This window comes from Platalea leucorodia, assembly GCF_965183815.1.
Source record: "Platalea leucorodia genome assembly, chromosome: 30".
Lineage (NCBI taxonomy): Eukaryota > Metazoa > Chordata > Aves > Pelecaniformes > Threskiornithidae > Platalea > Platalea leucorodia.
In genome coordinates this window covers 506114-576443 of record NC_138852.1, presented here as the reverse complement: position 1 = coordinate 576443, position 70330 = coordinate 506114, and the positions used below count along the sequence as shown (strand labels likewise).

At 52.0% G+C, this 70330-nt stretch overlaps 3 protein-coding genes and 1 pseudogene across 4 annotated transcripts; 2 read left to right on the top strand and 2 right to left on the bottom strand.

Moving 5' to 3' along the window:
* Positions 1–13093: 13093 nt before the first annotated feature.
* LOC309601283 (olfactory receptor 14A16-like) lies at positions 13094–23806 on the bottom strand (the record flags this gene model as incomplete). Its single annotated transcript, XM_082334241.1, has 2 exons — positions 13094–13888; positions 22811–23806. 2 exons carry the CDS (start codon positions 23804–23806, stop codon positions 13094–13096), a joined length of 1791 nt encoding a protein of 596 aa, XP_082190367.1.
* Positions 23807–33228: 9422 nt separating this feature from the next.
* LOC309601282 (olfactory receptor 14A16-like) lies at positions 33229–34143 on the bottom strand (the record flags this gene model as incomplete). The annotated part of the gene is made up of 1 exon (XM_082334240.1): positions 33229–34143. The coding sequence occupies one exon, from the start codon at positions 34141–34143 to the stop codon at positions 33229–33231; it is 915 nt and encodes a 304-aa protein (XP_082190366.1).
* A 10639-nt stretch (positions 34144–44782) lies between these two features.
* LOC309601281 (olfactory receptor 14C36-like) lies at positions 44783–45736 on the top strand (the record flags this gene model as incomplete). The annotated part of the gene is made up of 1 exon (XM_082334239.1): positions 44783–45736. One exon carries the CDS (start codon positions 44783–44785, stop codon positions 45734–45736), a length of 954 nt encoding a protein of 317 aa, XP_082190365.1.
* Positions 45737–65918: 20182 nt separating this feature from the next.
* LOC309601280 (olfactory receptor 6T1-like) lies at positions 65919–66866 on the top strand (annotated as a pseudogene). Its single transcript has one exon. The product of its transcript is annotated as an olfactory receptor 6T1-like (transcript).
* The last annotated feature ends 3464 nt before the right edge of the window (positions 66867–70330 follow it).

The window sequence follows — 70330 nt, the reverse complement described above, 5'->3', positions numbered from 1 at the left end:
CACTGGTCAAGTGAGACAGCAAGACGCCAACAGTCCAGGAGGCTTCTGGTGGTGTTTGTGGAAAAGTTCTTAGCACAGCTGCCAAACAGGCCACCCAGTCTGGTGCTCACCTGCCCCTGGTACTCCCAAAAGAGGAAGAGCTGGTCAGGGGTGTGAAGACCAGTGCCAGCCGTGGCTGTAGCAACCATGAAATTGTGGTCTCTCAGATGCCCAGGGAGATGGGGAGGGAGACCAGCAGAGCACAGACCCTGGATACCAGGGGAATGAACCTGGCCTAATGAGGGTGCTGGCAGGTGGGAGCCCATGGGTGCAGTGTCAGGGCCCTGAGAGCATCCATAGGCCTTCATGGCCCTGACCAGCATCACCTGGGGCCTCCACCCACACCTCTGCCTGTGGGCCAGGGAGACCATTGAAGCCCAGGCCTGAGTTTCAGCCCCAGCTTGATCTATGCTGGAGGTGCACGGGTCTCCAGACACAGCCGTAGACACAGCCTTGCCTGTCCATGGACCTTGTTGATTTGGACTTGCAGACTCACTTCCCAGCTTGATTCTTTATCGGGTGTACAATGAAATGAGATTCACTGAGTGGCCCTCCAAGTGCCAGGCCCCAGCTGATTCACAGAGGCCTAGGGCCTTTCTGCTTCCTTTCTTCCCACCACTTGGTCCGGCTTTGGGAGGAGAGGAAGGAAAAGCAGGTGAGGCTTCTGGGTGCCAATGACGGAAATGGTGGAGCAGAGCCATCGCTTCTGAAATGATCTAAAGGCTGCGTTAGGTCAAAAGTGTTATCTTCTGCTCCTGTCTCTGCGGCCTTAAATCTTCAGCAGGAACCTGGAAGCTCTGAAATTCTTTCACCTCCCTCTCTTTTAGAAATTAAGTTGATAGTACCCAAGTCAGAGGCTTTCTTTCAATTCTGTTTACAGCCTAAAGCACCCCCGTGGGCTGCAGATATGCCAGGAAACTTGCATAACAATCACACTCCTCTGGACAAGAAGGTAGGTGTTCCCAGGAATCTCAGGAGGCATGGCGTACTGATAGCTCTGTTCTGCGAGGTGGTCAAATGCATCGTCTCCATTTCCGTAACAGTGGCTTTGATGCCTGGATCGTGCGTAAACTCTCTCTGTGGATGCTGCCATTTACTGAGCAACCTGGTCTGACCTCAGAGCTGGCCCTGCTTTGAGCTAGGCTTTGGACTCGAGAACTCCTGAACTCCCCAACACTCTGAAATGTCATATGATGTAGAGACCCTCACCTCCAGCTTCATCTCTTCTCGCCCAGCACGTGGCAAGGCACAGGTTCTTGGAAGGGTTAGTGGGGAAAAGACTGCTGGGGTTCTCTAGTCCAGGCTCCAGGCTGGCTGTGACTTTGTGGAGCTGAAACCTGAAGAGCTCCAAAAGTCAAGATCACAGCAATGCTCCTCCGAGTCCATTTTATTTTTCCTAAGGCTCAGCCTAAAGCTCCCAAGAAACAGTTTGTGGCTGTTGCTTCTGTCCTATCATTGGCCACTGAAGAAGAGAGCTTGGCTCCGTCATCTCTCCAGGTTGTTAAGAGGGTTCCCCATGCCTCCACTTGAGCAGGCTAGAGAGGGACAGACTCTCCTCACAGCTCGTGCTTTAGGCCCCTAGCTCCAACTTGGCAGACCTCCTCTCAACTCTCTCCAGTTTATCCACTTTTCTTTTGAAATGTGAGGCCCACTGGTCCCTATGGCATCTGTCATGGTGCCCAGGTTCTTCTCCTCAGGGCACTCCAGAACTTCAGTAGCTGCAGGACGCTACAGCTAAGAAGAGAGTACTAGTGTAATGGGGTTGCTAATCAAGGTAGAAAGCACCGTGGTAACCATCTCAGACACCAAAGGAAGGTGCAAAGCGAGCAAATCTAGGGTCAGTGAAGAAATGGTGAAAAGGGGTTGCATTTTTGCATGGGAGGGGATAAGGATGGTTAAAGAGCAAGACTTGAGTGAAAAAGGGAGTGAAAGGTGAAGGAAAGGAAATGATCAGTGCTGTTGGGGGGTACCTGGGAAGCACTCCTGCGTCTGAGCAATGCTGCGTAGAGGAGGACAAGAAAGCTGCAGCCGGTCTGACTGGACTAACATCTGACTTACTTCCATGGTCAAAGGGAACCTGAGAGCTTTCCCTACTGTCCTCAAGGGTGGGCCCAGAGGGGAAGGAACCACAGCATCCTTTATGTTCCCAGTCTCCTGAATGGGACTTCAGGAGGTCTCTGGTCCGGCCTCCTGCTCACAGTGGGATCAGCTGTGGAGTCACAGCACGTTGCTCAAGGCTTTATCCAGTGGGAGCTGGAAAACACCAAAGGACAGAGAAGGCACAGTGTCTCTGGAAAACCTGCTCCAATGCTTGGACACCCTCATGGAGAAAGAGATTTTCCATATCTCCATCCTGAACCATCCTTATTTCAACATCTGACTGTTGTCCATTATCTTTCTGCCCAGCACCACGGTGACAAGACTGCTGCACCTTCCTGAAATCCTAGAGAGTGGCAGGCTGCTACAAGGTTCCCAAGGCCTTCCTTTCTGCAGGCTGTGCAAGGTCCTTTCCCTCCGTTTCTCTTCCCAGGCAAGTGCTCCAGCCCCTGGGCAGCTCTCTGCTGAACCTGCTCTGAGTTATCAGCATCTTTCCTGTTGTGGTGGGTTGACTCTGGCCAATAGCCCAGCAGCCACACAGCCTCTCACTCTGTTCCATTCCTCAGTGGGATGGAGCTGAGAACAGGAAGAAATAAAGTGTGAAAAGTTGTGGGTCAAGACAAAGACAGTTTAATAGCTGAAGGAAAGAGATAAAAACCCAACCAACCATGCAATGCAAAAGCAATTACTCACCGCCTGTTACAAGCAGACTGATGCCTAGCCAGCCTCCCAGCAAGAGAAACCTGGAACGACATAAAAAAGCCCACCTCTTTCTTATTCTGCCCCAGTTTTTGTTGCTGAGCACAACATCATACGCTATGGGATATCTCTTTGGTCAGTTGGGATCAGCTGTCCTGGCTGTGTCCCCGCACCAAACTCTTGCCCACCCCCAGCCTACTTGCTGGGAGGGAGCAGAGTGAGAAACAGAGAAGAACTTGATGCTGTATAAACCCTCTTCAGCAACAGCCAAACCACTGGTGTGTTATCAACAGTGGTTTGGGCACAAATACAAAACATATCAGCATTCTGGCTGCTATGAAGAAAGTTAACCCCATCCCAGCCAAACCCAGCACACTTGAACTGGGGGCCCACAAACTGACACAGTTGTGTACTGGTGGTCTAACAAGTGATGAGCAGGGGGAGACCATCACTGCCCTCACTCTTTTGGTGAGGCTCCTCTTTATATACTCCAGGACTCTGCTGGCTGCCTTTGCTACCAGGTCGCACTGCTGGGTCATGTTTTGCCTTCTGTCCCCCACCACCACCAGGGCCTTTTCCACAGAGCTGCTCCCCAGCCAGGCAGTTCCCAGCCCCTGCCACTGCAGGCTGTTAGGCTGTCCCAGGTGTAAGACCTGGCCTTTGTCCTTCTCTCTCATGAAGTTCCTGACAGGACAGTCCTACTGCCTATCAGGTTTGCCCTGGACGGCATCCCTAAGGAATAGGAATGGTCTTCCCAATTTAGTGTCATCAAGAAACGTGGTGAGAATTGCCTCCTCTGGGTCATGGATACAGGTGTTAAACTGCACAGGGCCCAGGCGAGTCCCCTGTGCTGCCCCACAATGCCCCAGTATGGCCCACTGGCCTCCAGGTAGGGTATGACCCCTTCAGTGCTGCTCTCTGCGCCTCATCATCCAACTGGGGTTACACCCATCTGTTTGTCGACCCATCCAGACTGTAATGGCCTAACGTGGGTACGAGGCTATCGAGGGAGACCATGCCAAAAGTCTTTCTGAAGCTGAGGTAAACGACATCCACTTTTTATCTCCTCATGGACAACTGCAGGCTGTCAGGTTGGCGAGGCATGATTTACTCTTTGTAAGTCCCTGCTGACAGCTATTCTCTTTTAGGTGCCCAGAAATGTCACCCAAGAGGACTCTAACTGATGGCCCACTCCTCACCAATGGGAGCGCGTACAGCCTGGGGCTCCCTGGGCTCCACTTTTTCGAAGATGGGTGCAACATTTGCTTGTCCTCTCTCCCAAGAGACCTCTGCCAATCCAATGGCCTTTCAAAAGGGATGTCCCAAAGAAAGGTTGATTTTCCCTTGTAACTTCACTATCACTATTCTGCCTGATATGCCACGTACTGAATTTCTCCAATCTTTTGTATATTTTCCCCTGCCCAGGATACAATGACCATCTCTAAAGGCATCTTTTTAGCAGGCCGTCTACGCAGAGGCCCTTTCCGTTATTCTCCAGTTTTCTCCTGCCCTTACTCTTTGTTCATTCAGATTCCTCTCACTTATGCTGCTGCTTTGAGCTTCGGGGAGTAAAAGCTTACATGTCTTCCAACAGCCTAATTGTCTCCTTAGACAAACATCCTTAAATGATGTTTATATCTATCTTTTTGTATCTATCTAAAGCATTTCCCATAAGATTATCCCTTGCAGGAACGTAACCTCATTAGAGGCAGCTTGTACTTTGCATATGGTTGCAGAGTGTATTTTTTTGTTTAGGAAACTTCATCATGCTTTACTTTTCTTTGCTTGCAAATAGGAAAAACCCTGCTGTGCCTGTGCGCAGCTGGTGCAAAGGAGCTGTAACAACCAGCTGCAAACTTAAGTGGAGAAGTCTGATGTAAGGAAAAGCGACTCAGGTCCCAGGTGGCCGATGAGAGAAATATTGGGGCTGGGGAGGTGAGGAGTAAGGTTGTCTGTCAGTGTTGGACCTTAAGGGCCTACTTTTCCTAACTGTCCAGGCCCCTTGAAGAGACTCTCTCGATCAGTATCAACTGAATATAAATTTCTAAACTGAAAAGTAATAAAATAGACCCTTTAAAATAATTTTTGTTAGGTGCTCTTTGCAATCTTTCTCCACTATGAAACCTCCCCCCTTAGCTGTACAAGTCTTGAAGACGTGAAAAAAATGACTGGCTGAGACATGGCTTGTCAGTATTTTAACGAGCCCCATGGTGTATTTGGGGCTGAGTCCATGAACCTCAGGTGCTGTCAGGCAATTGAACAAAGCTCTCAAGAAGTCCAAGTCAGAAGCAAAACCCAAAGTACCCTGAAGCATTAATGGGCCCCACTGAGGGCTCTTACTGACAAGGCTTCCCCAGGGACTCGTTAGAGCGAGTAGTTGGAGGCTGTGATTATAGGCAGACAAAGGCAAAATGCAGGTGTCCCTGATGGTGAGAAAACCTTTGGTTTGTTTTATGAAGCAGAAAGGCCAAGCCCTGACCACAGCCCTTGGGAAAGCAAAGCCTGAAACCCTCAAAATAAAGGTTCTCCTCATAGGCCTCAGTGGCAGAAGCAACTGCCACAGCCAAGGGGACAAAGACCCTGGTTCTATTGGGCCTTTCAGCCTTGCCAGAGCCCTCAGTCTGCAGGCTGCCCTACACTGTGCCATGCCTGCACCTCTTCCCCTTCAGGCTGCTGACATCCATCTTGCTTTCCCACTTAGCCCTCACCCTGGCATTTCTATACCTTCCCTGATGGCTCTCCACCCATCGCTGGCTGTTGCTTGAAACAAAAAGCCATGGGCTGATCCAGACTCCCTCTGGGGGACCTCTTGCACCACAGGTCTACCTTTTGAGTGACATTTCTTTTTCCTCACCTCCAGTCTGAACCTTCCAAGCTGCACTTTATGCAGAGCTTTCCTTCTCTTACCACTACCAAGAAAAGATCCATCATCTCGGAAAGCACCCTTCAAGTAGCTGTAGGCTACTCCTATAGTGTCACTTCACCAGGTTGAAGAATACCCCTCAGCCTCTCCACACAGGCCTCAAAACCCATCCTGGCAGATCTCTGGAGCCTCTCCAGTTCCTGCTCTTTCCTCCAGAACAGGGAGCCTTGCACGCAGACAGACTAGTCCAGCTTTTGTTACACCAGTGCTAGGTCTAGGGGGATAGTAACTCCCTTGTCTGGGTGGCCATGCTCCCCCTAAAGCAGCCCTACATGCAGTTGGCTTTATTAACTTTGAGTATGTGCCACTGTGTCATATGGAGTCCCTCGTAACGCCCAGGCCCTTCTCCTCAGGGTCACTCCTGAGCTGTTGAGGTCCCAGCCTGCTCTCATCTATGGGGTCATTCTGCCCCCCAAAGAAAGGACTGGCCACTTTGCCTTGTAAAACTTCTTGAGGTTTCTATTGCCAAATCCCAGTGTTTCTCAGGGTCCCCTAGGAGTGAATGTCAATTGGGCCAGCTGTTAATGTGTGCATGCAGATGGCTCACCTGACTCTTGGTGCCTCAAACAGGATAACAGCATGAGGAACTGCAGGGCACTACAGGTAACAGAAGAAGGTACGAGTTTAATGGACCTAGGTAGGACCTAGGTAGGAATTGCCATGGCGCCAAGCTCAGAAACACCAAATGAGGGCACAAAGGAAGCCAAACTATGGCCAGGGAGGAAAGGGTAAACAGAGATGGGCTGTCTGCACAGGAGGGTACAGGGATGGTGAAGGGGAAGAAATTGAGGTGGGAAAGAGGGAAAAAGAAAAGAAAAGGTGAAGCAAAGGAAATGATTAGGGCTGTTTGGGGGTACCTGCCAAGCAGCCCTGCCTCTGAGCAACCATCGTTATCTGACCAAACTTCTTTCTGGTTGACCTCAATGGCCACCAGGAACCTGAGTGTTTTCCTTCCCATCAGGAATGAAGATCATTGGTGGATGGAAACAGAATCATTTCTGCTGGAGCCAGCCGCATGAGGTCCCTTCCTTCACAGCAGGGTCAGCTATGGGGTCAGACCAGGCTGCTCAGGGCTTTATTCCTTTTACGCCTCAAAAGCTCCAAGGATGGAGATGACACAAGCTTTCTGGGAAATCTGCTCTTGAGCGGCTTAACAGATTTTCTGAAGTTTTTCCATATTTCTTTCAGCTGATGCCCTTTGGCCTTTGTCTTCCCATCATGCACATCAGTGAAGAGCCTGGATGCATTTTCCTGATGACATCCAAGAAGATATGGGAAGGCTGTTCTTAGGTCTCCCCAAAGCCTTCTCTTCTCCTGGCTTTGCACCTTTGCTGCAAGGAAGTCCAGCAGCATCCTGGGCTGCATGAGGAAGAGCGCTGCCAGCAGGTTGGATGAGGTGATCCTTCCTCTCTGCTACAATTGGCACTGCTACAATTTGTCTTGCTCCCTTCCCACAGGGTTTTCTACCCTTTAACCTCACTCACACTGCAGCCAAAGCTGCCCTCCAACTCTTCCACCAGTCCTGCCTTCTTTCCCTGGGAAAAACAAGTCCAGGAGAGTATTCCACCATGCTGGGTCATGGAACACCTTCGACCTTCCCTTCAACTGAGGCCTTCTAGGTCTTCAAAGTCCCCAGTGACTAACAGGGCCTAAAACTGTGTCCTTTCCTCCAGCTGTCTAAGGGAAATCTCATCCTCTTCCCAACCTTCCTCAGGCAGTTCAGGGATCCTGACCAGAAGACTATGGTACATGGAGGAGGGAGTGATTCCAGTAACAGTAAACCTGAGCAGACACAGGCCTGTGCTGTGCTCTATGTACCGGCTGACCTTCAGGCTGTGTTGTGCTCAGCATATCCCTATGCAGGATAAATTTGGTTGTAACAGAGAAGCCTGCAGGAAGCTCCCACCTGGTACCAGCAATCAGGCCACCTGCATGTCCTTACCTGTATCTAAAACTGCAGAAACAAACATCCCCTTCTGGGATAGTAGCAAGCATGACTAGAATTGTTTTCTTGTAAGAAACCACTGCAAGAGCTCACAGGACCAAAATGGGATAAGCCTTACATGGGTGGGATCTGCACGGCTTGGTGCACAGTGATCAAAGGCACCTCCTGATGCAAAACGACACACGAGTCTGCTGCGAGCCTATCAGGGATGCTGGCAGATGTGACCTCACAGCCACCTTCACAGCCATTTGCCTCCTGCTGGCCCATGAGATCCTGAGGCACCGCTGACCTCATCATAGCATTTCCATCCATCTCTTCCTGGTGGCCTAGGAGCTGATGAGATCCAGGTCAGCTCACATTCCCCTTCCAACACCATGGGACTGCTTTGGGACCTCACCACCCCTGCCCTGCCCCAAGGGGCCAAACAGCATAAGTTAGGGCTAGGAGAGGGGTTCAAGGTGAGGGGGTAAGAGCATGGGAATGAGGGCTTCAGGTGTTGGGTGTTCAGGTTAGGGTTTAGGGATTAGAGCTGACCTTTCCGGGTTAGGGACTGGGAAGGGCTTAGGGTGATGGTTTGGTGTCCTGCTTAGGGTGTCTGGTCAGTGCTTAGGGTATGGGCTCGCTTTGTGGATTAAGGTTTTTTTAGGGCGGGGGTGGGGGCTAGGCTTAAGGCCAACTTCTTAGTGCTAGGGATATGGGCTTAGGGATTATCATGAGTGGTAGGGTAGCAGTCACAGGGTAAGAGTAGGGAGTTAGGGTCTTGGGATTGAGCTCAGAGGTAAGGTTTGAGGTAAGGGATTAGAGTAGCAGATTCCCAACAGGGTGAGCGGTACCATGTAGGGGTAGGATTGTGAGCTAATGTAGCAGATGGTTAGAAATAGAGTAAGGGCTCAACAGAAATGGGGAGACAGGAACCTCATGAAATTCAACAAGGGAAAGTGTAAAGTTCTGCCCCTGGGGGCGCAATAACACCAGGCACCACGATGTGCTGGGGGCAACCCAGTTACCTGCAAAGCTGCAACAGAGTTTTGGAGAAAATGTCCTGGTGGGCACCAAGTTGACCATGAGCCAGCAATGTGCCCTTGCTGCACAGAAGGCTGGTATGCTGGCTTGCATTAGGCAAAGTATTGCCAGCAGTGCAAGGGAGGGGATCCTTCCCCTCTGCTCAGCACTGGTGAGGTCACACCTGGAGTACTGTGTCCAGTTCTGGGCTCCCCAGTACAAGAGAGACATGGACATACTGGAGAGACTCCAATGAAAGGTCACTAAGATAATGATTAAGGGACTGGAGCGCCTCTCCTGGGAGGAAAGGCAGAGCAAGCTGGGACTATTCAGCCTGGAGAAGGGAAGGTTCAGGTGGATCTAATCAACCTTAGAAGTACCTGCAGGGCGGGTGCAAAGAAGAGAGAGCCAGGTTCTTTTCAGTGGTGCCCAGTGACAGGACGAGAGGCAACAGGCACGAAGTGAAACACAGGAGGCTCTCTCTGAAGATCAGGAAACACCATTTTTGCTGTGAGGGAGACCAAGCACTGGCACAGGTTGCCCAGAAAGCTTGTGGAATCTCCCTCCTTGGAGCTATTCAAAAGCCATCTCAACACTGTCCTGGGCAAGCAGCTCTAGGTGGTCCTGCTTGAGGAGGGGTTTGGACCAGATGACCCCCAGAGGCCCCTTCTATCCTGAGTCATTCTCTGATTCTGTCACTCTGTGAAATGCTGTTAAGGATGTCTTAGATCTGCATGACAAGTCCCACAGGATGAGCAAGACCATCTAAATGAGCCTTCTAGATGAATGAGTGATGCCATCAATGCAGAAAATTAAGCACCATGGGAGAGCAATAGGGAAAGCCAATGGTCCAGATTAAGAACTTCCTGGAAAGAGCCAATGGGAAAGGCTGGGTCCTTGGGTGCAAGGTACCTCATGCTCTGGGGGCAAGGTCCCTCATTTGGGACAGCTTCCTTAGCAACACCTGCATCCCTGGAGGGTGATTCCCTGGACATGCACCAAGCAGCAGCTGTGTTTGTCAGGAGCACTTTCTATTTCCTCCTCTGGTAATGACCTTGTCTCTCCAGTCCACATTCATGGACCCCAAACTACCAGTTGGGGAAGCACATTTTGGTGAGGGGAGGACCTCCCTGAGGCACATCTGCACTTTGTGAGTTCCAAGGGCTTGTGCAAGGCTCGGGGTGGAGCTCATTTAGTACTCACGTTTGTACTGCAGATGGTTGGGGAGCACCATTACCAAGCAGGAAGCGAGAGATTTGGTCCCCAGACAAGATCTGCCTGATGGAGGTGGAGCTTACAGCTGCAGTGTCTCGGAGTCATTGCCCCACATAGGGTGTGTTTGATAAATGGCTGTGTTTCTATAAATAATTCAGTTTGGGTGACAGTCTCACCATTAAAACTAGGCAGGATGAATCCCATCCCTTGCAAAGAGCGTGCATAAACTGAAGGAACTCCCCTCCAGCTGCCTATCTTTGGCCTTGGCATGGTGAGCTCCTTCTGGGCCCAAATGTACAAGCACTGCTGTACCCTGCCTGCAAAGCTGAGGAACTGTTCTCAACTTTTAAAGAAAACGCAAACACATGTTTTGTAAGCTGAAATGCATCGAACACTCTTCCTCCAGAAACAATGTTTTCCCATGATGCCAACATGGACATTTCCAGCCCATGTACTACACTCGGGAGAAGAAATATTGATTTTCCCCATTACACCCCTGACCCTGCTCTGCCCAGCGTACTGTGTGTGACTCTCAACACTCTTTCACATGTTTGCACATGTCCTGCTTAAACTGACCACTTCTAAAGGCATCAGCTCAGCAGGCTGCCTGGGCATACGCATTTTCCAGTGTCCACCCAGTTTTCCTCCTCCCATTACTCCTTATTTGTTCAGACACCTCTCAGCTGCCCAGGTGCTGCTCTGAGCTTCGAGTTCAAAGCTTGCCATGTCTGTCAGTGGTCTGTCTGATGGTCTCTTTAGCCAGCTCTTTAATTGGCTTAATTGTACCTCTTCTTTCCTAGGTATCTCACTTAAGATTTTCTACTGAGGTTATCCACTGTGGAAAGGGGACTTCAAAGGAAGCAACTTGGACTTCATATAGAGCAATGTGTTTTATTTTTTACTGAACTATTATTTTCTTTTTCTTTTTTTTCTTGGCAGTAAGAAACATCCTTCTGTGACTGTGCACAGCTGGTTTTCCAAATAAAACAGGTGGGAAACTTTCCCAAATGGGGGAGTGGGGCTGATTTACAACAGTTAGGGAATCATTGATGGAGGTATTAGCATAAGTGGTTTTAATGTGATGTTGTAAAAATGCGACTTTACAAATTTGGATGGCAAGGTTCACTCTATTAATTACTTCAAGAAGAATCATACAGAGGGAAACGGAGTTACTCCAGTTATCAAACTCCAGTTTGATTCACAGAGAGACTGAAGATGCAGAGAGTAAGGAGGACCGTCCCATTGAGTCATGAGGTTAAGAGTAGACCCCCTTGCTTTCTAAACGCCTGATGGAGCTTAGGTGCAGCTGGATCCAATCCTAGTCTCAGACTTGGTCAATGGTTTATGTCTAAAGGATTATACATGCAAAGCTTATAGAATGTTTCATTAGCATCATTCAGCATACAATCAAAGTTACCAAGGAAAAAGTTTATGCATGATATCGGTCGCTTACCAAAGATCCATCATTGGTAAAAGGTCTCTCTGCCTCGAGGAATGACCTTGAGAGGTGTCCCAGGGAGGGGAAGATCATGGCCAGGGATCTCTAGCAGGAAGAGCTCCAAATAGGCTCCCTTAGGCCGTCATATTTATAGGATAACATGGTTGGTTTGTAGTCAAATTACAAGAGATAGAAACAGTATTCAGGACACTCCTTGTACCCACAACTTTCTTTGCTCCTTGAAAAATGAGTCGCTCTGTTCCTTTGTGTGTTTTCAGAAAACAGATTGAAACTAGAGGAATTCATGGCCTGTCGAAGCTCAGGCCTTTCACTCTTTTGGAGCCTGCACCAAACCACCGCCAGTCCGATCAAGGGGTTGAGCATATCTGTCACACTCTGCCCCACTGTCAGCCCACAGGCACCACCTCAGTCCCTCTGTGCTGGTTGTTGGGTGTCTCCATGGGCCCTCCCCGTGGTTATAATTGTTGTGGTGGGTTGACCTCAGCCAGACCCACCCTGGTTTTCACTCACTGCCCTCTTCTAGAGGATGGAGAGAAAACGGAGGAAGGAGAAAAGTCTCATGGGTCAAGAGAATGACACCTTAATAAGAAAAGAAACAGCTATGTGCGCAAGCAAAGCAAAAAGAGGAATTCATGCACCAGTTACCGGGGGCAGGCAGATGTTTAGCCACTTGCTGGGGGGCAGACCCTCAGCACACATGACACTGGCTTGGGAAGACAAACACCGTAACAATGAACAACACCCCTTCCTCCTGCTTTTGCCAAGGTTTTATCACCGAGCAAGACATCCTTTGGTATGGAACAGCCCTTGGGTCAGTTCAGGTCTGCTGTCTGCTGTCCCAGCTCTCTTCACTCCCAGTTTCTTGCCCCGACCCCCCACACCCCCCATAGATCTGACTTCTGTGGGAGGTGTCTGAGAAAGCCTTGATGCTCTGCAAGCAGTGTTCAGCGATAGCCAGAACCCTGGTGTGGTATCAGTGGCAAAGGGTGTATTTGGTGTGAAGAATAGATTCTCTTGCATGATCTCCATGACATCCCTTTGTGCCCTGTCCCACTTCTATTCCTCCTACTTGACACAGCCTTCCCCACGTCCTGGAACCTACCCAGCCCTATCCGCATCCCATGTGGGGTTTTGCAGACATCCCTGCTGTGGGGTCTGCCAGGGTCTGGACAAGGAGAGAGGTCGAGCAGGGCTGGCCATTCCCCCAGTGCAGGCCCTGAGCCCAGCAGGAGGAGGCAAAAATGGCCATGCAGCAAAACTCACCCATAAACCTGTGGAGAGTGGCCAGTGCTGGAAGTGGCCAAATAGGGAGGGCACCAGTGAAAGCTCCCTCCAGTCCCATGCCCTAACACATTGCCCTGAGCTCTGCTGCCCTCAGCCCATGAAGAACACCAGCACAACAGCATAGACACACGGGCGCAATCCCTTTAGCCTGTTCCTGACCTCAGCTTTGGAAGAAAAGCCCAACTTCCAGATTCTGGCACTGAGGAAATCCCCTTTTATTACAGAGATGTGACATGGGAGGCCATCTCTACCATCAGGCCAGACACATGTCCAAAGACTTTTTGGGTCAGACAGACTGGGTTCATGCCTCTGGAAAAGCAGACTGCATGCAGATATTCCTGGAGAAACACAGTTATCACAGATAAAATGCCCAAAGCATAGGAGGTTCCCCAGATACGTTGGAGATCACTTGGAAAGAGACACAGGCAGCTTATTGCTGCTGAAAGACTACGGATTGAATGAGCTTCTTCAGTGCTTCCTTGAGCTCCTGGTTCCTCATGCTGTAGATGAGGGGGTTCACTGCTGGAGGCACCACTGAGTACAGCACTGCCACCACCAGATCCAGGGATGGGGAGGAGATGGAGGGGGGCTTCAGGTAGGTAAACGTAGCAGTGCTGACAAAAAGAAAGACCACGGCCAGGTGAGGGAGGCACGTGGAAAAGGCTTTGTGGCGTCCCTGCCGTGAGGGGATCCTCAGCACGGCCCTGAAGATCTGCACATAGGACAGCACGATGAAAACAAAACACCCAAAGCCCACAAAGATACTAACCACAAGAAGCCCAGCCTCCCTGAGGTAGGCATCTGAACAGGAGAGCTTGAGGATGTGGGGAATTTCACAGAAGAACTGCTCCACAGCATTGCCCTTGCAGATGGGTATGGAAAACGTATTGACAGTGTGCAGGAGAGAATTGAGAAAAGCACTGCCCCAGGCAGCTGCTGCCATGTGGACACAAGCTCTGCTGCCCAGGAGGGTCCCATAGTGCAGGAGTTTGCAGATGGCAACATAGCGGTCGTAGGCCATGATGGTGAGAAGGTAATACTCTGCTACTACCAAGAAAGCAAACAGAAAGAGCTGAACAGCACATCCTGCGTAGGAGATGGCCCTTGTGTCCCACAGGGAATTGGAGAGGGATTTGGGAATAATGGTGGAGATGCAGCCCAGGTCGAGGACGGAGAGGTTGAGGAGGAAGAAGTACATGGGGGTGTGGAGGTGGTGGTTGCAGGCAATGGCAGTGATGATGATGCCGTTGCCCAGGAGGGCAGCCAGGTAGATGCCCAGGAAGAGCCAGAAGTGCAAGAGCTGCAGCTCCCGTGTGTCTGCGAAGGCCAGGAGGAAGAAGTCGGTGACAGAGCTGGTGTTGGACATTTGCTGCCTCTGTGCATGGGGTCCTTTTCTTAGAGGAAGAGGCAATGAAGCGTTAGGGGAGACTTCTCTGAGGAAAATGAAAGACTTTCTCCTATACTGTCATCCTGCTACACTCTGCTCCCCGCCCCGTCCCCCTCCACTTACTCCTTTTCCAGAAGACCTTCCTTCAGCTCTGTGGCTGCAGCTCTGGCTGAGTGTGCTGTGAGGAGCAGGGCCTCTGCCCGATGGCTGCCGAGGACTCAGTCCTGCTCTGCAGCAGTGAGATCATGAGAACGGTGGGGGCAGGGGTCAGTCCTGTCATTCGACTTTCTCAGATGAAACTGCTCGTAATGCAGAAGGGCCTGTCAGCATCTGCACTCCCATGCTAAGGAACGGGGATAACAGAAGGCACTTTGGGAGGTTTGGGGATTTTAATGCTCCACCCCCATCTCACCTGGGCAGTTTTCATGGATTTCAGAAAACTTCAGCGTTTTGCTGCACTCAGGGAGAACAGAGGGAGTCCTGGGAAGCAAAAGGATTGCCTGGGGCTTAGTGTAGAAGGAGGGGAGCTGATCTGTCTCTCCGTCTTGTTGCTGTGGGCTTGTTCTCCATGAGATGGGGGGTGATCACACTGTTTTGCTACCCTGAAAAACAACCAGGGATTGCTGAGAACAGAAGTATCCCCCAGAGACCGTTAAATGTCTCACCCTTTCTCAAGGTCTCAGCACCCCACTTCTAGCCCAGGACACACAGGGCTCATTTCACCAACCCAAGAGCATTTCCGCCATTGTAGCATCTCTACACTTCTGCATGGGGCTTTCAGATAACACAAGGGTGCTAGGGGACAGGTTTGCATTCTGCAGGGACATCTCACAGCTTGAAAAGACAAAGCTTCTCAAGCACAGCTTCTCAAGGACACAGCCAAGTATCCTAACGATACCATCTGATTAAGGGAAAACCAGCTTGTTCTCCAGCCCCATAGACCTCATCGCCCACAGCCACACAGGTGAGATGAAAGCTGGGACACTTGTTCCCATGGCCACACCTGCATGAAAGGACCCACAAGATCAGTGTGTGACTCTGCAGCTGAAACTCCACCTCCCCAGACAGCCTGGCAGCAAGAACAAGATAACAATAGCAATAACACAGACCAGTGGAGAAAGAAGGAAAAACACAGTGAGGGTGTGGCTGAGAGAGGCCAGGGCAGAGGCATTGGGGCACTCAGACAGCGTTCCCCTTCCCCAGCTGTGCACGCCACCTCCCAGACACCACCATTGCCGGGCAGCTGCTCTCAGCCCCTGCGCTCTGCAGAGGGAACTGGGCCCGTGGCTGCAGAGCTGCACCACGGCTCTGCTGGAGCTCTGGCTGCAGAGGAGGTGGTTCACGCCTTGGAGCCCCCAGCCCTGAGGGCAGAGGCTTTGGTGGGTGGGAGAGGAGGCAAGGGGGCTTGCTCAGAGGAAGGGGTCTGCATTGGGGGGGATCATACAGAGGTTTCTGAATTCTCCCTCCCAAAACATTTCTTGATTTAGTTTGCTCTCATTCCCAGATCATATCCCTGCTGCCTGGAGATTTTCCTGCTGGGAGGTGTTTCCCTGTTTCATGTCTTTTCCCTGTCAGCAATCACAGACCCCATCCCAACCTCTGTGCACTCACCTTGGCCCGACAGAAACCTGCCTGTTTGCAGGGCACTGGCTGGGTGCATGTTCCTGTTTGCAGGTGGAAAAGGGCAGGTCAGAAGAACCCTGATGGTCCAGCAGAGGTGATGCTGGTGCTGTCCTTTGTCAGAGCAGTGGCTGAGGGCACTTCAGGAGGCTCCTATCAGACTTAGTGATCACTCGCTCAGCAGTCTCAGTGGTTTCTTCAAAGTTAACAGCTCCTTTTCCATTTATCCCTTTTCCACTACCCCCCCCTCCCCACTCCAAACAGGAAACTGAAAACACAAAGTGAGGAAATCTTCATTATCTTTATGGCAATCCCTGCCAGGACCTCCTCCTTGAAACATCCCTTAGGAAATATTCTGCGGCTGAACTGGAGCTGTGAGCAGCCCTGACCCATGCAGCACCCTCTCGACAGCAGAAGGACCCTGCCCTCCCAGGGGTCCCTTCTTCCACCCACAGATTCTCCCCGCAGCACCGTTGGGAGCTCCCCGGGCAGGCTGAGCACTGACCCTGGCACACAGACCGCTGGGGCACAGGCACCCTGCTCTGAAGGCCAGCCCTGGGCATCCCTGGCTGTGCACCCGGCTTAACATCCTTGCAGTCATCCCCGGAGGAAGGCAGCCATCATGTCCTGTTCCCCTGATGGTGCAGCAGGGAAAACCTGCTCTGGAATGTGCCTTCCTCCTCTGCACTAGAGAAGCCATGAGAATACTCCCTAAAGATCCCACAGGCTGTGGGATGTAGCAGCTTTTGGAGATCCCACCCGCAACTGCAGCTTCACTGCTCTGCTTCCAGAGACTTACTGTGTCAAGGGCTGTGAAGATTTCTCCCACAATGAGCTCTCAGCTCAAAGCATTCCCACTCCAGGCTGACTTTAGCCTCTCTCTGCCTCACTCCTCTCCCCTCAGTGCCTGCAGGCAGTGCCCTCAGCCCTGCTGCCCTTTGCAGAGGTGCTGCCCCTGGGCAGAGCTGTCTCTCTGAAGTTCTGCCCACTTGCCAGCTGCTCCCTCCATCCCAGGAGCCCAGCCCAGCTCAGCAGCAGAGGCCCAGCCCAAGGCACCACTTTCTCTGCCCCTCTGGGCTCCCTCCAGGTGTCCCTGGGGCTCTAAGGGCTGATAGCGCCTGAGAGGCAGCAGGGTCTCTCCTGGGGAGGGAGGGCTGACACAGACTGATGTCATCACTGACTGTCCCTCTCTGAATGCTGGAGAGATGCATTTTAAAAGTGGCATTTTCCCAAACATGGCGTGGTGGTCTACGAGAGGTGGAAATGTTCCCGTCCCTTTACCCCTCTCCCCATCCCATTGCCAGGCGGGACACCTCGGCAGTGACAGGAACAGATCATTTCACCCCAGCATAGGGCTGGGATTCAGCAGAGCCCTTAAGGTGTCTCCGCTCTGGTGAGGAGGCCAGAGACTGCAGTGGGGTTCAGCTCTCCCCCATGCACCCCACAGACCCACAGCACCTGGGATTCCTCTTGCTTCAGCTCAGGGTGCACAAAATAGGTGCCTGCAGACCAGCCCCTGCCCTGAGCACCCCCTGGGATGCGTGGAGATGGGGGGTGGCAGTCAGCTGCTCTCACACAAACTCCTGGTGGCATTTGAGGTGCCAGGGGTGGTCCAAGACTTGTGGATGTGTCTGTAAGCTCTGATGGAGCATACCTGGGACACCCACACCTGCCTGAGCATCAGCTGTGGGGCTGGTGGGGAGGGTGCCTTGGCCACCTCACATTACACCCAATGTTTAGGGCATCTGAATGTCTGTCAGACCCACATTTCCATGGCAGCTGCTGGACTATCAGCTGACCAAGAGGAGGAGTGCACGAGAAGGAGGGTCAGACCTGTCTTGCAGCACCATCCACTGCACTCCCTAGAGCTCAGCTCACTGCAAAATTCAGGCACGTGCACATCCCTGCAGTGAAGGCACCTACGTTGTTTCAAGGCTCTGTTTTAAATGGCATCAAAAAGGCCTCTAGTGCCATGCCAGGGGAGGCTGGGGTGCCCAGTGAAACTGCCTGTGGCTGGCAAACATGGCACAGGACCTCCAGGAAAGCCATGTCCCACTGGAGGGGGGGCTGGGCAGACACAGCAGGGCCTCCCAAAGGAGTCCAGTGCCTTTGTGGCAGCACCTGAATGCCAACACCCCGGTAAGGAGGCAAGGTCCATCTCGTCTACACCCACATGTGCTGCAAGACTGGGAGGCACATCACACCAGGGTCTCCACTCATGTCCCTGTACTCTCAACCCCTGACAGTTCTCTTCTCCCCTCTCCTCTACCTGCCTACCTGATGATACTGAAAAAAACCCATGCCACCGATGACCACAGACTGGCTGGAGTGCAGGCTTACCTCACCTAGGGACTTTCTCAGGGGTACCTTGTGTTCCTGGAGATTGGCACAAGGTGCTGCCGAGTCAGCTCAGGCAGCAAACTTCTCTCTTGCAAGGCCATCATGGCCCAAGTCTGCGTTTCTCTGCCTCGGGGACTGCAGGGTTTGTTGTCTTCATGAGCATCTCATTTCATCATTACATTGCCACCTGCCATCCTTCCCAGCCCATCTTTGCTCTGAAGGAAAGCCTTTGCATATGTATGGTCCTGGGTGCTTGGTTCCAGTTTTCTCCATGAGAAGCCTTTGCTGAGCTGCTGCAACCAGAGTGTGCACCAATGCCCTCATCCTGGGACACAGGCAGGAGCATCTGGAGCCCCTTATTCCATCACGGAGCTTCTGAGGGAACCACAGCGGTGACATGGTGGGACAGGTTGCACAGCGTTGGTACTGTCATGGCTAGATACAGGCTCTTTAGGAGACACTGGAGGTGATTGATGAAGGTGGGAGAATGAGACCGGGGCACGCCCTCTATGAAGGATGGGGCAGGTCGAATGTATGGTGGGGCAGAAGACAGGCTGCCTGAGTGTTTGTGGGTGAGGAACAGAGGAGAAACCAGTGAAGGTGACATGAAGGTGGGAGTAAGAACCACTCAGTCAGGGTGAGGAAGTGGACAAAGTCTTCTGTAGGCAGCCCGAGGAAGTCTCCAGATCAGCAACCCTTGCACTCACTGGATGGGCAAAGTGCTTGGGTGCAAACAGTCCCATGGGGTCCTGGAGAATCTCAGGTCAACTTCTTTTCCCAGCTGCCAAGCTGGCCAAGAGGGTGAGTCAGGGCCGGTCAGGGATGTTGAAGTGTCAGCCTTGGCTGTGATGACCATGAAAATGTTGTGTCCCAGTTCCCAAGTGATGTAAGGCAGGAGACCAGCAGAGCTCAGGTTTGGGATCTCTCTCTGAGAGAAGCAGACATTGTCCTGCTCAGAGCTCTGGTAGCAGGAGATCCCATGGAGAGGAAGCTCTGAAAGGGAATAATCTACGAAAGCTGAGAGGCCGTTAAGGACATCTTCCTCCGGGCACAGGAAGGGTCTGTCCTCATATGCAGGGAAACAGCCCTTCACCTCAGGAAACCCACTGTGCTGAACAGGAACCTCACGGCTGAGGTCCTGCGTCAAAGGCAGCACAAAAGGAGGCAGGACGTGGAAGCAGGGAGAGGCTCCAAAGGAGGAGCTTAGAAATGTTGTCTGGAGAAATAAGGATTGTGTTAGGAGAGTCTAAGCTCCCCAAAAGGTCAAGCTTGCAAGGCATGTCAAAGCTGCTACATCTTCCTTAACCATGACAAAACCAAAGAAAGGTGAATTTAGGAAGAGTTGATAAAGCTCGGTCTGAAGTACACGATGCCTTCTTTTCCTCTGTCTTCACCAGCAAGCTCTCCCAGGTCTTTGTGCCCTCAGGCAGGACTCAAGGAGGAAGAGAACAACCAGCAGTGGACGAGGATCAGGTCAGGGGCTCCTTAAGCAAACTCACCCCTTTGGAGTCTACTGAGTGGATGGGCTGCATCCAACGTTTCTCTGCAGTCCCAGGACGGGCTGTTAGCAAGCAGAAGGCCAAGGGACACGACACTGGAGAGTGATCCATGACACCCTAGCTGAAATACCACATGTCAGGTTTAGTGCAGCAGCCAAACGCAGAGGCATATGGAAATGTGTCAGGGTCCTACTGAGCACCTTCCTTGGTCCTAGGCCAGTTGGGAAGTAGAAGAGGGAAAGGGGCTGAGCAGCAGTGATCCCTGCCTGGCTGGGTCTGCTTCTCACCCTGACCAGCATGGCCAGTGCAGGGCCACTCCATGGCCCCAGGGCACCACAGTCCCCTCGCTCTGCAGAGCAGCACCACCAGCTCAGGGCCCTGTGGGGAACGTGGCCAGGGGTGCAGGAACAGCCGGCCAGGCCAGCATGGACACACTCACGTGGGGAAAGGCTCTCTGGGGAGAAGGGGTGTCCGGGGAGAAGAGCAGGGCACCATGGCTGTGGAGGGGAGAAATAAAAAGAGCACCCCGTTCCTGTGTGTCCAGCTGGGGCAGGCTTCTGTGCTGCTGGGGCAGCAGGAGCTACCAGAGGAACCCTAGGGCCAGGACCCTCGCGCTGTCCTGGGGAGCAGGACTGGCATGGGGGGAAGCAGGCTGCTGGTGGTGGGGATCTCCTGAGCATGACGGCAGGAGGGACACTGTCACAACCCTCTGTTTCCTGCTGTCATGGCCAGCCTCCAGGCCTGGGGCTTTTGGGGAGGCTGAGACACCTCTCTGCCCTGTAAAAGATGCTGTGCCCTTCAGAGGGGCTGGGGCTGTGGGGTGAGTGCCCAGAGCTCTGCAGCACCCTGTGGCTGGCATTGCCATGGGGCCAGCCCAGACTGGGCTGCTCTCCTGGGATGGGCTGGGGAGAAGGCAGAGGAGGTGGGGAGAGCTGGGGAGGGGCTGGGCTGGAAAGTTCCCAGGAAATGAAAGCACCAGCGTACAGCTCAGCTGTGTGAGTGTGGAGGGTGGGGGCACACAGCAGTGTCCTCACACAGCCAGGCCTGGCAGAGACCTGAAGGGCCAGCAGAGCAGGACCTGCTCTATGCCATAGTCCCTGCACACCGCGAGCAAGCTGCCCCAGGGCGATCATCACAGACCTCCACCTATTCTCTCTTCAAAAACCTCTCCAAGGGAAAGATTCACTGAGCCATAGAATAAATCGTGTCTGAAGAGAGCCCTGAACATCATCTTGCCTCACGCTCCTGCTCAAGGCAGGGTGAACCAGATGAGGTTGTTCAAGGCCTCCGCCCAGCTTTGCATCATCCAGAAAGGAGCTGAAAGTGCGCTCCATCACATCATACAGGGGGATAATAAAGATGTTCCACAGCGTTGGCCCAAGTGCTGGTCACTGAGGGATGCCATCAGTAGCTGGCTGCCCAGAGGACTTTGTACCACTGGTGACATTTGGGCTTGATCATCCAGCCAGATTCCTGCCCAACGTCCACTTCTTCAGCCCGGATAGCACTAATCTGGCTATAAGGACACCACGGGAGACCAAGGCCTTGCAAAATTCCATGTACACAACACGCCTTTCTTTCCCCTGCCCGTTGTGGTTCAGCAATCCCTTTCTTGTCCTTCAAGTGCCTGGAAAATGCTGCAGGAGGACGTGTCCCATCCCCTTCCCGGGGACAGAGGTAGGCTGACCAGCCTGTAATTCTCCCAGTTCCCATTCCTGTCCTTCTTCAAGATGGGATTGATGTCTGCCTTTTTCAGGGACCTCAGAACCTCTCTGATTGCTCTGGCACTTTTGAGAGCACGATCCAGAATCATGGGCAAGGGTGACTTAGCAGACAGGAGCCCTTGCAATGAGCCTGTCCCAGGCAGCTGAGATGAATCTTGCTGGGCCAGTGGGGTTTGTTCCTGGAGTCACACACAGAAAGAGCAGGGTTCTTTCGGGCGTCCACATCTGAGCTGGCCTCGTGGACTCCTTATGCACCCAGGGGTGTTCAGAGACACAGTCTTTCCCTCTTACACACAGAGGCAGGGCACGGCAGGAGTCATAGGGACTCTCTGGCCTCCTGCTGCCACTGCCAGAGACTGGGAGGCACCTCAGCCCTGTGGTGTATCGCCCTGCCCTGCACTCACCTGAGATGCCCCTTGTCATGAGGAATGGACACAGGGACCTCGGCTCAAGGAAGCACATCCCAGTGCTGCATTCAGGTGGTTTCCCAGGGGATGTTACTCCCAACGGGAAGTGACCTCGAGGCACTGTCTGTCCCACAGGCCTTCATGGAATGCCAAGGAATAGCTGATGGCATTTGTGCTCACTCAGGTTCATCTCAGCTCATGTATGTGATGTGCATGCTTACATTTCCTCTGTACAATGCAAACATGGACTGCTGACCTACTCATTCGGTGACCTTCCACGGAGGGGCAAAGAACCTGTTCAGGCTGGGGTGAGAGGCCAGTGCTGGCAATGGTGGTTGTGAGGGGCTAGTGCAGGATGATTGCCCTGGGGCAGCTTCCCCAGGGTGTCCAGAAAACACGGGCACAGACCAGACCCAGCTCTGCTGGTCCTTCAGGTCTCTCACAGGGGGCCCGGCTGTGCGAAGACGCTCCTGTGTGGCCCAACCCTGCACACTCACATTGTTTAGCTGTATACTGGTGTTTTCATCTGCGGGCTGCTTTCTTGGGCATGATCTTGAGAAAAACTTTGTAAGAAGACCTAAACCTTCTGCACTGTCTGAGGAAATCCCCTTTCTTTATAGGAACGCTGCTATGGAGGCCAGCTCTGTCACAGACGTGCCCATTGCCTGTCCCTGCCTGCAGTCAAAAGACTACCATGCAGCACAACTGTGACCAAGCTGCCAGAGCTCTCAGGGCTGGCACCAAAACAAGGGATCAGAAATAGTGTGTGGAAGTGGAAAGAGAACAGCCCTGGAAGACCAAGCGCTGGTGCTCCCTGGCAGTGCTGCCATGCTGGGACTCTTTTCCCCTCCACTCATGCATAAAGGAACTGTCCCCGTACCTCCAAAAAGGCCTTGGAGGAAGGATCTCAGGAAATAAAAAAAAATAGTCACTGAAGGACCCTTTGTTTTGTTGAAACACACAGAGAGCATGGCTCCTCATTCAAACAACCACTCAGTCAGAAAAGAAAAGCAGAAAATGAATTATAAAGGTGAGGGCAACATTATCACAAGTAAAAACCCACCACAAACAACACGAAAGACAGAAGACAGGCTGGGCCTGTAATGAGTTACATTATAATTGCTATGCAGAAGATGATGGGCAATTTATTGCTCCAGAAAAACATCCTGTTATCAGTTTCCACACTGCATCCTTCAGCGCCTGGTTCCTCATGCTGTAGATGAGGGGGTTCACTGCTGGAGGCACCACTGAGAACAGCATTGTCGTTAGCAAGTCCAGCGACGGTGAGGAGGTAGAGGTGGGTTTCAGGTAGGTAAATATGGCAGTGCTGACTAACAGGGAGACCACGGCCAGGTGAGGGAGGCACGTGGAAAAGGCTTTGTGGCGTCCCTGCTCAGAGGGGATCCTCAGCACAGACCTGAAGATCTGCACATAGGACACCACAATGAAAACAAAACAGCTGAATGTTACTAAGAGACTAACCACAAGAAGCCCAGCCTCCCTGAGGTAGGCATCTGGGCAGGAGAGCTTGAGGATGTGGGGGATTTCACAGAAGAACTGGTCCACAGCATTGCCTTGGCAGAGGGGGAGTGAAAATGTATTAGCAGTGTGCAAGAGAGCATTGAGAAACCCAGTGCCCCAGGCAGCTGCTGCCATGTGGATGCAAGCTCTGCTGCCCAGGAGGGTCCCGTAGTGCAGGGCTTTGCAGATGGCCACGTAGCAGTCGTAGCCCATGATAGTGAGAAGGCAATACTCTGCTGATATCAAAAAGACAAACAGAAAGAGCTGAGCAGCACATCCCAAGAAGGAGATGGCCCTGGTGTCCCAGAGGGAATTGGCCATGGATTTGGGGAGAGTGGTGAAGATGGATCCCAGGTCAAGGAGGGATAGGTTGAGGAGTAAAAAGTACATGGGGGTGTGGAGGCGGTGGTCGCAGGCTATGGCAGTGATGATGAGGCCATTGCCCAGGAGGGCAGCCAGGTAGATGCCCAGGAAGAGCCAGAAGTGCAAGAGCTGCAGCTGCCGTGTGTCTGTGAATGCCAGGAGGAGGAACTCGTTCATGGAGCTGCCATTGGACACCTGCTGTCTCTGGGCATGGAAACTGCCAAAGGAGATAAACCAGAAAAATTCAGAGAAGCTTCTCTGAGCAAAATTTGATTCATTCATTGAAAATACCTAAGGCAGCTTTTCTTTCCTGGGGGACTGTTATGCAGCTCCGAGGCTTCAGCTCTGCTTTGTGCTGGCTGAGTGTGCTGTGCAGAGCCGTGCCCTCTCCCCAGGGGCTCCTGGAGGGTCAGCCCTGCTTTACAGCAATGACCCATGGAGGCAGCAACAGCCCAGTGTGTTTGGAGGGAGGGTTCCTGGGGAGGAGTTCCCTGTGCTGCACTAGAGCGGAGGGTGAAAGCTCCGAAGGACACTTTTTGCACAGAGGCAGGTGGGAGATGAGGTGCAGCAAATGTGTCTCGTTACACTGTGGTTTAGTATTCAGACACCCCCATCCCACTTGGGGAATACTCTGGAAAGCATAAAATTCCCTCGTTGCCCTGTTGCTCTCAGTGTAAACCTGCATCAGTGCTCCCATCCAGGAGGGCTGCTCTGTCCATCAGCCTGGTGCCCAGCTGCTCTGTGCTTGCACCCCTCCCAGCTGCAGGAGGACTGCACACAGAGGTTGCTCCAGCAAAAAAACCTGGACTGTCCTGGGAGCAGAGGGGTCCTGTTCCAGGTGCAGATTTCAAAACACCTCTCCTTTCCAGCACAGCTCTGCAGAGTAGGAGTAGGATGGAGAGCACAGGACAAGGATGCTGATTGGCATGGGCAGATCAGGCACTCTCAGACATCACCAAGGTCCTACAGGAGAGCTGTGCCCTTCTGGAGTGATGCTCACAGCCCCGCAGGACTCCCTGCCCAGCCTGATCAGGTGTCTGAAGGTGATGTCTGCGAAGGGAAGCAGTGTCTCAAGCCTGGAAAACTAAGAAATGGCTTGGGCACCTTGGTCCCATGGAAACACCTCCAGGGCAGCGCCCTCCAGGTCAGGGCCAGAGCAGGCACTCAGCACCCCCACCCCTTGCCCCACACCACCACTGTTACTGCCAGGGACCCCAAGAGCAAGAAGAAGAGCAGCACAAGCACATCGAGAAACAAAGAAGAACTCTGTGACTCTCCTCCTAAGGGAAGCAAGGAGAGGAGAGGCAGCCAGGCACTCAGGAAAGCCTTCTCCTCACCCAGCAGAGCACAGCACCTCCCGGTTAGCAAAAGCCCCGGGCAGTCGCTCTCAGCCCCTTTGCCCTGCAGAGGGAAGCGGCCCCGTGTCAGGGGAGATGCCCCTCTGCTGTGCCAGAGCTCTGGCTGCAGAGGAGGCACCTCCTGCCCTGGACCACACAAGCTTGAGGGCAGCAGCTCTGCTGGGTGGGAGACGGGAGCAGGGGTCTTGCTCAGAGGAAGGTGTCTGCATTGGAGGGGATGACAGGGAGCTTTCCAAAGTCTCCCTCCCATGACATTGCGGGTTGGAGTTTCCTACGACACTCTGCCCATGTGTTTGCAGCCTGGAGCTCTCCCTGGTGGGAACTGTTTTCTCCCTCCAAGTTTTCCCTGTCAGGGATCACAGACCCCATCACCAACTCCTGTCTGCTCAGCTCTCACCTGAAGAAACCTCCCTGTTCCAGGCACTCTCTAGAGGTACTCCCCGTTTGCAGGCAGTGAGGAGCAGGTCAGAGAAACCCTGCTGAGGACAGCAAAGGTGATGCTGGTGCTCTCTGGAGGTAGAGGAGGGGATGGAAGCAGTTGACTTGCCTCCCACCAGACCTACTGATCTCTCAGTGTAGCAGCTCAGGACTCTCAGTCTCCCTCTTCAAAGGCAGTAGCGCCTTTCCCCTTTTTCCTGAAACAGCAGAAAACTGAAAGCATAGACCCAGGAAAGCTCTTTACCTTCAAGGGATCCCCTGCCTTACTCTTCCTCTGGAAAAGTCCCCTCTGAAATGCCCTGGGCAGCTCTGGATGCACACCCTGCCCTCACCCCTTCCCCCTTGTCTAACATGAGCCCCTGGGCTGGGAGGCCTTCTGACAGATCCCGTAGGCTGGAGGCTATGAACGCTTTAGGAGACCCTTCCAGGAATGGCAGCTGCGTTGCTCTGGTCCAAGAGACTTACCGTGTCAAGGGCTGGAAAGATTTCTTCCCTTGCAGCTCTCCTCTTTCCTCCCACTCCAGGCTGCCTTTAATCTCTCTCTGCCCTACTCCTTTTCTCAGAGCCCTGCTGCGCTTGGCAGAGGAGCTGCTCCTTGGCAGAGTTGTCTCTCTGCACTGCTGCCTGCTTCCCATGAGCTCCCTCCATCCCAGGAGCCCATCTTAGCCCAGGAGGAGAGGACCTGCCCAAGACATCACTTGCTCTGCCCCCCACCCCACTCGGCGCTCCCTCCAGGTGTCCCTGGGGCTCTCCAGGAACCTCCTTGGGAAGAGACTGAAGGAATTACCGATGTTGCCTGTCTCACCTCCGCAGAGACGTTTCTTTGCAGCAGTGCCCTTTCTCCTCTCAGAGTCACAGTTAGGTCTGAGAATCCCCCTTCCTTGGCCCATCATGAGACAGGACACCTGGGCACTGGCAGGGAGGGGTCTCCTTTACCCATGCTGAGAGAAGGCAATCAGCTGAGTCAACGGAGGCATCTCCTTCTGGATTTGTAGTCCTGGGGCTGGAAGGGACCTCAGCTCCCTCCCATGCCTGCCACAAACCCCCAGGAGGTGAGATTCCTCTTGCTTCAGTCATGGTGTCTACTAAAAATAGGCACTGCACTCCTTTTCTGTGGTCCCATGGTCACTGATGGAGACGGAGACCAGGAGTTCACACACAAACACCTGGTGACATCTGAGGTGCCATGTGTAGTCCACGATAAAGGAGCAGTACTGAGAGATTGGGAAACATCTGGGGACATCATCCTGCAGCCTGGTGAGGATGCCAGCTGAAATGACAGCAGATGCCCACATTTAGGACGTCACCCCCTGTCCCTACTCACACTGTACAGGGCCGCCTAGAGAGGTGTCCAGCTGACCAAATGGAGGTCTGTGCCAGAGGGAGAGGGAAGTCTTTCTCTTTCTCCCCTCCTTTACCTGTATTTACTAGCTGTCCGTTGCCTGCAACAAGAGTTGTCTCACACAGCCCCACATAACCTAACCTAATTCAGGGCAGCTGCTCATTGAATGGCCAAACACAGGCCTGTAGGGCTCTGTGAGACGCCAAGGCTCTCCACCAAAACTGCGTGTGGCTGGCAGGGACAGCACAGGACCTGCAGGAAAGCCATGTCCCCTCCGAGCGGGTGCGTGACAGACACCCCAGGCACCATCTCAGATTCCTTCGGTGCTTGTGTGCAAGTGACTGATTGCCAGCCCTGCAGTGAGGCCAGCCCTGTCCCATCGCTATCCAGCAGATGCAAGGCACCGCATGAATAAGAAACACATTGCACTGGGCTCGCCACTTGTGGGCCTATGTTCTCAGCTTCTTCTAGTTCTCCTCTGCCCCATCCTTTACTCACCCTCTGGACGATACAGTCTTCAAAGAGCCCAGTGAATTTAGAGTGTGCCTAGATCACAGGATGTCCACACCCAAGGACGCTTTCAGCAGCACCTTGTCCTTCCAGGAGATCAGTGCCTCTCTCCACCAAAGGCCCTCCGGGGCTGCAGAGACACCACAGGCAGCCATGCCCTCTCCTGCCAGGGCTGCCCAGCCCAGCCCTGTTTCTCTCTGACCTTGGGGACAGCAGGCATTGCTCTCTTTTGGGGCACCTCAAGTCTTTCTTACAATGCCGTCTGCCATCCGCTCCAGCATGTCTCTGCCATGCAGCAAAGCTTTTGCGCACATGGGCTCTTGGGTGCTTGGTGTCCCTGTTCACCATAACAAGGGTGAGGCTGGCCTGGAGCCACAACTCGGGGGCTGCAGCCCAGATGTGCAACACTCTCCTCTGACTGGGAACAGCCAGGAGGAGCTGGAGCCCCGAGGTCTGTCACAAGCTGTGACTTCTGAGGAACAGTGGGACACCTCCCACAGCTGGCATGCTGCGATGGATGGATAAAGGCTCTTCACGAGACACAGGCTGGGAGCACCAGAAGAGGAATACTTTCTGTGCGAAGGAGTTGCTTGGATGTCGGGAGCTCCTTGCTGGGAAAGTCAACAGGTTGGGTGAGTCCTTGTGGGTGAGGATCGGAGGAGAGGCCAGTTAGGGCGACATTGTGGTGGGAGATAAGGAACTGCTGATCAAGGGGAGGAGGTGGACAAGCTCTTACTTAAGCAACCCATGGAAGTCTCCAGATCAGTGACATGGGGCTCTTTGAGGGGACTTTAATGACCCTGACATTCATTGGAGGGGGAACACAGCACTGTGAAAACAGCCCAATAGGTTTCTGGAGGGTGTTGGAGCAATTTCTTTGCAAAGCCACCAGCTGGACTAACAGAGATGATGCTCACCTGGATCAGGTCCTTGCAAACCATGAAGAGTCAGGAACTGAGCTTGGCCTGCAAAGATGAGGACATTTTCTCAACATTTATGTAGTACGGGAACATTTTCATTAGCTGAAATGTTTGAATACTTTTCATAGAGAGAGAATGTTTTCCTGTGCTGCCATCATGAAACTCTCCAGGATGTGTACTGCTCTCGGGAGAAGAAACCTTGATCTTCCCGGCACTTGCTTGGCCACTGCTCTCTCCAGTATGGAGTGTACTGAATCTCACTAATCTTCTAGGTATTCCCACATGTCCTGATTCAACTGACCATTTCTCAAGTCATCTTCTCCAGCAGACTGTCTGCACAGATGCCTTTTTGAGTGTCCCTTTGGTTTTCCTCTTCCCATTACTCTCCATTCCCTCAGAGCCCTCCCAAGTACCCAGGTGCTGCTTGGAGCTTCAGGCAGTTGAAAGCTTGCTGCTCCTGTCTCCTGACTGTCTCTGTAGCCAGCTCCTTCATTGCCTTTCTCTCTGTGCTTTTCCTACTAATCTCACTGCAGATTTTCCCCTCAAAAGTACAAGTGGGATTTAGTGGAGGCAACTTGGACTTCATGGACAGCTGAGGAATGTAATTTATTTTTTTACTGAACTATTCTTTTCTTTTTGATTTTTGTTGTTTTTGTTCTTGTTAACTAAGAGAAATGCTGTGTGTCTGTGCAGCCACTTCTCCAAGGAAAGCAGAAGGAAATGGAGGCTGAGACATTCAGCTCCAGCCTGAGTGGGAACAGCTTTGATTTTAACATGAGTGATGTGAGTTTGAGGTGACCGGTGAGAGAAATGGCAGGTTGGGGTGGGGTGGGCGGGATGAAGAGTGTCTCTAGAGTGTCTGACAGAAAGGGTCTTGCTTTTCCCGCATGTTCATACTTCATCGTGAGACCCTCGGGATCAATATGACTTGGAGACTGTCTATATCATTTATTCTGTAAGCAGAAAAATAATGAAAATGCATAAATCTTTTAAAAATGTTATTTCTTGTTGACATCTTCTCATTTAGACTATACTCCTGAACTCTCCCTAATGAACCACCCAAGAAGGGAGGCATTAAAGAAAACTGCAGAGGGCCATGGCATGTTAGGGTATCTGCATTTCCATGAGCCCTCTGGTGCCAAGTTCCCGAACTGCAGCTACCGAAAGGAGATTGAACAAGTCGCTGAAGAAGCCTTTAAAATGTGATTCAAATCTCCAGGACTCTGAGGGTGTCAGTGGGCCCCCTGAGGGCCATCACAGGTGAAGCCATGAAGGGAAGCACGGCTGGAGGTACCCCTCCCTGGGGGCTGCCTTAAACTGGCAAGAGGTCAGCACTGGTTCCAGGTGACCAAGGCAATGTGCAGGTGGCTCTGCTGCCACGTCAGCCCTTGATGGGTTTCATCCAGAAGGATGGGCAAGCTCTGATCCCTGGCACCTGGGAAGGGAGATCCTTTTCCTCATGCGTTGCTCAGGACTCTTCATGGAGCAGTGTGATGTGGGGGTGTGCGATGACGAGTGCAGGACAACCCTAGGACTGCCTGGACTCTATGGGGGGATGAGGAGGCACCAAGGCCATGGGTCTGTAAGGAAATGGTGTCCCCTCGTGGCTCTTGGTGGCAGTGACAATATTGATAGCTGAGAGGAGAGAGACCTTGGTTGTGTTGGGCAAGTCCCAGACCCACCAAGGCCCTCAGTCATCTCCACCATGGGCTCTCCCATGCTGTCCCATGCCTGCAGCAGTTCTCCTACAGACTTTGGCCACCCCCCAGCTTCCCCACCTCACTGTGTACCTAGGCTTTACAAACGCCTTTTTGTGCTCCCTGCCTTTTGCTTCTAACACAAAGCTGTGGTTTTGCAGGGATTTGCCAAAGCTGTGAATCCTCAAGCAACACATCCAGCTGCTTTCAAAGCTAATGCTCCTCAGTCACCTAAGGTATCCCAGCACCGTACTTACTTATCACAGAATCATAGAAAGAATCATAGAATGGTTTGGGTTGGAAGGGATCGTTAAAGGTCATCTAATCCAACCCTCCCTGCAGTGAGCAGGGCCATCTTCAATTAGATCAGGTTGCTCAGAGCCCCCTCCAACCTGACCTTGAATGGTTCCAGGGATGGGACATCTACCACCTCTCTGGGCAACCTGTGCCAGTGTTTCACTGCCCTCATTGCAAAAAAAGTTCTTCCTTATATCTAGTCTCAATCTCCCCTCCTTTAGTTTCAAACCATTACCCCTTGTCCTATCACTACAGGCCTTACTAAAAAGTCTGTCCGCACCTTTCTTCTAAGCCCCCTTTAATTACCGAAAGGCAGCAGGAAGGCCTTCCCAGAGGCTTCTCTTCCCCAGGCTGAACAACCCCAACTCTCTCAGCCTTCCCTCACAGCAGAGGTGTTCCATCCCTCTGATCATTTTCGTGGCCCTCCCTAGACCAGCTCCAACAGGTCCATGTCTATCCTGTATGGAGCGGTCTGGAGAAAAATGAGAAAAAACTTATTTTTTTCACTAATTTTCCAGGAGAAAAGAATTGCTTGGGGGGTATTATGAATGTGCATAAATACCTGATGGGAAGGAATGAAGACAAGGGAGCCAAACTCTTCTCGGGCCACTGTCAAGACAAGGGCTGATGGACACAGATAAAAACACATGACATCCATCTGAACCCAAGAAAACACTTTTTCACTGTCAGGGTGGTCAAACACTGGAACAGGTTGCCCAGAGAGACTGAGGAGCCTCCATCCATGGAGGTATTCCAAACCCACCTAGACAAGGTCCTGAGCAACCTGCTCTACTGACCGTGTCTCAGCTGGGGAGTTGCACTTGATGAACTCCAGAGGTCCCTTCCAATCTCAACATCTCTGTCATACTGTGAGTGTGGAGAACAGTAAGATGGAAAGAAATGAACAGCACATAGCCTTGATGGCAAGCACAGTGGGATCCTGTGGAGAGGGCCCACGCTGGAGCAGGGGAGAAGTGTGAGGAGGAAGGAGTGGCAGAGATGTTCTGAGCTGACTATAATCCCCATTCACCATCCCCCCTGCTCCTCTTGGGGTTGGGGTGGGTAGAAGAATTGGGAACAATGGAGTAATTTGAGCCTGGGAAGAAGGAGTGGGGTGGGGAAATGGTCTTGAATATGTTTCCTATGCTTTCTCTCTATCTGAATGTCTTCTAATTGGCAATAAATTCAATTGATCTTCCCCAAGTCAACTCTTCTTTGCCCATGACAGTAATGAGTAAGTGATCTCCCTGTCTTTATCTTGACTCATGAGCTAGTCCACCTTATCTTCTCCCTTTGTCCTTTTGAGCTGGGGCTGTGAGTGAGCAGCCGGGTGGGTGTCTGGCTGCTGGCCAAGGCTAACCCACTACAGGACCACCACAGCAGGACTGCTGTGTCCAGCCTGGGGCTCAGCAGCACAAGGAAGATCCTGACAGACTGAAGCAACTCCTGCAGAGGACAGAAGGATGGCTGGGGCCTGGAGCACATAATGGAGAAGGAGAGGCTGAGAGAGCTGGGTTTATCAGAAATCCCTCAGAGCCAAACACCAGAGCAAGGACCCAAGCCAGCTGGGGAGATCTCAGTCAATGGAGATTTTAAAAATTGGTTGAGACAAGCACCTGATTGGGCTGGAGCTGTCTGAGAAGAGGCTTGGCTGAGAGACCAGCTGTGGCAAGAGCTGTGGGACTTGGTGTGTAATGAGAGTCAGGAGGAAATGACTTTCATTTTGATTAATAATGGCAGTGGAGTTGGGTATCACTAAGCCCCAGAGGAGGATGGGGGTGACCACGCAGCAAAGGTCCTTCCTCAGAGCTGGGGTGTATGGCCAGAGATGGAAATGGCCAGTGGGTGGGATTGGTCTGGGACAAATTTGCTGGGGCAGCTTCCCCAGGGTGTCCTGGAAACATGGCACAGACCAGGCCCCTCTCTTCTGCACCTTTGATGTCTTGCTTCCTTCACCATGACACCTGGCTCTGCACTGGGAGTGCTGGCTGCCCCTACCCTGCACACTCACACACCTTAGCTCTACACTGGTGGTTTTCACTCCCGGGCTCTTTCCAGCCCAGCCCAGACCCTCCCGACCTCTCCCCACCTCCCCTGCCCTCTCCCCACCTCCCCTGCCCTCTCCCCAGCCCAGCCCAGCCCAGCAGAGCAGCCCAGCCTGGGCTGGCTCCATGGCACTGCCCAGCGCAGGCTGCTGCAGAGCTCTGGGCACTCACCCCACAGCCCCAGCCCCTCTGAAGGCCACAGCAGCTGCTGGGGGGCAGACAGCGGGGTTCAGGCCCCCATCAGACCCATGGCTGCTGCTCGCCACAAGGCCATGAGGAAGCAGAGGCTAGGCACTCTCTGGCTCTCCTGAATTCATCTTTTAGGTGATCCCCAGCCCCGATTGAATTTTCCCCCTCCTCTGCTCCCACCAGCCCCACTCCCCAGGACAGCACCAGAGTCCTGGCCCTGGGGATCCTCAGGCAGCTCCTGTAGCTCTCCACTCTCCCCTCCCTGTGCCTGCTGAGTCCCTACTGACTCCCATGGCACTACAGAGTCCTTTTTCGTGGATACCTCGATTTACTGCTTTACTTTTGGGCAACTTCACATTTGAGGGTGTTTCACCTTCTGAGTCTCCATTCATTCCAACCCCAGGGCACGTGGGAAGTCCCCATCCTCTCCTGACCCATCCAAATTCATTTCCAGAGAGTCTGGTACATGCCATGAGTCCTGTCATACATGAAGCAACCTGAGGAGATAATGGGGAGCTCATGGACCATCTCCCCTGCCATTGGAAACCAAGAAGAGAGCCTTTAAAGCCAGAACTTTTGATCCAATGGAACTCAACATTATCATGAGCTTAGCCCCAAAACCACTGAGAACACAAGGAGAACAGAAACGAATTCCTTGAACGTTTTCTTGGCACTGCACCCAGGAGATCTCCTTTAATCAAAGAGCTGCTATCTGACAGGCTACATGTGACACAGTGTTGTGCAAGGGTCAGGCACAACAGGATCAAACCTCCACAGAAGGAGTATGAACCCAGACAATTATCTCTAAGTAGAATTATCACAGGAGAAGAAAGCAGACTTGTGGCCTAAGATAAACTCTGGGAAACATGCAGAGAAGAGGAGGCAGGTTATTGTCAGGGAAACAGCATTTATTGCGCCCGTTTCCATAGGACATTTTTTATTTCCTTGTTCCTCATGCTGTAGATGAGGGGGTTCACTGCTGGAGGAACCACCGAGTACAGCACTGCCACCACCAGGTCCAGGGACAGGGAGGAGATGGAGGGGGGCTTCAGGTAGGCAAACATGGCAGTGCTGACAAAAAGAAAGACCACGGCCAGGTGAGGGAGGCACGTGGAAAAGACTTTGTGGCGTCCCTGATGTGAGGGGATTCTCAGCACGGCCCTGAAGATCTGCACATAAGATAGCACAATGAAAACAAAACACCCAAAGTCCACAAAGAGACTAAACATAATAAGCCCAACCTCCCTGAGGTAGGAGTGTGAGCAGGAGAGCTTAAGGATCTGAGGGATTTCACAGAAGAACTGGTCCACAGCATTTCCATTGCAGAGCAGCAGTGAAAATGTATTGGTAGTATGCAGGAGAGCATTGAGGAACCCATTGCCCCAGGCAGCTGCTGCCATGTGGACACAAGCTCTGCTGCCCAGGAGGGTCCCGTAGTGCAGGGGTTTGCAGATGGCAACGTAGCGGTCATAGGCCATGATGGTGAGGAGACAATACTCTGCTGAAATAAAAAATACAAACAGAAAGAGCTGGGCGGCACATCCTGCATAGGAGATGGCCCTGGTGTTCCAGAGGGAATTGGCCATGGATTTGGGAAGAGTGGTGGAGATGGATCCCAGGTCGAGGAGGGAGAGGTTGAGAAGGAAGAAGTACATGGGTGTGTGGAGGTGGTGGTTGCAGGCTACGGTGGTGATGATGAGGCCATTGCCCAGGAGGGCAGCCAGGTAGATGCCCAGGAAGAGCCAGAAGTGCAAGAGCTGCAGCTCCCGTGTGTCAGTGAATGCCAGGAGGAGGAACTGGGTGACAGAGCTGCTGTTGGACATTTTATCCCTCTGGGCATGAGGATCTGTTCGAGGAGGTAAAAGAAGGGACAAGTTAGCGCTGACCGCTTTCAGAAAAATCTATTCAATTTATTATAGAAAGCCCCAGTACTGCCCTTCACTTTTCCAAAAGACCTTTGGTGAGCTCTGGTTGGTGCTGGCTGAGGGTGCCCCAGGGAGCAGAAGGCTCTGCTGGGGGCTCTGCAGGACTCAGTCCTGCCCTACAGCAACAGGTAAATAGGAACTCAGGGTGATCTCAGATTAAATCCAGTCGTGATGTCAAAGAGCTTTTCAGCATTGTTACTCCCAATTCACCTGACTGCAGAGCAGAGCTGTGGGGAGTTTGGGTTGTGCCTTCTGCTCTAGTTGCCCCAGCACAGCTGAGGAGTGGTTTGAATGCAGCAATGCCTGGCATTTCTGCTGCACTGCAAGGGAAACCTTGTGGGTGCTGAGACTGGGCACAGGGACTGTCCCTTAGTGCAGAGTGAGGACAGCCGCTCTGTCCATCAGCCCTGCTCTCAGCTGCCCTGTGCTGGCAGCTCTTCCACCTGGAGGACTATCGCACTCGGGTGTTCCCCCCAAAAGAAAGAGGCCACTGCTGGGAGCAGAGGAATGCAGTTTCCCAGGGCAGATCTCCAAACCCTCACCCCATCTCATGGTACCTGAGGAGGATCTCAGCTCTGCCCTCCCAACCAGGGACACAGAGGGCTCATGACAGCTGCCCACATGCAGCCACCCAGCAGCATTTCAATGGCCTTAGCACTGAGGTGTCTTCTCCATGGGGCTCCTGCATAACACAGAGATGCCCTGGGAGAGCTGTGCCCTACGGGAGGGCAGCCTGCAGCCCAGCAGGACCTCCCAAGGACAGAGTCAACTGTCCTACATTTGTTATGTCCTGAAGGGAGGCTGAGATCCCTGCCAGCCACACACACTGCAGTCCCCAGAGCCCCACAGGTGAACAGGGTGCGAGCTGGGTGCTTTTCCTCCATGGCCATATGTGCATGACAGTACACGCAGCATTGGTGTCTGAGCTGCACTTGAATCCTCACCCCCCCACACCAGCAGTGAGTGTACCAGTAAGAAGAATGGCGTCAGGGAGGAGAACATGCCAAAGGAGCCCTGCCAGGGGAGGCAGGAGAGGAAGACACAGTCAGACCCTTGAATTTTAACTCTCCTTGGTCGTCAGGCTGATGGGAAGGCAACCCATGGCCAAGTCTCCATGCCATTAAGGGCAGAGGCTCTGCTGTGTGACTGAGGAGACCAGGGGATTGCTTCAGGAAAGCATCTGCAGTGCAGGGGATGGCAGGGAGATGCCTGAATCCCCACATTTCCTCCCTGTCTATGCTCACAGAACCCATCCCACCTGCTGTGTGCTCAGCTCTGCCCTGCAGGCACCTCCTGGCAGCAGGGCACTGCCCAGGGGCATCTCTGTGTGTGCAGGGGCTAAGGAGCACCTCAGACAAGTCCTAGCAAGAACTGGGGTCTCATCGCCTATTCCAGAGCAGAGAAATAGATTCCTATCTCCCACTGCCCACCCAGCCTATCAAGAGTGGATAAACTCAAAGCACAGATTTCTTTCCTTTCAGGCAATCCCCTACCTTGACAGCCATCTTTAAAATGACCTTCTGCAAATGTCCTCTGGGTGATGTAGAAGTCTGAGCAGCCCTGACCCACGCTGCACCCTCTGGACAGCAGAGGGATCCTGCCCTGCTTCCACCCACAGCTTCTCCCTACAGCTTTGAAGGGCGCTCCCTGGGCAGGCTGTGTGCTGACCCAGTCAGACGGCAGAGTCCCTGCCCCAGCACACAGCCCCCTGGGGTGCAGTGACCCTGCTCTGAAGGACAGCCCTGGGCACACACAGGTGCACACTGATCTTCAAAACCACAGAAGGCAGCAGCTGTATTGCCTTTTCTTTCTGATGGTGCAGCAGGGAAGTCCTCCTCTGCAGCACGTCCTCCTCCTTTACCCCTAGGGGAACTGCGAGAGTCCTCCTGAATGATCCCATAGGCTGTGGGATGTAGCAGCTTGTGGAGATTCCTCCAGGAACACCAGTTACATTGTCCTGCAACCAAGGACTTACCATGTAGAGGGCTGTGAAGATCCTGCTGTGAAACAGAACCTGCTGTGAAACAGGCTGAAAGAAAACACTTCTTTTCCATCCCTCAGCTGGGGAGACACAATTATTCCCAGCACTGTCATTTCTTCTATCAGGAAAAGACTTGGGCAGGAGAATCAGCTTACCTTGTTCCATCATGACACAGGACAAGCAGACAGTGACAAGGAAGGATCTGCATTACCCCTGCTGAGGGAAGGGATGCAGATGAGTCAATAGACACATCTCCTTTGTGGGTTTGCAGTCCTGGGGCTAGAAGGGGACTTAGCTCCCTCCCATGCACAACACAAACCAACAGGAGGTGAGATTCCTCTCGCATCGGATGTTCAGGTGGGCACAAAAGAGGCACCTGCGTGTGAGCTCCTTATCGCAGTTCCCATGCCTGTTAATGGGGATGGAGGGCAGGATTGGGCTGTTCAGACACAACACCTGGTGACATTGAAGGTGCCAGGAGTGGTCAAAGATCTGTGCAGGCAACTGCTAGCTCTAATGGAGCCGTTCATACAGACAGGCCAACATCTGGGGGAATCCTCTTAGAGGCTGCTGGGAATTTTCTTTGGCCAACTGAAATGACAGCTGATGCCCCAATGAGGGTGCCTGAACCTGCCCCCACTCATTACGTTCAGGAGCCTTGAGAGTTATTCGTCTGAACCACTGGAGCCATGTGCCACAGGGAGAGCTCAGGCTCTCTCTTTCTCTTCTCCATCAGCTGTATTCACTAGGTCTCCACTCACTCTACTGGCAGTTGCCTCATGTTCATCCCCACATTGCCTTACAGAGATCCGGGTGTCTACTCAATTTAATTTATAAATCCAGGCCCACAGAGCTCCATGGGATGCCAAGGCTTGCAGAGACAGCACAGGACCAGTGACGAGTGGTGTTCCTCAGAGGTCAGTCTTGGGACTGGCGCTGTTTAACATCTTTGTCAGTGACTTGGACAGTGGGATTGAGTGCACCCTCAGCAAGTTTGCCAACGACACCAAGCTGTGGGGTGCAGTTGACACGCTGGTGGGAAGGGATGCCATCCAGAGGGACCTTGACAGGCTGGAGAGTTGGGCCCGTGTGAACCTCATGAAGTTCAACAAGGCCAAGTGCAAGGTCCTGTACATGGGTCGGGGCAATCCCAAGCAGAAATACAGGCTGTGCTGAGAATGGATTGAGAGCAGCCCTGAGGAGAAGGACTTGGGGGTGTTCGTTAATCAGAAACTCAATATGACCCAGCAATGTGCTCTCGCAGCCCAGAAAGCCAGGCGAATCCTGGGCTGCATCAAAAGAAGCATGACCAGCAGGGCGAGGGAGGTGATTCTGCCCCTCTACTCCACTCTTGTGAGGCCCCACCTGGAGTTCTGTGTTCGGGTCTGGGGCTCCCAATAGAAGAAGGACATGGACCTGTTGGAGTGAGTCCAGAGGAGGGCCATGAAGGTGATCAGAGGGCTGAAGCAGGTCTCCTATGAAGACAGGTAGAGAGAGGTTGTTCAGCCTGGAGAAGGGAAGGCTCCGCGGAGACTTCCCAGTACCTGGAGAGGGACTTTATATAAGGGTATGTAGTGCTAGGACAAGGGGTAATGGCTTTAAACTGAAAGAGGGTTGCTTTAGATTAGATACAAGGAAGAAATTCTTCTCTATGAGGGTGGTGAGGCACTGGAAGAGGCTGCCCAGGGAAGCTGTGGATGCCCCCTCCCTGGAAATGTTCAAGGACAGCTTGGATGGGGCTTTGAGCAACCTGGTCTAGTGGAAGGTGTCCCTGCCCATGGCAGGGGGGTTGGAACCAGATCATCTTTAAGGTCTCTTCCCACCCAAACCATTCTTTGATTCTATGATTGTTCTATTTACCAACAGGAAAGCAATTCCCGTTCAGGGTGGGTGTGTGACAGACACCCCAGAAGGCATTGCAAGCAGTGCGATTTGGTGCCTGTGTGCCATTGACTGATGCCATCAGTCAGAGGCATCAGTCATCAGATGCCATCCGAGAGGCAAGGTCCCTTCTCTTCCCAAGAGCTGCAGGCATTGCCTGAACACAAAGCACATCACACTGGGGTCTTTACTCACACCCACGATGATACAGCCAAGGAACAGATGAACCATTTTCACCGTGTGCCTGGAGACACCTTGTCTTCAAAGAAAGTATCCCCCAAGCACAGCAATACGTCCTACTCAACTGAAACTGAAAAGGGCATGCAAGGGCACCAAGATGAGCTGTTTCTACTTCAGGAACAGCTACAGAAGAATCAGAAATACTGTGGGACCACTGCTAAATGTAGTAAGAGTAGGTGTAGGTAGGCTGAGATACTCTACGCACTCTTTGCCTCAGTTGCCACCAGCAAGATCTCCCAGGCCTTTCCGCTCTGAGGCAGAACTCTGGAGAAGAACCAGCAGTGGATGAGGATCAAGGCAGGGGTTACTTGAGCAAACTACACCCTTACCAGTCCATGGGACCAGAGGGGCTGCACCCAAGGGTGCTGAGAGAGTGTTTTTCACCAGGAGGCACTGGTTCATTCTAATTCCAGTAAGAAAGGCACTCGGACGCTGTGAGGGATCTTGTAAAATGCTGCTCATTAGCACTAACCCTGTAAGGAGAGAATCATGCAGATCATCTTAGGTGCCTTTAGATGGTGGGAACCCCAAGTGGTGTAGCACTGAACAGGCCTCTGACCCCCGCACAGCATGCCATGCAGACCCCGCCCATAGAAGACAGTCTCCTGGTTTGGTCATTCAAGCTGCTCTTAGCTTTGTTTACAAGAAATCACCTCTTTTCCTCATCTCTACAGTCAAAGAGCAAGGAAGTTCTCATGAGAACTCCTTGCTGCACTGTTAGGTACAACAGTGCAAGGCCACGCAGGAGGCGTAAGGGCTGGTACTGAGTGAGAGCTGCCTGCAGGCCCCTTGGGACAACGAGCTGCTGAGGTTGTCCTGTGGCCAAGGGATCTGTGCAGCACAGCACAGGCGTGAAGGCCAGGCTGTACGTGCAGCGCAGCCCAGCTGGCTGTACCGTGGTCTTCTGGTCAGGGTCACTGCTCAGGTTTGCCTGTGAGAAGTCTGCGCTCCACCCTGGTGCCACAGCTGAGCTGCTGTGTCCAAACCGTGCACAGCCAGGAGGAGGTGGATCGCAGGCAGGAGGAGCTGGAGCCCCGTGGCTTGGCACACAACTGTGATGGTTTGGGATGAAATGAGATGTGGTGGGACAGCTTGCTCACGTGGGGTTCTGCAATGGAGGAAAACAGGCTCTGCTGGAGAGACTGGCAAAGAGGATGAGTCTCGGGGATGCTCCCTGTGTTGAGCAGATGCCCCCTGTGTTCTCCTCCTGTGCAGGAGGACAGCCAGCAGTGGATGGGGATCGACTCAAGGGTTCCTTGAGCAAACTCAAGCACCGTTACAGAAATGGAGATGGGTCAGTTGAGCAGGTCCCTGAACATAAGTATTGGTATGCCATGACCCCTGAGATTCCACTTTTTGGTCCAGAGGAATATGATGCCCCTTGAGAAGTCCTGGAATATCTCCTGACCCATGTGGTGGTTTAGACTGTGAGGGGAATCCAAACAGCACCTCTGACTGGAGTAATTTCACCTTCGATGCTGACATACAGGGCAGATGGAGGGACTTCAGACCTTGCAGGCACTCTGTGCAAGGGTTAGGTCTTCAGGTATCCAAAATGAAGATAACGGTGTTGTGTCAGTGTCCACCACAGAAAAATTTGCCTTGCTTTCTCCATTTCACCAGTTTGGGATCTGCCCCTTGACATTTTTTGGTAAAACAGTGAACTCCTCACACACACACACACTTGAAAGAAGGATGAAAGACAGACAGCAGAAGTGAATTAAGGGCAACATTGTCTGACAGGTATTACCATGAAATGGTAAGAAAGTGTTAGCAATGAGAGAAAAAGCACTGTTCTAAAATCTTCATGCCAGTATCTAAATACTCTTAAGTTATAGCTATCTTGTGAATTCAGAATGAATGACAAAAATAAAATGAAAGGAATTAAATTTATCATCATGAAGAAGAAGAGGAAATTTTAGAGCATGGTACTGTTACTGCTTTTAATGAAAACAGAAATAAGTCCGTAATGTGGCCTCTAAGCCCCCAGCCAGTCACTCACTCACTCTCCTCTCCTGAGGGATGGGGAGAGAATTGGAATGGCAAAGTGAGGAAGAACTCATGGGTCAAGATGAGGAGACTTGAACAGGTAAAGCAAAAGCCGTGCCCACAAGTAAAGCAAAATCAGGAATACATTCACTCCTTCCCATCGTCAGGCAGGTGTTTAGTCACTTCCAGGAAAGCAGGGCTCCATCGTGAGTAACATTACCTGGGAAGAGAAATGCCAAAACTCCAAACGTCTTCCTCCTTCTTCCCCCAGCTTTTATTGCTGAGCATGATGTCATATGGCGTGGGACATCCCTTTGGTCAGTTGGGGTCAGCTGTCCTGGCTGCGTCCCCTCCCAACTTCTAGCGAAAAACCCAGCCCACTCATTGGAAGGGCAGCGTGAGAAACAGCATGAAAAGGCCTTCCTGTTGTTTAAGCACTGTTCAGCAATAGCTAAAAGAGTTTTGGTCACAAATCCGAAACATGGAACCCTCCGGGCTGCTATGAAGACAATGAACTCCACCCCAGCCAGCCAGGGCAGGCTGGCCTTTTTGGAAGATGTGAGAATGAGAACAGTGAAGAATTTGAGAGGGGAAAAAGGGAAGCAGTAACTTAAAGGTGAGGCCAGGGATGGCAACGGGACTGTTTGGGGTGCCTGTGCTGCTGCCTTGTACCTGATGTGAATTATTTCCACAGTCAGAGGGAACCTGAGGGCTTTCCCTCATGTTGAGGACACGGAGCGGTGAGGAATGAGAGTGTCATTCAGGCTGGTAGGGACCTCGCTAGATAGCTGTAGAAAACATCCTGGTCAAAGCAGGGTCATACCAGGTTGCTCATTGTTTTATCCAGATGGGTCTGAGAAACTTCCAGGGATGGAAGCAGCGCACATGGTCTGGAAAACAGCTTCCCATGTCTGGCTGTCCTCACCTTACAAAAATTTCTCCCTATATTGAGCCTGACCCTCTCGCGTTCCAGCTCATTGCCTCCTGTGCTCCTGCCTTGCACCACAGCGTCTTCTTGGGAACCTCACCGTAGGCAATGCAAGTCTCTTCCATCCTCCCCACAAAGCCCTCCATTCTCCAGGGTGAACAAGCCCAGCTCCCTCAGACTCTCCTAACAGGACAAGTGCTCCAACCTTGACCATCTCTGTGGCCATCCACTGAACTTTTGTGGCCCTCCAGCTCTCCAGTGTCCCTCTGGTATAGCAGGGACCTAAACCTGGGCAAGTATTCTGGATGTGGTGTCACAAGTGCTGATCAGAGGGAGAGAATCACTTGCCCTGGCTGTGCTCCTGCTCACACAGCCCAGGATGGTGTTGGCCATTTTGCTGATGGCTCATCTTTTGCCTAATGGAACCCAAAGACCAGCAGACCCTTTCCTGTGGAGCTGCTACCTGCCTAGCCAGTCCCTGTCCTAGGACATTTCACAGCCTACATCCACTTCAGGAGCGGGACTTTGGTTGAATCTTTACTGGATATCATGAGGTTTCTATGTCCTTTGGGATGGCAGCCCTGCCCTCCAGCCCTGCCCTGCTCTTCTCACTGTGATGTCTTCTACAAATGGTATGAAAAAGTCCTCTCTCCAATCCTCCAGGTCACTCAAAAGATGTGAAACAGGGCAGGTGGCAAGCTAGACCCCTGCAGGACCCTACTACCTAGATGGCTCCAGGCAGAGCACCACGCATGTACCACACTCCTCCAAGCCCAACTGTTCTCCAGCTGGTTTTTTACTCAACGACTTGTCCACCCATGCAGCCCATACTGTCCTAACATGGATACAAGAAATTTCTGGAGGGATGATGCTGAAAGCCTTGATGACTTCCAGGTAAAAGACCATCTCTGCTCTCCCCGCATCTAGCAATCCTGTCCTTTCATCACAGAAAGCAATGAGGGTGGCCAGGAACAAGCTCCCCTGGGTAAATCCAGTCGCCTTCTCTTTCAGACACCCAGAAATGGGATCCGAGTGGACACGCACTGGGGCACAGCCTTTCATTCCGCTGCTCATCGTTTGGGCACTTTGGAAAGGTGCATGCAATGTGTGGGTGCTGCCTGTCATCAGGGAGTCCCCAGAGTCTCCTTTCAAAGATGATGGAGAGTGGCCTTGCTGTGCCATTGGCCTGCTCACTCAGCTCCCTGCAATGCCACTGCTCCAGTCCCATGCACTGGTAAAAGATGGTTTGTTCAAGGGACCCCTGATTTGGCCCCCATCCACTGCTGCCTGGTCTGCTCCAGAGTTCTACCTCAAGGCACAGAGGCCTGGGAGACCTTGCTGGGGAAGACTGAGGCAAAGAGGACACACAGAATCTCAGATCTATCTACACCTGCTCTTATTAAATTCAGCACTGGCCGCACAGGATCTTTGTTTCTTCTTTAACTGTTGCTGAAGCAGTAAACACTCCTTATGGTGCCCTTCAACTGACTTTCAGGTTTAGACTGAGTTTTGATCTGGACCCTTGCTGAGCTTGGAGGATGCTGTCCTTGAAGACCAGCTGTCCTGAGCTCTGCCACCACACCTTGGCAGTTTATTCCATCAGTATCACAGCTCTGTCTCTAACATTAACGGCTCCCACTCATCCTGTCTGTGCCCCTGGCTGATGGCACTGGCACACATTTGGGCTGAAGCAACACTACTGCGGAACCAGGCAAGCTCATATTTGCCATAAGAAACCCTGGTACCAAGTGTCCAAGACCCCGTGGGTGCAAAAGCAGAGATGTGGCATAGGCAAAAGAGAGCTGCGTGTCTTTCTAGCCCCAGGTCTAAGGACCCAGGATGAAATGCCTAAATTCACTCAACAGAACACATCCTCCCAGCTTGGAGAAATTAGATCCTTCCCTGGCACCTTCCTGGGTGTCCTGTCTAAGGATGGGACAAAAAAAGTAATTCTCATGCCCAATTATTTTTCTAATAGGAATAATTACACTGCAGGGGAGAAGTTGAGGGAGGGAACATCAGAGATGCCTTCAGCCTGTTTCCCAGCAGGTTCCCCTGGAGCCCCAGGGACACCTGGAGGGAGCCCAGAGGGGCAGAGAAAGTGGTGCCTTGGGCTGGGCCTCTGCTGCTGAGCTGAGCTGGGCTCCTGGGATGGAGGCAGCTCATGGCAAGTGGGCAGCGCTGCAGAGAGACAGCTCTGCCCAGGAGCAGCTCCTCTGCAAAGCGCAGCAGGGCTGAGGGCACTGCCTGCAGGCAGTGAGGGGAGAGGAGTGAGGCAGAGAGAGGTTAAAGGCAGTCTGGGGTGGGAAGGCTTTGATCTGAGAGCTGACTGGAGGAGAAATCTTCACAGCCCTCTACATGGTAAGTCTCTTGCTGCAGGGCAATGTAGCTTTTGCTCATGGAGGAATATCCAAAATGCAGCACGTCCCACAGCCTATGGGATCTTTCAGGAGGCTTCTCACAGTTTTTCTAGTGCAGAGGAGGAGGACATGCTCCAGAGCAGGGACTCCCTGCTGCACCATCAGAGGGACAGAGCATGATGGGTGCCTTCTGCCAGGGATGGCTGCAGGGTGTGAAGGTGGGTGTGCAGCCAGGGGTGCCCAGGGCTGTCCTTCCGAGCAGGGTCCCTGCACCCCAGGGGGCTGTGTGCTGGGGCAGGGACTCTGCCGCCTGCCAGGGTCAGCACTCAGCCTGCCTGGGGAGCTCCTCATGGTTCTGCAGGGAGAAGCTGTGGGTGGAAGGAGCAGCCCCCCGCAAGGCAGGGTCCTTTTGCTGTTGAGAGGGTGCTGCATGGGTCAGGGCTGAACCTCCTCTGCAGCCAGAGCTCCAGCAGAGCCGTGGTGCAGCTCTGCAGCCACGGGCCCAGTTCCCTCTGCAGAGCGCAGGGGCTGAGAGCAGCTGCGCGGCAATGGTGGTGTCTGGGAGGTGGCGTGCACAGCTGGGGAAGGGGAACGCTGTCTGAGTGCCCCAGTGCCTCTGCCCTGGCCTCTCTCAGCCACACCCTCACTGTGTTTTCCCTTGTTCCTCCACTGGTCTGTGTTATTGCTATTGTTATCTTGTTCTTGCTGCCAGGCTCTCTGGGGAGGTGGAGTTTCAGCTGCAGAGTCACACACTGATTTTGTGGGTGCTTTCACGCAGCTGTGTCCATGGGAACAAGTGTCCCAGCTTTCATCTCACCTGTGGGTCTGTGGGCAATGCTGACAGGCCCTTCTGCGTTGTTTTCACCTGACAAAGTTGAACACCAGGACTGGTGCCTGCCCCTCCTTACTTCTGCAGAGTAGCGCTGGCTTATCAGGAGCCCATGGGCAGAGGCTCTGCTCTTCATTGCACACTCGGATAGCACGAACCTGAGCTCCAGCCACAGAGCTGAAGGAAGCTCTCCTAGAAAAACAAATGGGTGTCTGTGTGTGCAGGGGCACGGTCTATTGAAAATGGCTTTGATTTTGCTCAGAGACATCTCCCTTAACTTGTCACTGTCTTTTTCTCCTATGACAGTGCCCCATGCCCAGAAGCAGCAGATGTCCAACAACAGCTCCATCACCCAGTTCCTCCTCCTGGCATTTGCAGACACACGGCAGCTGCAGCTCTTGCACTTCTGGCTCTTCCTGGCCATCTACCTGGCTGCCCTCCTGGGCAACAGCCTCATCATCACTGCTATAGCCTGCGACCACCACCTCCACACCCCCATGTACTTCTTCCTCCTCAACCTTTCTGTTCTTGACCTGGGCTCCATCTCCACCACTGTTCCCAAATCCATGGCCAATTCTCTCTGGGACACCAGGGTCATCTCCTTCTTGGGTTGTGCTGCCCAAATCTTTCTGTTTGTCTTTTTCATTTCAGCAGAGTACTGTCTTCTCACCATCATGGCCTATGACCGCTACGTTGCCATCTGCAAACCCCTGCAGTACGGGACCCTCCTGGGCAGCAGAGCTTGTGTCCACATGGCAGCAGCTGCCTGGGGCAGTTGTTTCTTCTATGCTGCACTGCACACGGCCAATACATTTTCCCTCCCCCTCTGCCAGGGCAATGTCCTGGACCAGTTCTTCTGTGAAATCCCCCACATCCTCAAGCTCTCCTGCTCAGATGCCTACCTCAGGGAGGCTGGGCTTCTTGTGGTTAGTGTCTTTGTGGGCATTGGGTGTTTTGTTTTCATTGTGCTGTCTTATGTGCAGATCTTCAGGGCCGTGCTAAGGATCCCCTCACAGCAGGGACGCCACAAAGCCTTTTCCACGTGCCTCCCTCACCTGGCCGTGGTCTCCCTCTTTCTCAGTACTGTCATATTTACCTACCTGAAGCCCCCCTCCATCTCATCCCCACCCCTGGATCTGGTGGTGGCAGTGCTGTACTCGGTGGTGCCTCCTGCAGTGAACCCCCTCATCTACAGCATGAGGAACCAGCAGCTCAAGGGTGCAGTGTGGAAACTGATAACCAGATGTGTTTCTGGAGCAATAAACTGCCCATTGTCTTCATAGCTGTTATAACGTAACTCACTGCAGGCACAGACTGTCTTCTGTATCTTTTGTTATTGTTCTGGTAGTCCTGTGACCACAGGCAGGGACAGGCAATGGGCACTTCTGTGACAGAGCTGGCCTCCATAATAGCATTTCCATAAAGAAGGGTGATCTCCTCAGGGCAGTGCCTGAAGTCTTAGGTCTTCTTCCAAAGATTCTCTCAAGAACAAGCTCAAGACAGTGCCCTGGTGAGGAAAACACCAGTGAACAAGTGAAGCGTGTGAGTGTGCAGGGCTGGGGCACACAGCAGTGTCCCTTGCACAGCCAGGCCTCCAGGGACAGACTGGAAGGACCAGCAGAGCAGGGTCTGGTCTGTGCCCGTGTTTGCCTGACACCCTGGGCAAGGTGCCCCAGGGCAATGGTCACAGACCAGCCCCTTGCAACCACCATTCCCAGCACTGGCCTCTCACTCCAACTCAGGGAGGTTCTTTGTCCCTCCATGGAAGGACACCAAAGGAGTAGGTCAGACTTCCATGTTTGCATTGCACAGAGGAGACTGAAGCATGCACACCGTGTGTGTGTGGGGAGATGAACCTGAGGGAGCCCAAATGCCATCAGCTCTTCCTAGAGGTGCCATGAAGGCCAGTGGGACAGACAGTGCCTCAAGGTCACTTCACTTTGAGAGTAACGTCCCCTGGGAAAGCACCTGAATGCAGCAGTGGGATGTGCTTCTGTGAACCGAGGTCCCTGTGTCCATTCCTCATGCCGAGGGGCATCTCAGACAGGTGCAGAGCAGGGCGATACAGCGCAGGGCTGAGGTGTCTCCCAGCCCCTGGCAGTGCCAACAGGAGGCCAGAGAGCCATTATTCCTGCTGCAGTGCCCTGCCTCCGCACGTGCAAGGGAAGGACTCGTGCCTCTGAACACCCCTGTGTGTAGGAGGAGTGCATGAGGCCAGCTCAGATATGGGCACCTCACAGGGCGCTGCCATTTCTGTGTGTGACTCCAGGAACAAACCCCACTGGCCCAGGGAGATTCATCTCACCCGCCTCAGACAGGCTCCTTGCAAATGCTCCTGCTGGTCTCGTTACCCTTTCTGGATTGTGCCCTCAAAGGTGCCAGAGCCATCAGAGAAGTTCTGGGGTCCTTGGAATAGGCAGACAACATCACCTCAGTCCCTGGGAAGGGGATGGGCCAAATACTGCTGCAGCCATTTCCAGGTACTTGAAGGACAAGAAAGGCATTGGCGAACCTGTGTGGGTAGGGGAAAGAAGGGGATGTTTTGTCCCTGGGCCTTAGCAAGGGTTTTGACATGGTTTCCCATAGTCTCTTTATAGCCGGATTGGTGATATCTGGACTGAAGAAGGGGGTGATGTAGTGGGTAGGAAGGTGGCTGGTGGATCCAGCCCAAATGTCAGCAGTGGTAGAGTCCTCCTGGTGGCCACTTCCCAGTGGCATCCCTCAGTGCAAGCACTGGGGCCAACACTGTTGACTGTCTCCATTAACTGCCTGGATAATGTGCCGGAGTGCCTTTTCATCTCCTTTTTGGATGATGCCAAACTGGGCAGACCCGTTCCACAACCTCATCTGGTTCACCCTGCCTTGAGCAGGATAGCTGGACAAGGTGATGTTCAGGGGTCTCTTCCAAGCTGAGTTATTCCAGGATTCAATGACTCTTTTCCTTGGAGGGCTTTTTGAAGACAGAAGAGACAGAGGAAGAAGGAGAAACAGAGAGGCAGAAGTAGAGGCGTAAAATGGACCGATATAAATACAGCAGTTCCTCTGAAGAACGTTTCTCCACTGAAACTGTTGGTAGGAAATCTATTAGATAAACATGACGAAACAAGCTTAGTTTTACCTGCTCACGTACATATATATCTGCTGTGGAAGGGTGATGGCTGGATACGGTATCATGTGGTCAAATGTGTCCCGGGAACTCATAATCCATTAGGAAGCCAATGGCTGTGAAGGGGGCTGTGAGGTCACTTCTGCCTCTGGAGGTGAGAGGCCAACAGCAGGAATGTGTCTGGGAAAGGCACTGTGAGGTCACTTCTTCCGGAAACCGCCGATAGGTCAGCCCTTGACTCATGGCTGGGATATGTGCTTCTAAACTCACCTCTGCCAGTGTCTCTGACAGGCCAGCAGAAGGCACCTGGTTGGCACATTGGCTGTGAGACCCCCTCTGCCGAAGGACCTAGGCTCAGTGCAGGAAGGGGGCTTGTATTTTGGCTGTCCTGTCTCTTCTGCCTGAGTACAGGATGGGACAGCAGGAGGCACACAGCTCCGTCATGTCTATCCGAGAAGCAGAAAGGCTCGCAGCCTCACAAGGGGTGAGGTTACTTCTGTCTGTTCAGATGAAGGGATCCAAGAAAGCTGATGGGTTGGGGTGCCTGCTTGAAAAGTTGTTTCCCGTGTGGTTGTTGGAAAGAGCAGGGGAGAGAAACAGTTACACACAGTACAGCTGGGATGGTGGGGATTGGACATGAGAAGGAAGAAATGTCACTCTGAGGGTAGTGCTGTGGTACATGAAGTCCTCCAGAAGGAGCATGAGGTCAGTCCATCTCCTTGTGTTTCAAGGAACAGAGTGTGAGGGTGGACAGCTGTCAGTGAATGTATGGAAATGGCAGGGTGAGAGCAGGGTGAGGAAGCGAGATGGGTGTCTGCAGCCTGCAGGGCAAAAGAAGCAGCTGTGGGACAGCGTAGGACAAGCTGTGGTGGAGACGGCAAAGAGCATTAGCAAGGCTGGAAGTGGCCAAGAGAACCCAAGGTTTTGTCCCCCTGGCTATAGCAATCGTCTCTGCCACCAAGGCTTATGAGGAGACATGTTGTCCTAAGGCACTGGGGGCCTCATTGCCTCCTTGCACACCCCCAGTAAGGCTGGGAGTTGCCATAGCCTTGTCCTGCACTCAGCATCACCCCCCCACATCCCACTGCCCCAGGAAGAGCCCTGAGCAATGCGTGAGGGACAGGACCTGCCTTCCCCGGGGCTGGGGGTCAGCGCTTGGCCTTTCTGCTTCATAAAACAAAGCCAGGGTTTTCTCAGCAGCTGAGCTGCCTGCACATTCCCTTTGCCTGCCTGCAATCCTGGCCTGCAATTCTCTGCTCTAACGAGTCCCTGGGGAGGCTTTGCCAGTAATGGCCCTCAGTGGGGCTTATTAATACTTCAAGGTACTTTGGGTTTTGCTTGTGATGCTGACTCTTGGAGAGGTTTGTGCAATCTCTTCTCAGTACCTGAAGTTCAAGGACTCAGCACAAATACTCCATGGGGCTCATTGAAAGAAAGCAAGCCCTAACGAGCCATGTCTCTTCCTGTCATTTTCTTCAGGTCTTCAAGAGTTGTACAGATAATTGGAGCTGTTTCCTAGCGTAGTTACGGGGAAAGATTTCAAAGAGCTTCTAATAAATATGAGGTTTTATTTTCAAGGGTGTATTTTATTATTTTTCAGTTTAGAGAAGAGGTGACGGCAGCATTCTCCAATAGATATTGCTGCAGGGTGTCTCCTCCGGAGGTCTGGACTGGTAGGAGAAGCTGTCCCTTGAGCTCTGACAACCTCCCACCTCACCTCCCCAACCCCACCATTTCTCTCCTTGCCCACCTGGGACCTTTCCTTACAGCAGACTTCTCCACTGATCTCTGCAGCTGGATGGTACAGCTCCTTTGCACCATCTCCCCCCTGCTCTCCTTAGAGACCTGGCTGCACACAGGCACAGAAGGGTTTTTCCTATTTGCAAGCAAAGGAAAAGTCAAGCATGGTCAAGTTCCATAAAGAAAACAGACTCTGCAAGCATATGCTAAGCGCAAGCTGCCTCTAATGAGGTTGCCTTTCTACAGGGGATAATCTTAGGAGAACTGTTTCAGGTAGGCAGATCCAAAGAAGAGAGATATAAACATAATTAAAGAGTTGGCTAAGGAGACAATTAGACCTCTGAAAGAGAGGCAAACTTTTAAGTCCCTGATGTCAAAGCAGCAACTGGATGGGTGTGAGGAATCTGAATGAACCAAGAGTAAGGGGAGGAGAAAACTGAAGGATAAGGGAAAGGGCTTTTGTCTAGGCAGTTTGCATCTGAAAAGATGACATTAGAAACGGTTCTTCTATCAAGAGAGGTGAAAACATATGAAAGATAAAAATGAAATTTATATAAATGCTATTAATTTCTTTTAATAATTTAAATTTAATTTTAATCTTAATTTTAATTCAATACACCATATAACGAGCAGAATAGTGGTAATGAAGTGACACTGGAAGATTGATATTTCTTTGGAATATCCCTTTTGAAAGGCCACGGGATTGGTAGAGGTCTCTTGGGAGTGAGGACAAGCCAATGTTGCAGTCATTGTTGAAAGAGGCCAAAAGTGCAACCCCGGGAACGCCAGGCTGTACAAGCTCACTTGGGGGAGGAGTGAGACTTCCCATGAGTGCTCTTGGGGGACATTGCTGGGCACCTCAAAGAGCAGAAGGTGTCCAAATGCAGTCAGCATGGATTAGCCAAGGGTAAATCCTGCCTCACCAACGTGATGGCCTTCCTGATGAAGGAACTGCTTTTATGCACGAGGGGAGAACAGTGGGTGTCCTTTACCTCCACTCCAGCAAGACTTTTGGCATGGTCTCCCTCTATATCCTGGTACCCACATTGGGCCATTACAGTCTGGATGGGTCGACAAACAGATGGGTGAAACCCCAGTTGGAAGATGAGGCTGAGAGAGCAGTGGAGAAGGGGTCATACCCTACCTGGAGGCCAGTGGGCCATACTGGGGCATTGTGGGGCAGCACAGGGGCCTCTCCTGAGCCCTGTGCAGTTTAACACCTGTCTCCATGACCCGGAGGAGGCAACTGTCACCACGTCTGTGGATGGCACTAAACTGGGAGGACCATTGCTGTGCCCTAGGGATGCCATTCAGGGCAAACCTGACAGGCAGAAGGACTGTCGTGTCAGGAACTTCAGGAGATAGAAGACGGACCATAGCCTAACAGCCTGCAGTTGCAGGGCCTGGGGAGGCCTGGCTGGGGAGCAGCTCTGTGGAAAAGGCCCTGGTGGTGGTGGGGGACAGAAGGCAAAACATGACCCAGCAGTGGGACCTGGTAGCCAAGGCAGCCAGCAGAGTCCTGGAGTCTCACCAAAAGAGCGAGGGCAGTGATTGTCTCCCCCTGCTCATCGCTCCTTAGACCACCTGTACACAACCGTGTCCATTTTTGGGCCCCCACTGGGGAAGGGGAAGAGGGAGTGAGCGCCTGTCGGGCTGCTGGGCTCTTGGCCAGAGATCACCAGCACAGCAAGGGAGGTGTTGGTAAGTGGCAGGGAGTTGAGTGGAGAGTCATCGAGCTGCTGAGGGGCTGGAGCACTTGCCTGGGAGGAGAAAGTGGAGGAAAGGGCCTTGTGTCCACATGGCAGCAGCTGCCTGGGGCACTGGGTTTCTCCATGCTGTGTTGCAGACAGCCAATACATTTTCACTACCGCTCTGCTAAGGCCATGTTGTGGACCAGTTCTTCTGTGAAATTCCTCAGATCCTCAAGCTCTCTTGCTCAGCCTCACACCTCAGGAAGGTTGGGTTTCTTGTGGTTGGTGTCTTTGTAGACTTTGGGTGTTTTGTTTTAATTGTGCTGTCCTATGTGCAGATCTGCAGGGCTGTGATGAAGATCCCTTCTGAGCAGGGGAAGCACAAAGCCTTTTTCATGTGCCTCCCTCACCTGGCCGCGGTCTCCCTGTTTATCAGCACTGGCATGTTTGTTTACCTGAAGCCCCCCTCCATCTCCTTCCATTGCTGGACCTGGTGGTGGCAGTGCTGTACTCAGTGGTTCCCTGAGCAGTGAACCCCCTACAGCAGGAGGAACCAGAAAATCAAGGATACCTTATGGAAACTGATCTGATGGATGCTGTTTCACTGACAATAACCTGCCTCCCCTCCTCTACACGTCTCCCAGAGTTTATCTTACGACACAGGTCTGCTTTTTTCTCTCGTGGTAATTCTACTCAGAGAAAATTTTCTGGTTTTATACTCCTACATTTGATCCTGTTGTATCTGACCCTTGTACAACAGGGTGTCAGATGTGGCCTGTCAGATAGAAGATCTTCAGTAAAAGGGGATCTCCTGGGTGCAGTGCCTGAAGGCTGGGCTCTTCCTCCAGCGTTGATGCCAAGACAATGTCCAAGGAATCGGTCTTTTAAAATTTCTCTTCTCCTTGTGTTCTCAGTGGTTTTGCGCTTAAGCTTATGGTAACCTTGGGTTCCATTGGATCAGAAGTTCTGGTTTTCAAGGCTCTCTTCTTGGTGTCCAGTGGCAGTGGAGATTGTCCATGAGCTCCCCATTATCTCCTCAGGTTGCTTCATGTATGACAGGACTCATGGCATATACCAGAGCCTCTGGATATGAATTTGGAGGGGTCAGGAGAGGATGGGGACTCCCCACGTGCCCTGGGGTTGGAATGAATGGAGACTCAGAAGGTAAAACACCCTCAGAGGCGAAGCCCCACAAAAGTAAAGCTCTAAATTGACATATCTATAAACAAGGACTCTGCAGTGCTGTGGGAGTCAGTAGGGACTCAGCAGACACAGGGAGGGGAGAGTGGAGAGCTGCAGGAGGTGCCTGAGGACCCCCAGGGCCAGGACGCTGGTGCTGTCCTGGGGAGTGGGGCTGGTGGCAGCAGAGGAGGGGGCAAATTCAGTCAGGGTTGACGAAGACCTACAAGATGAATTGAGGAGAGTGAGAGAGTGCCTAGCCTCTGTTTCCTCATGCCCTTGCGGCCAGCACCAGCTGTGGGGCTGATGGGGAGCCTGAGCCCTGCTGTCTGCCCCCCAGCAGCTGCTGTGGCCTTCAGAGGGGCTGGGGCTGTGGGGTGAGTGCCCAGAGCTCTGCAGCAGCCTGCGCTGGGCAGTGCCATGGAGCCAGCCCAGGCTGGGCTGCTCTGCTGGGCTGGGCTGGCCTGGGAAGAGGGCAGGGGAGGGGGGGAGAGGTGGGGAGGGTCTGGGCTGGGCTGGAAAGAGCCCGGGAGAGAAAAACACCAGCGCAGAGCTAAGGTGTGTGAGTGTGCGGGGTAGGGGCAGCCAGCACTCCCAGTGCACAGCCAGGTGTCATGGTGAAGGAAGCAAGGCATCCAAGGTGCAGAAGAGAGGGGCCTGGTCTGTGCCATGTTCCCTGAAACCCCAGGGAAGTTGCCCCAAGAAAATTGTCCCAGACCAGTCCCACCCACCGGCCATTTCCATCTCTGGCCATTATTAATAAAAAGGGAACTAGTTTCCTACTGGACAGTCATTACACACCAAGTCCCACAGCTCTTGCCACAGCTGGACTCTCAGCCAAGCCTCTTCTCGGATGGCTCCAGCTAGATCAGCTGCTCATGGCCTTGTCATAAAAATATTGAAAATTTCCATTGAATGAGATCCCAAGTCAGAGGATTGGTTTACATTCTGTTTACAGCCTAAAGCACCCCATGCTCTGCAGATATCTCATTGCCTTATCTCTGGCCAGAAACTTCCTCATTTCAACATCTGACTCTTGCCTATTATTCTCCTGCCAAGCAATACCATGAGAAGACCAGTTTCACTTTCCTGAAAGCCTCCCCATGGGGACTGGAAGGTCACGATGAGGTTCCCAATGCCTTCCCTGCTGCACACTGAACAAGGCCCTTTCCTCCACTTTCTCCTCCCAGGCAAGTGCTCCAGCCCCTCAGCAGCTCGATGACTCTCCACTCAACTCCCTGCCACTTACCAACACCTCCCTTGCTGTGCTGGTGATCTCTGGCCAAGAGCCCAGCAGCCCGACAGGCGCTCACTCCCTCTTCCCCTTCCCCAGTGGGGGCCCAAAAATGGACACGGCTGTGTACAGGTGGTCTAAGGAGCGATGAGCAGGGGGAGACAATCACTGCCCTCGCTCTTTTGGTGAGACTCCAGGACTCTGCTGGCTGCCTTGGCTACCAGGTCCCACTGCTGGGTCATGTTTTGCCTTCTGTCCCCCACCACCACCAGGGCCTTTTCCACAGAGCTGCTCCCCAGCCAGGCCTCCCCAGGCCCTGCAACTGCAGGCTGTTAGGCTATGGTCCGTCTTCTATCTCCTGAAGTTCCTGACACGACAGTCCTTCTGCCTGTCAGGTTTGCCCTGAATGGCATCCCTAGGGCACAGCAATGGTCCTCCCAGTTTAGTGCCATCCACAGACGTGGTGACAGTTGCCTCCTCCGGGTCATGGAGACAGGTGTTAAACTGCACAGGGCTCAGGAGAGGCCCCTGTGCTGCCCCACAATGCCCCAGTATGGCCCACTGGCCTCCAGGTAGGGTATGACCCCTTCTCCACTGCTCTCTCAGCCTCATCTTCCAACTGGGGTTTCACCCATCTGTTTGTCGACCCATCCAGACTGTAATGGCCCAATGTGGGTACCAGGATATAGAGGGAGACCATGCCAAAAGTCTTGCTGGAGTGGAGGTAAAGGACACCCACTGTTCTCCCCTCGTGCATAAAAGCAGTTCCTTCATCAGGAAGGCCATCACGTTGGTGAGGCAGGATTTACCCTTGGCTAATCCATGCTGACTGCATTTGGACACCTTCTGCTCTTTGAGGTGCCCAGCAATGTCCCCCAAGAGCACTCATGGGAAGTCTCACTCCTCCCCCAAGTGAGCTTGTACAGCCTGGCGTTCCCGGGGTTGCACTTTTGGCCTCTTTCAACAATGACTGCAACATTGGCTTGTCCTCACTCCCAAGAGACCTCTACCAATCCCGTGGCCTTTCAAAAGGGATATTCCAAAGAAATATCAATCTTCCAGTGTCACTTCATTACCACTATTCTGCTCGTTATATGGTGTATTGAATTAAAATTAAGATTAAAATTAAATTTAAATTATTAAAAGAAATTAATAGCATTTATATAAATTTCATTTTTATCTTTCATATGTTTTCACCTCTCTTGATAGAAGAACCGTTTCTAATGTCATCTTTTCAGATGCAAACTGCCTAGACAAAAGCCCTTTCCCTTATCCTTCAGTTTTCTCCTCCCCTTACTCTTGGTTCATTCAGATTCCTCACACCCATCCAGTTGCTGCTTTGACATCAGGGACTTAAAAGTTTGCCTCTCTTTCAGAGGTCTAATTGTCTCCTTAGCCAACTCTTTAATTATGTTTATATCTCTCTTCTTTGGATCTGCCTACCTGAAACAGTTCTCCTAAGATTATCCCCTGTAGAAAGGCAACCTCATTAGAGGCAGCTTGCGCTTAGCATATGCTTGCAGAGTCTGTTTTCTTTATGGAACTTGACCATGCTTGACTTTTCCTTTGCTTGCAAATAGGAAAAACCCTTCTGTGCCTGTGTGCAGCCAGGTCTCTAAGGAGAGCAGGGGGGAGATGGTGCAAAGGAGCTGTACCATCCAGCTGCAGAGATCAGTGGAGAAGTCTGCTGTAAGGAAAGGTCCCAGGTGGGCAAGGAGAGAAATGGTGGGGTTGGGGAGGTGAGGTGGGAGGTTGTCAGAGCTCAAGGGACAGCTTCTCCTACCAGTCCAGACCTCCGGAGGAGACACCCTGCAGCAATATCTATTGGAGAATGCTGCCGTCACCTCTTCTCTAAACTGAAAAATAATAAAATACACCCTTGAAAATAAAACCTCATATTTATTAGAAGCTCTTTGAAATCTTTCCCCGTAACTACGCTAGGAAACAGCTCCAATTATCTGTACAACTCTTGAAGACCTGAAGAAAATGACAGGAAGAGACATGGCTCGTTAGGGCTTGCTTTCTTTCAATGAGCCCCATGGAGTATTTGTGCTGAGTCCTTGAACTTCAGGTACTGAGAAGAGATTGCACAAACCTCTCCAAGAGTCAGCATCACAAGCAAAACCCAAAGTACCTTGAAGTATTAATAAGCCCCACTGAGGGCCATTACTGGCAAAGCCTCCCCAGGGACTCGTTAGAGCAGAGAATTGCAGGCCAGGATTGCAGGCAGGCAAAGGGAATGTGCAGGCAGCTCAGCTGCTGAGAAAACCCTGGCTTTGTTTTATGAAGCAGAAAGGCCAAGCGCTGACCCCCAGCCCCGGGGAAGGCAGGTCCTGTCCCTCACGCATTGCTCAGGGCTCTTCCTGGGGCAGTGGGATGTGGGGGGGTGATGCTGAGTGCAGGACAAGGCTATGGCAACTCCCAGCCTTACTGGGGGTGTGCAAGGAGGCAATGAGGCCCCCAGTGCCTTAGGACAACATGTCTCCTCATAAGCCTTGGTGGCAGAGACGATTGCTATAGCCAGGGGGACAAAACCTTGGGTTCTCTTGGCCACTTCCAGCCTTGCTAATGCTCTTTGCCGTCTCCACCACAGCTTGTCCTACGCTGTCCCACAGCTGCTTCTTTTGCCCTGCAGGCTGCAGACACCCATCTCGCTTCCTCACCCTGCTCTCACCCTGCCATTTCCATACATTCACTGACAGCTGTCCACCCTCACACTCTGTTCCTTGAAACACAAGGAGATGGACTGACCTCATGCTCCTTCTGGAGGACTTCATGTACCACAGCACTACCCTCAGAGTGACATTTCTTCCTTCTCATGTCCAATCCCCACCATCCCAGCTGTACTGTGTGTAACTGTTTCTCTCCCCTGCTCTTTCCAACAACCACACGGGAAACAACTTTTCAAGCAGGCACCCCAACCCATCAGCTTTCTTGGATCCCTTCATCTGAACAGACAGAAGTAACCTCACCCCTTGTGAGGCTGCGAGCCTTTCTGCTTCTCGGATAGACATGACGGAGCTGTGTGCCTCCTGCTGTCCCATCCTGTACTCAGGCAGAAGAGACAGGACAGCCAAAATACAAGCCCCCTTCCTGCACTGAGCCTAGGTCCTTCGGCAGAGGGGGTCTCACAGCCAATGTGCCAACCAGGTGCCTTCTGCTGGCCTGTCAGAGACACTGGCAGAGGTGAGTTTAGAAGCACATATCCCAGCCATGAGTCAAGGGCTGACCTATCGGCGGTTTCCGGAAGAAGTGACCTCACAGTGCCTTTCCCAGACACATTCCTGCTGTTGGCCTCTCACCTCCAGAGGCAGAAGTGACCTCACAGCCCCCTTCACAGCCATTGGCTTCCTAATGGATTATGAGTTCCCAGGACACATTTGACCACATGATACCGTATCCAGCCATCACCCTTCCGCAGCAGATATATATGTACGTGAGCAGGTAAAACTAAGCTTGTTTCGTCATGTTTATCTAATAGATTTCCTACCAACAGTTTCAGTGGAGAAACGTTCTTCAGAGGAACTGCTGTATTTATATCGGTCCATTTTACGCCTCTACTTCTGCCTCTCTGTTTCTCCTTCTTCCTCTGTCTCTTCTGTCTTCAAAAAGCCCTCCAAGGAAAAGAGTCATTGAATCCTGGAATAACTCAGCTTGGAAGAGACCCCTGAACATCACCTTGTCCAGCTATCCTGCTCAAGGCAGGGTGAACCAGATGAGGTTGTGGAACGGGTCTGCCCAGTTTGGCATCATCCAAAAAGGAGATGAAAAGGCACTCCGGCACATTATCCAGGCAGTTAATGGAGACAGTCAACAGTGTTGGCCCCAGCGCTTGCACTGAGGGATGCCACTGGGAAGTGGCCACCAGGAGGACTCTACCACTGCTGACATTTGGGCTGGATCCACCAGCCACCTTCCTACCCACTACATCACCCCCTTCTTCAGTCCAGATATCACCAATCCGGCTATAAAGAGACTATGGGAAACCATGTCAAAACCCTTGCTAAGGCCCAGGGACAAAACATCCCCTTCTTTCCCCTACCCACACAGGTTCGCCAATGCCTTTCTTGTCCTTCAAGTACCTGGAAATGGCTGCAGCAGTATTTGGCCCATCCCCTTCCCAGGGACTGAGGTGACGTTGACCAGCCTGTAACTCTCCCAGTCCTCCTTCTTGCACTTCTGGCAGAAAGGTTTGATGTCTGCCTTTTCCAAGGACCTCAGAACCTCTCTGATGGCTCAGGCACTTTTGAGAGCACAATCCAGAATCGCGGGCAAGGGTGACTTAGCAGACAGGAGCCCTTGCAAGGAGCCTGTCTGAGGCGGGTGAGATGAATCTCCCTGGGCCAGTGGGGTTTGTTCCTGGAGTCACACACAGAAATGGCAGTGACCTGTGAGGTGCCCATATCTGAACTGGCCTCATGCACTCCTCCTACACACAGGGGTGTTCAGAGGCACGAGTCCTTCCCTTGCACGTGCGGAGGCAGGGCACTGCAGCAGGCACAATGACTTTCTGGCCTCCTGCTGCCACTGCCAGAGGCTGGGAGGCACCTCAGCTCTGTGGTGTATCGCCCTGCTCTGCACCTGTCTGAGATGCCCCTCGGCATGAGGAATGGACACAGGGACCTCGGTTCACAGAAGCACATCCCACTGCTTCATTCAGGTGCTTTCACAGGGGATGTTGCTCCCAACGTGAAGTGACCTTGAGGCACTGTCTGTCCCACAGGCCTTCATGGCACCTCTAGGAAGAGCTGATGGCATTTGGGCTCCCTCAGGTTCATCTCCCCACACACACACTCTGTACATGCTGAAGCCACCTCTGTACAATGCAAACATGGACTTCGGACCTACTCCTTTGGTGTCCTTCCACGGAGGGAAAAAAGAACCTCTCCGAGCTGGAGTGAGAAGCCACTGCTGGGAATGGTGGTTGCAAGGGGCTGGTCTGTGGCCATTGCCCTGGGGCACCTTGCCCAGGGTGTCAGGCAAACACGGGCACAGACCAGACCCTGCTCTGCTGGTCCTTCCAGTCTCTTGCAGGAGGCCTGGCTGTGCAAGGGACACTGCTGTGTGCCCCAGCTCTGCACACTCACATGCGTTGGATGTTCACTGGTATTTTCCTCACCAGGGCACTATCTTGAGTTTGTTCTTGACAGCAGCTTTGAAAGAAGACCTAAGCCTTCAGGCACTGCCCTGAGGAGATCACCTTTCTTTATGGAAATGCTGTTATGGAGGCCAGCTCCGTCGTAGAAATGCCCATTGCCTGTCCCTGCCTGCGGTCACAGGATGACCACAGAGCACAACTGTTCCCAAGCTGCCAGAGCACTCAGGGCTGACACCAAGGCAAGGGATCAGGAAGAGAGTGTGGAAGTGGAAAGAGAACAGCCCTGGAAGACCAAGCGCTGGTGCTCCCTAGCAGTGCTGCCGTGCCGGGACTCTTTTCCCCTCCACCCATGCACAAAGGAACTGTCTCTGCAGCTCCAAAAAGGCCTTTCAGGAAGGATCTCAAGAAATAAAACAGTCACGGAAGGACCCTTTATTTTGTTTAAATACACAGAGAGCATGGCTCCTCATTTAAACTACCACTCAGTCAGAAAAGAAAAGCAGAAAATTATTTAGAAAGGGGACAACAACTTTATCCCAAGTAAAAAACCATGACCAACAACACAAAATACAGAAGACAGGCTGGGCCTGTGATGAGTTACGTTATAACTACTACAGAGAAGATGATGGGCAGTTTATGGCTTAAAAAAAACATCCAGTCACCATTTTCCACACTGCATCCTTCAACGCCTGGTTCCTCATGCTGTAGATGAGGGGGTTCACTGCTGGAGGCACCACTGAGTACAGCACTGCCACCAAAAAGTCCAGCACAGGGGAGGAGATGGAGTGGGGCTTCAGGTGGGCAAGCATGCTAGTGCTGACAAACAGGGAGACCACGGCGAGGTGAGGGAGGCACGTGGAAAAGGCTTTGTGGCGTCCCTGCTCAGAGGGGATCCTCAGCACGGCCCTGAAGATCTGCACGTAGGAGAGTACAGTGAAAACAAAAAATCCAAAAAAAAGAAAACCACTAAGCACCAGAAGTCCAACCTCCCTGAGGTAGCAGTGTGAGCAGGAGAGCTTGAGGATGTGGGGGATTTCACAGAAGAACTGGTCCACAGCATTGCCTTGGCAGAGGGGGAGTGAAAACATATTCACAGTGTGCAGCACAGCAGTGAGAAACCCAGTGCCCCAGGCAGCTACTGCCATGCGGACACAAGCTCTGCTGCCCAGGAGGGTCCCATAGTGCAGGGGTTTGCAGATGGCAACGTAGCGGTCATAGGCCATGATGGTGAGAAGACAATACTCTGCTGAAATAAAAAATACAAACAGAAAGAGTTGGGCAGCACATCCAACATAGGAGACGTCCCTGGTGTGCCAGAGGGAACTGGCCACAGATTTGGGGACAGTGGTGGAGATGGAGCCCAGGTCAAGAACAGAGAGGTTGAGGAGGAAGAAGTACATGGGGGTGTGGAGGTGGTGGTCGCAGGCTATGGTGGTGATGACGAGGCCATTGCCCAGGAGGGCAGCCAGGTAGATGCCCAGGAAGAGCCAGAAGTGCAAGAGCTGCAGCTCCCGTGTGTCTGCGAATGCCAGCAGGAAGAAGTGAGTGATGGAGCTGCTGTTGGACATTTTGTCGCTCTGGCCATGAGGATCTGTTCAAGGAAGTAAAGGAAGTGAAAAGTTAGGGCAGAGTATTTTCAGGAAAATCTGTTCACTTTCTTATAGAAAGCCCTCAAACCGCCTTTTACTTTTCAGGAAGACCTTTGGTGAGCTCTGGTTGGTGCTGGCTGAGGGTGCCCCAGGGAGCAGGAGGCTCTGCTGGGGGCTCTGCAGGACTCAGTCCTGCCCTACAGCAACAGGTAAATAGGAACTCAGGGTGCTCTCAGATTAAATCTGCTTGTGATATAAGAAAACTTCTCAGCATTGTCGCTCCCAATTCATCTGACGGCAGAGCAGAGCTGTGGGGAGTTTGGGTTGTGCCTTCTGCTCTAGTTGCCCCAGCACAGCTGAGGAGTGGTTTGAATGCAGCAATGCCTGGCATTTCTGCTGCACTGCAAGGGAAACCTTGTGGGTGCTGAGATTGGGCACAGGGACTGTCCCTTAGTGCAGAGTGAGGACAGCCGCTCTGTCCATCAGCCCTGCTCTCAGCTGCCCTGTGCTGGCAGCTCTTCCACCTGGAGGACTATCGCACTCGGGTGTTCCCCCCAAAAGAAAGAGGCCAGTGCTGGGAGCAGGGGAATCCCGTTTCCCAGGGCAGATCTCCAAACCCTCACCCCATCTCATGGTACCTGAGGAGGATCTCAGCTCTGCCCTCCCAACCAGGGGCACAGAGGGCTCATGACAGCTGCCCACATGCAGCCACCCAGCAGCATTTCAGTGGCCTTAGCACCGAGGTGTCTTCTCCATGGGGCTCCTGCATAACACAGAGATGCCCTGGGAGAGCTGTGCCCTACTGGAGGAGCAGCCTGCAGCCCAGCAGGACCTCCCAAGGACAGAGTCAACTCTCCTGAATTTGTTATGTCCTGAAGGGAGGGTGAGATCCCTGCCAGCCGCACACACTGCAGTCCCCAGAGCCCCACAGGTGAACAGGGTGCGAGCTGGATGCTTTTCCTCCATGGCCATATGTGCATGACAGCACACGCAGCGTTGGTGTCTGAGCTGCACTTGAATCCTCACCCCCCACAGCAGTGAGTGTACCAGTAAGAAGAAGGGCGTCAGGGAGAAGAGGAGAACATGCCAAAGGAGCCCTGCCAGGGGAGGCAGGAGAGGGAGACTGTAAAGGGCTGAAAGAAAAATGTGGTTTTGTCTCGACATTGCCGCTGTAGCGCCATCCAGCATCGCGCTTCGAAAAGACCATCTTCTCCATAGTTTTAAGAAAAACAACCTCGTGCGCCTGCGCAGGGACTAAAGGCGCGAAAAGAGCCGAGGCAGGGACAAAAAGGCACAAAAAGAGCAGAGGCGGGGGCAGCATGTCCGTGGCGAACTGCACGTACACATTTGTGATCCGCGCATGCGTGAGACTGCCTATATAAGGAGCACACGTGCCCCTTGGCGGGGGCGGCGGCGGTGTGCATGAGACTACTCCTTCCGTTCCAGCACCCTCAAGGCCCCCCCCCCCTCCACTTTCGGTCCCCGACGAAGCCTGAGGCCACCGAAGACCCAGCGGAAGATCTTCGGACTCGAAGTGGTGGTGATAAACTCCTCCTTCTCTTTCTAACTCTCTCTCCCCTATTCTTTTCCTCTCCTCCCTTGCCCTCCCTCCTTCTTGCATTCTCTTCTCGCCTCAAATAAAAGTGAAAGGTTGTACGACATCTGACCGATTCCAGCATCTTAATCTCGTCCTTGGGATCATATCGAAACCTCCCCCGACATTGGATCGGGACAGAGACACAGTCACACACCTGAGTTTTTCTCCTCTTTGATGGTCAGGCTGCTGGGTAGGGCAACTCATGGCCAAGTCCCCATGACATTAAGAGCAGAGGCTCTGCTGTGTGAGTGAGGAGACCAGGGGGTTGCTCCAGGGAAAGTATCTGCACTGCAGGGGATGGCAGGGAAATGCCTGAATCCCTCCTCCCACAGCATTTATGGCAGCAGGTCTCCCTTAATTCCTGCCCATGGCTCTGCTGCCTGGAGCTCTTCTTGGCCACAACTTGTTTCTCTGTCCCCACATCTCCTCCCTCTTCGTGCTCACAGACTCAATCCAGTTGGTGGCTGGTCACAAGTGGTGTTCCCCAGGGCTCAGTACTGGGGCCATTTCTGTTTAATATCTTTATCAATGACCTGGATGAGAGGATCAAGTGCAACCTCAGTAAGTCTGCAGACAACACCAAGTTGGGTGGGAGTGTTGATCTGCTGGAGGGTAGGAAGGGTCTACAGAGGGATCTGGACAGGCTGGATCGATGGGACAAGGCCAACTGCATGAGGTTCAACAAGGCTCAGTGCCGGGTCCTGCACTTGTGTCACAACAACCCCATGCAATGCTACAGGTTTGGGGAAGAGTGGCTGGAAATCTGCCCAGTGGAGAAGGACCTCTGGGTGCTGGTCGACAGCCGCCTGAACATGAGCCAGCAGTCTGCTCAGGTGGCCAAGAAGGCCAATAGCATCCTGTCTTGTATCAGGAATAGTATGGCCAGCAGGAGTAGGGAAGTGCTCGTCCCCCTGCCCTCGGCACTGGTGAGGCCACACCTCGAATCCTATGTTCAGTTTTGGGCCCCTCACTACAAGCAAGACATTGAGGTGCTGGGGCATGTCCAGAGAAGGGCACTGAAGCTGGTGAAGGGTCTAGAGAACAGGTCTTATGGCTGAGGGAACTGGGGTTGTTTAGTGTGGAGAAGAGGAGGCTGAGGGGAGACCTTCTCGATCTCTACATCTACCAGAAAGGAGGTTGCAGCAAGGTGGTGGTCGATATCTTCTCCCAAGTAACAAGCGATAGGAGAAGAGGAAATGGCCTCAAGGTTCACCAGGGGAGGTTTAGATTGGAACGAAGGAAAAATTAGTTCTCTGAATTGGTAGTCAGGCACTGGCACAGGCTGCCCAGGGAAGTGGTTGAGTCCCCATCCCTGGAGGTATTTAAAAGATGGGTAGATGTGGTGCTTCAGGACATGGTTTAGTGGTGGACTTGGCAGCCCTAGGTTAATGGTTGGACTCAATGATCTAAAGGGTCTTTTCCAGCTTCAATGATTCTATGACTCTGATAATTTGGGAAACATCTCTTCTACCGATCCGCAGAGCCACTGCAATGGCCTCCTTCCAATTTCCCTTTAAACCTTCCCTTGACTATCATGCCTACAGCAACATAAACTGTATATGAAATGGAGGGAGAGTGGGTTCTATCAGCCCCTGCTCTACACCCCCTGCCTGCACTGGGAAAGGAAGAAATGAGTTGAAAGGAGAAGTGATCTGGGGCCCAGCTTAGACAAGTGCAGGGTCATCCAGTCCACTGCGAAGTCGGGAGATCAGGAACAAGTCCATGGGCAGAGGCTTGTGCTCTGCCAGACAGTGCCAGAGGATGGGGCTGGCCTGCCGACATGGAGTGCAAAGGAGGTCTTGTTTTCATGAGCGCTGTGGAGAAAGGGGGACTAAGAGCCTGTCTGTACTCAGGGAGAAGGAAAGTCTTCTTCAATACCATCAAGAAGGAGACTCCCAAAGCCTTGAAGAATGAGATTCCTCTCTCTTAGCTTTAGAGGAACAATTCCACCCAAAGAGAGATACCTTGTCCTATTTCAGATGCACTAAGATGGGCAGAGAGGCCTTCACAATGTTGCCAGTTTTAGCACCAAACCCTCAGGACATTGGCTTCCTTCTGGGCTGGAAGGAGACAGTCAGGTGGCCCTTAGGCAGCAAGGAATGATCTCTGCAAATCTCCCAGAGGTCTGCAATGAAGAGGCCAGGTGTCAACTTGTCAGTCAGGGCTCCCCTTGCAAGTGCAGAAGAGGAATCGACTCCTCTCCTCTACCTTTAGAAACCCATTTCTGCAATAAGTTGAACTGTGTCCTCAGCTTCATTGGCAAACCCAAGGAAAACTAAGGAGATTACTCTGACACTAAAAACCACCTATCCTTTAGGTGTCCAACTTTGTAAAGACAAGGCAGGTAGCATGGAAGTCACTCCACAGAAGCTGCTTTCACCGTTAAACATCTCTTGACAGCACCTTTTAAGATTTGGTGCTTCTCCCTCACAGAATACTTCACAGAATGGATCTCGACTTCTGCGGGGATTAGGTCACCTAGCTGCCAGCTATCATTGTCATTAATCTCCCCTCACTCTCTCAGAGCTGCTCTGCTGAGGAACCCTTTAGCACCCAAGGCCATGACTCCTCGGGGAACATACCGAAGGCCTTAGAAATGTTCTCCACAAAAGGGGAAGAAAAATGGGAGACTCCTTCGGTCTGGAGGAAGTGCCTCAGCACAAATGGCATTCCCAGCTCACCCACAAAGGCTTTACACGAGCCTTGAAAGGAGCCCTGATAGACTGTTCTTTAGGGGTTGTGGGAGGAAAGGAGATGGTGCTTCACACAAAGTCTGCTGGGCTTCTCTTTCCCCCCGCTAATGCTCCCAGCACATCATAGATTCATGTCAGTGGTTTGTCACATTTCACCTTGATTTACATTGATTTGGCTGTTTTTTAAATTCCTGGCCTGCCTGCCTTCTTACCTGCTACCCTCCTTTGATATTCCTCCTTTCCCTGTGATATTTCTCGGGAAGCGAGACCTGTGTCAGGATCTCTGCCCCTTCCTTTGATGTGGGCTTGTTGGCCCATCTCAGCTAAGCTGCACAGAGCCAGATGGGTCTGAGGTTTTCAGGCTTGTGTAGGTTTCGTGAGCAAAACCAGCAGGACAGGAAGGAGATGGCCCGCATAGGGGAAGGCTGTTTGGAAAGAAGCGCTGCACCAGGAATTCAAACTTTCCAAGCCCTCAGATAATAAATTCTTGACTTGGTAAGGATGAACTCCTTACCAAACCAGGCTTCATTCCACAGGAAAGAAAAGAAAAACAGAAAAAGAAACAAAACCCCAAACACCACAGGAGAGAGAAGGCTCAGTCTCTCATTAGTTTATTTAGTTTCTTTATTTGTTTGCTTTACAAGGTATTTTTTATCCCCCAACTGAATGAATTTCCCTTCTCCGCCTCCCTCTCCCCCCATCTTTTTCAATCTTGCTATGCTCTTAGGTTTTTCCTTTGTTTATTCCCCTCTTCTCTGCTGCTTTTCAAATCTTCTTTTCTTTTTCCCTCCGACAGCCAGAAAGGTTTATCAAAACTGTTTTTCAGCAAGAAAGTTGTCAGTGACAGAGGAGGAATCTGCTTATAAAGTTTTCTGTTCTACCTGTCAAAGTTCAAGCATGGATGGAAGGCCAGTCCTGGAAATGGACTAGTTTTAAACACGGGACGTTTGTCTTCTCCCTCTTTGGCTCTGACTTTCCCTGAAAACCAAACCTTTCCCAGGGAATAAAACTTCCCTCTTCTCTCACTCTCCTTCTTACCTTTACTTCCCACACGCCCCCTCATTTGTCACCATCTTCATGCCGCCTTCTCTCTGCTTCTGTCCTAGTCAAAAGGTTAAAGGCACTTGGCTGAGCTGTTTTATCTTGCACTAGAATGCATTGTAGCTCATCCTAAAGGATACCTTTAAATAGATTAGAATAAAACCGGTTGAGAAACATCTATTTTTTCCCTACTGCCTGTAAAGGGACTGTTGGGTAAAGAGCTCAAATACAATAACTTGCATTGTGTTTATGGTGGATTCCTGCTCTAACCCCCATACTACATTTGCTCCTAGGGCATAAAATGGGGCCTTCTTGCCCTAGGTTGATTATTCTCTCCTCTTTTCTGTTTTCCTTCCAGCCTTTGCGTGAATGTCTCCGTGAATGCCTTTTCTCGTCCTTCTACATTCTTTCACTCTGTCTCATCTTCTTGTAACCTCCTCAGGCGTTGTTTCCTCCACTGACCATCTGCCCTTGCTCACTGCAGCTCCGATGCAGAAATGTTGAACCACACACCTGTCACAGAGTTCCTTCTCTTGGGCTTCCCCTCCCGCCACCATCAGCAGCACCTAATGGCAATCCCTCTCCTGCTTCGTACCTGGTGGTCTTAGTGAGAAACTTGCTGATCATTGCCCTCATTCTGCATTGAAAGAGACCTCTGCAGGCCCATGTACTTTTTCCTCTGTAACCTCTCCTGCTTGGACATCTTCATCGCTACATCCATCATACCCAAAGCCATAGGAAACTTGCTGATGGGCAGCAAAGCCATTTCCTTCCCAGGCTGCTTAACTCAGGGCTACTTCTACTCCCTTCCGGGCTACATCAAGTTTGTCCTTCTGGCTCTCATGTCCTATGACTGCTATGTGGCCATATGCCACCCTCTGCAGTACCCCATGCTCATGAATGGTCAGCTTTGCCTTCAGCTACTCTTGGGCTCGTGGGCTGCAGGCTTCCTGGCCACCGTTGTCTCCACTGTCCTGGTTGCCAGGATGCCCTTCTGCAATGCCAATAGTATTGACCACTTCTTCTGCGGCAGCGTGCTTTTGATCAAGTTGTCCTGGGCACAAACACAGATTGTTGAGCTGATCACCTTCATGGCCTCATCCATCATCCTACTTGGCTCACTGGGCATGACAGCAGTGCCCTACCTTTACATCATTAACACCATACTGAGGTTGCTCTCAGCTTCCTCACGGCACAAGGCATTCTCTACATGCTCCTCTCACTTCACCATTGTCATCTTGGGCTGCGGCAGCTGCACATTCATGTATGTCCAGCCTTCAAGTCACCACGTTTCCTACAACAAGGCAGTGGCCCTTCTCAACACAGTGGTAGCTCCTTTGATGAGTCCCTTTCTTTTCAGCCTGAGGAACCAGATGATGAAAGATGCCCTCAAGGCAGGCTTGAAGAGAAAGGTGATCATCTTCAGGCAACAGCTTTCCACCTAAGAAGAGTTTTTGTAAGTGGATTTTGGAAGGGGAGAGCGGTGGGGAGGGCAAACACATGATGATATATTTGCAGGAATGAGACCTTTCTTTCTTAGTAGTGTAAAGTTTCCTGAAATGAGTATCACACGAGGTTCTCTCCTGCAATACATCACCATAAGAAGGCCTTACCTAGCAATGCCTTTCAAATGACCTACAAGCACTTTACAAACCCTGGTGAATACCACAATGGCATTTTCTACGTGTGGAAACCGAGACAGAAAGCAACAAGCAGAGGGCTTCATCCCTCCTTGCACAGCCAATTCTCAACAAGCTTCACTCTCCGCCAGTTCTGATGTAACTTCTCCTTGCTTTCCTGATTATTTTGGTGGCAGATCTTTGTTGAACCTCTTCATCTTTAGGAAATGACAGAAAAGAGGTGGAACACAATGAAAAGAACAATAATGGCTTTATTTCTCTACCAAGTGGCGCTTACATCTCCATTAACCTCCTGGTTAGAACAAAAACATGCCTGAAATCAAGTCCAGTTTAACTGCCTCGGATTACCTCTCTTCTGCTTTGGTGCAAAATCTTGAATATTGGTCAGAAATGTAGTTTTGAGTAACAAAGCAGCTGTCTCCAGATCAGGTCTGCTGAAGTAAATGTCCAGTCCTTGACGCAATGCTCCCACACCCAATACTTCAGCTGATCTAGCAAATTCAGGGGAATTAACTTATTCCAACACAGACTTTTATGACTGCAATGTCTAAAAAGGTGAGTTCATTGCCTGGTCTCCTTTGACAGTGGGGAGGAAGGAGCAGTACAGAGGATGGTGTCATCTCCTCCTGTAGTGGTCTATAGCACCTCAGGGGAACTGTACTTAGCACAGGCTCGGCAGCTTCACTTTTCAATACCTAATGCCAGGTGCACTGACCCATGTGCTGGGCAACATCTGGTGATTTACACAAGCGAGGGACTCTTGCTCAGCAGGGGCCATCCTTTGAAGACACGAGGGTTACAACTGTAATTTAAGGTCTCTCCAGAATTAAACGGAAACATCTCCTCTAGTCCCTGTCACAATGTTGCCATTTTGTAATTTTCCTGGATTACTTTTCACTCATGATTGGCAAGAAAAATGTTCTCTTTTGGAAAGAGAATACAAATCATTATTTGCTCATTCATTTAAATGAAAATATGGGATTGTCATGCAATGCGAGAGATTTTTTTGCATTTGAGCTGAGACAGTTTTCTTGCATTGTATAAATAACTTCCCTGCCAAGACATGGAAACACTGAAATACATAAACGATTCCATCAAGCTGGCACACATGTTACTAATACAGAAAACTAAGATGGATGAGTGTAGGCTGACATGCCCAAGCTAGTGGGATGTATCCCATCCCATCCAAGCTGGCAAAGAGTGCCACCAATGTTTCTTCAGTGAAGAGATTTTGAAATCACAGGTGATGATTTAGTTTAGCTGTTTCAGGCATGTTATTGTGATAAATCCTACCCACAGCCACTTGTGCATCAATGGCTCTCGTATTTTTGGGTAGATAGCTTAGGTTTGACTGAATCCCCACTGGTACCTCTAGGCAGCAAGTACCTGAGGCCCTTGTCTTGCTCTAACGGCATGTCCTCCAGACTGATCACCTTATCCACCTCCTTCACGCCAGGGAAAGGGCTGGGTGCAGCTGTGGGCATCGTTCCTTCAGGAAAGTGCTCCTTAGAGTTAAGGCACAGATCCCTCCAAGAGCTCTTCCTTACAAGGCGTAGGAACAAGGCTGTGCCAGGCGCTGCTTCCTCTAGTCTACGCAGACACCAAACTGTATTTCACGCCACACGTGCATGCAGAACATCCTTACTGGCAGCCTACAAAACAAAACAAAGCACACCATACAGACCTCACTTGATTTCATGTACTTGGGGTGGATGAAACACAGAAGTACAGGACTATGTGTCTGGGCTGCAGGGAATGCTCATGGGGCCAGATGAGACCCAGGAGACATGGAAGTGGTGCACTATGAGCAGCATGGCCTGAGGACCAGCATCTCCTCCCTGTAATGGATGTGGACAGCAAATACCACACTTCCTTAAGTGGATAGAAGTCCCCTGAATAACTGTCCACCTCCCTGGCACTTGAGCAGGATGAATAATGGAATTTATTTATTTTTTTTTTAGCGACTAAATTGAAAATGCACATAAATAAAGAAAAGAAGCATCCCAGTTCACTTTGAGGACTTTATTAAAGGAACAAAGAACTCTTCTGCTGCACTTCAAACCAGTTCTTTCTTTTGTACAGCCAGGAGGTTAGTACCTGTTCTGTGGGTTGCCAGTCTTAGTCAGCTCAGACAAATTTTACCTTGAAAGTACCTCTTTCTTTTGATTGATGAGACTGACTCATTGCAAATGGCTTCTGTGGAGACATTTACAGCTGTCTGAGATGAATCCCTCCCAAATCACCTCCTCTTGGTTCCTCCTGCTACCCACGGGAAGAGAAACATTTCCCATTCACGATTCATCACATCCGAAGGTGGGTGACTGTATGCTCACCACTTAACAGATCTCTCTCCACTGGCCACAGAAAGGGGCCTCAGATCAGAGGCTTGGGAGTGGCAGGGAGGGTAAGGGTGGGGGGATGCCCCCTGTGTGAAGGAGCAGCTCAGATATATGGAGCTCCTCTATCAGCTGGGCAACAGGTTGAGTTAGCTTGTGTGTGTGAGGATGAGCGGAGGAGTGAGTAAGGGTGACAGTGTCTTGGCAGTTACCAACTACTTGATCAGGCAGAGTATGCAGAAAAAGTCTTCTGACAGCAACCACAACAAGTCTCCAGGTTAATGCGCAGGTTTCTATGGGGAGCTGTAAGTGCCCTGGCATTCAGTGGCCAGGCAATGCAAGAGGGTGCCAAGAGTCCAGAGGATCTTGGGATGACTTAGCATAGCTGCCAGGTGCTCCAAGAAGGGTGATGCTCACCTGGACCTGGTCCTGGCTAACAATGAAGGGCTGCCCAGGGATTTGATCATCAGTATCTGCCTCGGCTGCTGTGACCAGGAAATAGGGGAGTCCCAGATGTCAAAAGAAGACCAGCAGCAGAGCACAGGCTGTTGGAATCCACAGAAGAAGACTTTATGTTGCTCAGGGACTGATACAAGTGGTGCCATGGGGAGCAGCTCTGAAGGGTGAACGATCTAAGGAAATCTGACAGGCATTACAGAACAGCCTCTTCCAAGGACAAGAAAGATCTCTCCGAGTTCCCATGAAAAAAAACATTCATCTTGTGAGGCTGCTTCTCTGAACTGACAGAGCCCCAGGGCAAAAAGTCAGCACCCAAGAGCTGCTAACAGGGGAAGCTGCAAAGAAGGAATTGAGAAACCTTGCCCCAGGACGAAGGGAGGATGCCAAAGCTTCCATAGGCTTGGAAGTTGCAAGGATGGGTAGCAAAAGCAAAATGAGCTTATAGATGCATGCCTCAGCCTAGCAGATGGGGAT